The 72089-nt window shown below is 47.3% G+C and overlaps 1 long non-coding RNA gene across 1 annotated transcript; it reads left to right on the forward strand.

Annotated features, from left to right (window-relative positions):
- Positions 1–8984: 8984 nt before the first annotated feature.
- Positions 8985–15512, forward strand: LOC134911094 (uncharacterized). The gene is made up of 3 exons (XR_010176316.1): positions 8985–9201; positions 10582–10720; positions 15232–15512. It is a non-coding gene; the product is annotated as an uncharacterized LOC134911094 (long non-coding RNA).
- The last annotated feature ends 56577 nt before the right edge of the window (positions 15513–72089 follow it).

Consider the following 72089-nt stretch of genomic DNA (forward strand, 5'->3'; position numbering starts at 1 on the left):
TAGAGTGTCTGTAATAGTGTTGTCACCCCCTGGGGGGTCGACACCTGAGTGGATGTACTGTGGAAATTGCGTGACAGTGTCAGCTTTGTATAAAAGACAGTGGTTGACATGAGACAGCCGGCTACTCAGCTTGTGCATGTCCAGACGTCTCATATAGGGGCTCTAAAGCGCCCGTTACCTCAGATACAGACGCCGACACGGATACTGACTCCTGTGTCGACGGTGAAGAGACAACCGTGATTTCCAAATAGGGCCACACATTGCATGATTGAGGCAATGAAAAAAGTTTACACTTTTCTGATAATATGAATACCACCAAAAAAAAAGGGGTATTATGTTGGTGAGGAAAAACTTCCTGTAGTTTTCCTGAATCTGAGAAATAAAATGCGTGGGTGTCCCCCCGATAACAATTGATAATTTCTAAAAAGTTATTGGCAGTATACCTTTTCCCGCCAGAGGTTAGGGTGCGTTGGGAAACACCCCCTAGGGGGGATAAGGCGCTCACACGCTTGTAAGAACATGGGCTCTACCCTCTCTTGAGATGGCCGCCCTTAAGGATCCTGCTGATAGAAAGCAGGAGGGTATCCTAAAATGTATTTACACACATACTGGTGTTATACTGCGACCAGCAATCGCCTCAGCCTGGATGTGCAGTGCTGGGTTGGCGTGGTCGGATTCCCTGACTGGAAATATGATATCCTAGATAAGGACAGTATATTATTGCCTATAGAGCAATTAAAAGATGCATTTCTATATATGCATGATGCACAGCGGAATATTTGCCGACTGGCATCAAGTATAAGTGCGTTGTCCAATTATACCAGTAAAGTGGTCAGGTGATGCGGATTCCAAACGGCATTTGGAAGTATTGCCTTAAAAGAGGGGATGTACCCCAGGTCGCCTCTCAAAATAAGACGCCGTATTATCAGGCGCAGGCCTGGTTGGCAAGCGGACAAAAGGGTTCCTCTTTTCTGCTCGTGACAGAGGGAGAGGAAAATGGCTGCAGAGATCAGCCAGTTCCAAGGAACAGAAACTCTTTTCCGCCTCTGCCAAGCCCTCAGTATGACGCTAGGGCTTTACAAGTTCAGGCACGGTGGGGTCCCGTTCTCAATGAATTTCAGTGCGCAGTGGGCTCACTCGCAAGTAGACCCCTGGATCCTTCAGGTAATATTTCAGGGGTACAAATTGGAATTCGAGACGTATCCCCCTCGCCGTTTCCAAAGGTCTGTTTTACCGACGTCTCCCGCTGACAGGGAGGCAGTTTTGGAAACCATTCACAAGCTGTATTCCCAGCAGGTGATAATCAAGGTACCCCTCCTGCAACAGGGAACGGGGTATTATTCCACACTATTGTGGTACCGAAGCCAGACGGCTCGGTGAGACCGATTTTAAAATCTAAAATCTAAAATCTTTGAACACTTGCATACAGAGGTTCAAATTCAAAATTGAGTCACTCAGAGCAGTGATTGCAAACCTGGAAGAAGGGGACTACATGATGTCTCGGGACATCAAGGATGCTTACCTTCATGTCAAAATTTACCCTTCTCACCAAGGGTATTTCAGGTTATGGTACAGAACTGTCACTATCAGTTCGGACGCTGCCGTAGGGATGGTCCACGGCACCCCGGGTCTTTACTGAAGTAATGACCGTAATGATGATATTCCTTCGAAGGAAGGGAATTTTAGTTATCCGTTACTTGGACGATTCCCTGATAAGGGTAAGATCCAGGGAACAGTTGGAGATCGGTGTAGCACTATATCAGGTAGTGTTGCGGCAGCACGATTGGATTCTCAATATTCCAAAATCGCAGCTGGTTCCGACGACTTGTCTTCTGTTCCTAGGGATGATCCTGGACACAGTCCAGAAAGAAGGTGTTTCTCCCGGAGGAGAAAGCCAGGGAGTTATCCGACAGGAACCTCCTAAAACCGAACCAAGTCTCAGTGCATCAATGCACAAGGGTTCTGGGTAAAAATAGTGGCTTCCTACGAAGCAATCCCATTCGGCAGATTCCACGCAAGACTTTCCAGTGGAACCTACTGGACAAATGGTCCGGGTCGCATCTTCAGATGCTTCAGCGGATAACCCTGTCACCGGGGACAAGGGTATCCCTCCTGTGGTGGTTGCAGAGTGCTCATCTTCTAGAGGGCCGCAGATTCGGCATTCGGGACTGGGTCCTGGTGGCCAGGGATGCCAGCCTGCGAGGCTGGGGAGCAGTCACACAGGGAAGGAATTTCCAGGGCTTATGGTCAAGCCTGGAGACATCTCCATATAAACATTCTGGAACTAAGGGCCATTTACAATGCCCTAAGTCAAGCGAAACCCCTGCTTCAGGGTCAGGCGGTATTGATCCAATCGGACAACATCACGTCAGTCGCCCACGTAAACAGACAGGGCGGCACGGGAAGCAGGGGGGCAATGGCAGAAGCAGCAAGGATTCTTCGCTGGGCGGAAAATCATGTGATAGCACTGTCAGCAGTGTTCATTCCGGGAGTGGACAACTGGGAAGCAGACTTCCTCAGCAGACACGACCTTCACCCGGGAGAGTGGGGACTTCACCCAGAAGTCTTCCACCTGATTGTAAACCGTTGGGAAAAACCAAAGGTGGACATAATGGCGTCCCGTCTAAACAAAAAACTAGACAGATATTGCGCCAGGTCAGGGGACCCTCAGGCAATAGCGGTGGACGCTCTGGTAACACCGTGGGTGTACCAGTCAGTGTATGTGTTCCCTCCTCTGCCTCTCATACCAAAAGTACTGAGAATCATAAGAAGGAGAGGAGTAAGAACTATACTCGTGGTTCCGGATTGGCCAAGAAGGACTTGGTATCCGGAACTTCAAGAGATGCTCACGGACGAACCGTGGCCTCTACCTCTAAGAAAGGACCTGCTCCAGCAGGGGCCTTGTCTGTTCCAAGACTTACCGCGGCTGCGTTTGACGGCTTGGCGGTTGAACGCCGGATCCTGAAGGAAAAAGGCATTCCAGATGAAGTCATCCCTACCCTGGTCAAGGCCAGGAAGGACGTAACCGCAAAACATTATCACCGCATTTGGCGAAAATATGTTGCGTGGTGGGAGGCCAAGAAGGCCCCTACAGAGGAATTTCAACTGGGTCGTTTCCTCCATTTCCTGCAATCAGGACTGTCTATGGGCCTAAAATTAGGGTCCATTAAGGTTCAAATTTCGGCCCTGTCGATTTTCTTCCAAAAGGAACTGGCTTCAGTGCCTGAAGTTCATACATTTGTAAAAGGGGTACTGCATATACAGCCTCCTTTTGTGCCTCCAGTGGCACCTTGGGATCTCAATGTTGTGTTGAGTTTCCTATAGTCACATTGGTTTGAACCACTCACCACTGTGGACTTAAAATATCTCACATGGAAGGTGACGATGCTGTTAGCCCTGGCTTCAGCCAGGCGTGTGTCAGAATTGGCGGCTTTATCATATAAAAGCCCTTATTTAATATTTCATTCTGACAGGGCAGAATTGAGGACTTGTCCTCAATTTCTACCTAAGGTGGTTTCTGCATTTCACATGAAGCAACCTATTGTGGTACCTGCGGCTACTAAGGACTTGGAGGATTCCAAGTTGCTTGACGTGGTCAGGGCCCTGAAAATATATGTTTCCAGGACGGCTGGAGTCAGAAAATCTGACTCGCTGTTTATCCTGTATGCACCCAACAAACTGGGTGCTCCTGCTTCTAAGCAGACGATTGCTCGTTGGATTTGTAGTACAATTCAGCTTGCACATTCTGTGGCAGGCCTGCCACAGCCAAAAATCTTAAAATGCCCACTCCACAAGGAAGGTGGGCTCATCTTGGGCGGCTGCCCGAGGGGTCTCGGCTTTACAACTTTGCCGAGCAGTTACTTGGTCAGGAGCAAATACGTTTGTAAAATTCTACAAATTTGATACCCTGGCTGAGGAGGACCTGGAGTTCTCTCATTCGGTGCTGCAGAGTCATCCGCACTCTCCCGCCCGTTTGGGAGCTTTGGTATAATCCCCATGGTCCTTACGGAGTTCCCAGCATCCACTAGGACGTCAGAGAAAATAAGAATTTACTTACCGATAATTCTATTTCTCGTAGTCCGTAGTGGATGCTGGGCGCCCATCCCAAGTGCGGATTGTCTGCAATACTGGTACATAATTATTGTTACCAAAAAAATTCGGGTTATTGTTGTAGTGAGCCATCTTTTATAGAGGCTTCTCTATTATCATGCTGTTAACTGGGTTCAGATCACAAGTTGTACAGTGTGATTGGTGTGGCTGGTATGAGTCTTACCCGGGATTCAAAATCCTTCCTTATTGTGTACGCTCGTCCGGGCACAGTGTCCTAACTGAGGCTTGGAGGAGGGTCATGGGGGGAGGAGCCAGTGCACACCAGGTGATCCTAAAGCTTTCTTTAGATGTGCCCTGTCTCCTGCGGAGCCGCTATTCCCCATGGTCCTTACGGAGTGCCCAGCATCCACTACGGACTACGAGAAATAGAATTATCGGTAAGTAAATTCTTATTATCTATCACTTAAGACAGTATCTTAAAATATTTATATGCATACTAGGGTCTCAATCTCTGCTGATAAGGTACCTGTCCACGCTGCCACAGCGCTATAAACCCATGCCGACACAATTGCCGGTCTGGGTAGTATACTAGAATGTGCACACTATCTGCAGGATCCCTGAGAATAGCTAGTGCAAACAGAACACCCAAGGGGAAGATTCTCAACACATCCTGGCCCTAGTGGGGAAAGGATACAGCCTGAGAATTCTCTTGTGGGAAGCTGCCGTCTCTTGTCTGGAGATTCCCGCTCTTTTTCCTCATGAGAGGAGGGAAATTTACCTCAGCATTCTTCCCCTTAACATGTGTACTCTCGTGTCAGGGACAGATGAGTCATCAGTGATATGCAAATCATCTTTTATTCCAATAATCATATATTGAATATCTTTTAGCCCTCTTGGCTGTAACTTTGCATTATCGTAGTCGCCAGTGGAGTTAAACTCCGTGTCGATACTTTGTTATTTTGGATAGTGAGCATAGAGAGACTCTAAAGGACTCTGTGACATAGGGACAGACCAGGGTAGATTTCCTTTCTGTTCCCTAACCTTTTGTGCAATAATTTTACCTCAGCACTTACACATATCCAAACAGGTGTCGGCGTTTTTGACGGAGACACCCTCCCACACACTTATCCGCTCTATCACCTGCTTAGAGGAGCCTTTTACCTAAGACATGTCGACACACGCGTACCGACACACCACACACACAGGGGATGCTCTATTTGAAGACAGTTCCCCCACCAGGCCCTTTGGAGAGACAGAGAGAGAGTATGCCAGCACACACCACAGCGCTATATAATACAGGGATGTACACTATACTGAGTGATTTTTCCCCTATAGCAGCTTATATACACAGTTTTGCGCCTAAATTTATGTGCCCCCCCTCTCTTTTTTACCCTTTGTGTACCAGGATACTGCAGGGGAGAGCCTGGGGAGCTTCCTTCCAGCTGAGCTGTGAAGAGAAAATGGCGCCGGTGTGCTGAGGAAGAAGGCCCGGCCCCCTCAGCGGCGGGCTTCTGTCCTTTTATGTACTTTAATGGCGGGGGTTAATGCACATATACAGTTTATCAGACTTTATTATGTGCTTTTCGCCAAGTAAGGTAATCTAATTGCTGCCCAGGGCGCCCCCCCCCCCCAGCGCCCTGCACCCATCAGTGACCGGTGTGTGTGGTGTGCTAAGGGAGCAATGGCACACAGCTGCAGTGCTGTGCGCTACCTTAATGAAGACCGGAGTCTTCAGCCGCCGATTTTCAACTTCTTTCGTTCTTCTGGCTCTGCAAGGGGGACGGCGGCGCAGCTCCGGGACCGGACGACCGAGGACTGGGCCTGTGTTCGATCCCTCTGGAGCTAATGGTGTCCAGTAGCCTTAGAAGCCCAAGCTAGCTGCAAGCAGGTAGGTTCGCTTCTCTCCCCTCAGTCCCACGTAGCAGTGAGTCTGTTGCCAGCAGATCTCACTGAAAATAAAAAACCTAACAAATACTGTCTTTTCTAGGAAGCTCAGGAGAGCCCCTAAGGTGCATCCAGCTCTGGCCGGGCACAGATTCTAACTGAGGTCTGGAGGAGGGGCATAGAGGGAGGAGCCAGTGCACACCAGATATAGTACCTAATCTTTCTTTTAAGAGTGCCCAGTCTCCTGCTGAGCCCGTCTATACCCCATGGTCCTTACGGAGTACCCAGCATCCACTAGGACGTCAGAGAAATAGCTTTAAGAACATATAGGGCATTCAATTCTAGGCAATGTCGGCCCTTGGAGCAATGGACCGACTGTAATTCTAGTATGGTTGGAGCTGTGTCCTGTGCTGCAAAGTGCCGATTATCGTTACTTTGTGCAGGACCCGTTTAGAGGGAGAGAAGATGCTGATGTTTGCTCAATTCAGCAATTCCTTTTTTGTACAGCCCAATCGTCAGAGTTGCACTGTGCACTTGCGGTAATTGATTAGCGATGACAGGCGCATGCGTATCATAATGGTTTCGGGGGCGTGTCTGAGCCTGCGACTGTGTCATTGCAGCTAAAAAGGTCTAGCGGCTTACATGAACATTCAGAGCAACCGTGCCAGTGGTCGTGATGCTGATCCGATGATGTGTCTTTGGACGCGGCACTCGGATTGCAGGTGCTGGCAGGAGGCGTCTTTTCCCTGCAGACACCTCCTGCAGCGTTGTTACACAGCAGCAATGTTTTCTGCTCCCCAACTCTGAATCAGATCCTTTAATAGATTGTACTGGTGAATGCACAGAATGCATGACAAGTGCAAGGAAAACGTGTTCATTATGGGGGTCATTCCGAGTTGATCGCTTGCTGCCGATTTTTGCAGCGCAGCGATCAGGTGAAAAATTGGCATTTCTGCGCATGCGTTTGGGCCGCAATGCGCACGCGCGTCGTACGGGTACAAAGCCCGTTGTGGTTTTGCACAGGTTGTAGCAAAGTTTTCAGTCGCACTGACGGCTGCAAGAAGATTGACAGGAAGGGGGCGTTTCTGGGTGTCAACTGACCGTTTTCAGGGAGTGTTTGCAAAAACACAGGTGTGTCTGAAAAAACGCAAGCGTGGCTGGGCGTTCGCTGGGCAGGTGTGTGACGTCAACTCCAGACACGAATAGGCTGAAGTGATCGCAAGCGCTGAGTAGGTTCAGAGCTACTCTGAGACTGCACAAACTGTTTTTGCAGAGCCCGGCTGCACATGCGTTCGCACTTCTGCCAAGCTAAAATACACTCCCCAGTGGGCGGCAGCATAGCGTTTGCACGGCTGCTAAAAACTGCTAGCGAGCAATCAACTCGGAATGACCCCCTATGTGCGTGATTAAGCAGTCAATCAGTTTGGTAAAACAGTGATATCACTGAGGCAGTGCCTGGCTGACATTTATGTGGTCTGACATACATAGGGAGGAATTCAATTATGGACGAAGGGGGCAAATTGCCATTGCTGCTGCGTTTAAATGCCAGCAACGCAGCCTGATTCGCCCCCTTCACCCTGCCTGCCCTAATGCCGGCTTCACCTAAAAGTGCTCGCTACCTATGGGGCAGTGAGCACTTTTGTGCAAGATCCCTGCCGTCGTAAAGTTCTGCAGTGTTGGGCGGATTGAATTCCCCCCCTACAAGGTGATGTGTACAGCTCTATGCAATAGAGATAGCATTTACTTTGCAATCGCATCAAATAGAAGTTGAACCCTGATGGCTATGACACGCCTGCATTTCCTGATTTCCTATCCCTCACCCCCGGGCACCTGTCAATCACCATGTGATCGTATCCTTCCGGGATGTGATTGAATGGTGAAGGGTCGCGCACATGTACTATGGCTGCTGTGCGTGCGCAGGCCCCTGAATGCAGATGCTGCGTGCAAACACAGCGACTGCATTTAACTGAATTAAGCCCATTAACCTGGTTCCTTCTTTTCTAGGCTAAGGATAGAAAACAACTATAGAATAAACTGCATTAGGTTTACTGAAATAACTTTAAGAGATACCCAGGTCCGGCCGGCACATTACGGCAGCTACACAGCCGCGTATGGCGCCAAGATGTAAGGGTGCCATCTCCTGAGACTTGTGAGGTGAATGACAGAGAAAGGCCGCTCTCACTTCTCCCCACTCCTCTCAGCTCCTCCCCTCAGAGTGACACAGTCTGGTTACAAGAGTCTGTGCCAGACTGGAGGGAGAGGGGTGGCTGCGCTCTCTCCAATCCACATTTTGTTCAAACCCGGCTTCCTCTCTCTCTCTCTCTCTCTCCGAGGCTCTGCTTGGGTGCCGGGGATCAGTTCTGGGCCCAGGTAAGAAAATCATCCACTGACTATAGTGTCACCCTCTCCCTGGTGTTAACCCCTCCCAGTCACCCACTGCTGTCACCCTATCCCTGGTGTCACTCTCTCCCTGTCACACTCTCCCTGGTGTCCCTCCATGTCACCTTCTCCCTGGCTACACCCCCCCCCCCCTCCCCGCCTCCTCATCCACTCCCTGGCATCACCCTCTCTCTGGTGTCAACCACCGCTGTCACCCGCTCCCTGGCGTCACCCTCTCCCTGTCACCCACTGCTGTCACCCTTTCCCTGGTGTCATTCTCTCCCTGTTACCCACTGCTGTCACCCTCTCTTGGCGTTACCCTTTCTCTGGTGTCATCCTCCCCCTGGCATCACTCCCTTCCTGTCACGCACACCCTGGCGCCACCATCTCCCTGTCACCCACTGCTGTAACCCTCTCTTGGCATTACCCTCTCCATGTCACCCACTGTTGTCACCCTTTCTCTGGTGTTACCCTCTCCCAGGCATCACCGCCTCCCTGTCACCCACTGCTATCTCCCTCTCCCTCTCACACACTGCTGTCAACGACTCCCTGGCATCACCCTCTCCCCTTCTCCCTTTCACCCTCCACTGTCGCCCTCTCCTGTCGTCAGCCTCTCCCTGTCACCCACTGCTATCATTCTCTCCCTTCTACTCACTGCTGTCACCAGGGCCGGCGCAGCACTGTGGAGGGTGCTGCCGCTGCCTTCTCCATCCCTGGACTGCTAGCTGACCACTTCTGCCTCCCGAGATGAGCTCACGGATAGCCTGAAGCGCTTACATCTGCAACAGCAGGCAGAGAGAGCCCGAACTGTGGGGTGAGGTGAGCTAGGAGCCTGGAGGGGAAGCCCTGGAACTGGGCTGCACACTGCAGGTGCCATCTTGCTGCAAGGTAAGTACACTGCCCTCCTGCTGCTGCTGAGAGCAGAGGCCACCAGCGCAGTCTAATTTGCCACCTACTGCCTGCTTCTGCCACCGGTTTTCACTATAACAGCACCAGGTCTGGGAGGAAATTCCCAGGGCCTTATCCCACTGGGACTCCTTCCACTGCTTATCCTACAGTGCCTTCTTAGTCACCTACTGTCTCCCTGTCACCCCTTCCTACCCAGTCACCCACTATCTCCCTGTCACTCCTTCCTACCCAGTCACCCACTATTTCCCTGTCACCCCAGTCACCCACTATCTCCCTGTCACTCCTGTCTACCCAGTCACCCACTATCTCCCTGTCACCCCTGCCTACCCAGTCACCCACTGTCTCCCTATCACTCCTTCCTACCCAGTCACCCACTATCTCCCTGTCACTCCTTCCTACCCAGTCACCCACTATCTCCCTGTCACTCCTGCCTACCCAGTCACCCACTATCTCCCTGTCACTCCTTCCTACCCAATCACCCACTATCTCCCTGTCACTCCTGCCTACCGAGTCACCCACGATCTCTCTTTCACCCCTGCCTACCCACTGTCACCCTGCAACCTCAGTCACCCACTGTCACCCTGCAACCTCAGTCATCCACTGTCTCCCTGTTACCCCTACCACCCCAGTCACCTACTATCTCCATCACCCCTGCCTCCCCAGTCACATATCTTTCTATCACCCATTATCCCACTGTAACCCCTCTCTCACCAATCACATAATGTCTCCCTGTCACCCACTATCTCCCTTTACCCTTGGGGGTACTATTGTGTGGTCACACCCTTTCCTTTTGAGACCACACCGCTTTTTGTGGTGCATGCCCAAGGCGCACACTGTCCCTTTAAAAAGTTTTTCTCATGAAGGGGCGCCAAAATCTATATTCGCTTGCCAAAAAAATTAAGCTCGGGCCGGCCCTGGTGATACCACTGATATTACAATATATATTCACAACAGCAGTCCTTTAATAAATTGTATTGCAAGTTTTTATTTATAAGTATATATACTGTTTATATTGTTATGTTACATCATTAAGTTTTTGCAAATGAAATTATCATGAAGAGGAAATTAGATTAAATGATGTTGCAAGCGACACATCACCAGTAAGTGATTAACTCAGTTTGAAGCTATTAGTTAAAACAAGGGACAGGGGGACTATTATATTACCAGTACCACAGGATTCAGTATCCTAATGTATGAATACTAGCGTTGCTTATTACAAATGAGAAAGCAATTCTAAATGATTCGACTTTCTCTGGATTGTATTTCATAGGGAGGGGGCAATGTTCCCATTTGTTTGCAAATTGCCTGCGGTTTTGTGTATTACTAAATGATGATGTTGAATAACAGTTTCGCTTTCAGACAACAAATATTGTAGTTCAATCATCTTGAAAGATGTGAAGAAGAAAAAACGATTTCCATGTTAGATAACGACGAACAACATGACAGTTATTTGAAATATGGGACCAAAGGATGTCTGTGGGTCATACAGTTATTACAGGTGAATGCTATAAGAAAATGAACGCATTCTACTTTGTTTATACTATTATACTATTTTTATATATTCTCACAGAGATGATAAACAAAGTAATGCCTATTTGTGTCTGTTTTGTATGTTGTTTTTGCCGGAATATAGGCCCTCATTCCGAGTTGATCGGTCGCAAGGCGAATTTAGCAGAGTTACACACGCTAAGCCTACGCCTACTGGGAGTGAATCTTAGCTTCTTAAAATTGCGACCGATGTATTCGCAATATTGCGATTACAAACTACTTTGCAGTTTCTGAGTAACTTCAACCTTACTCTGCCTGTGCGATCAGTTCAGTGCTTGTCGTTCCTGGTTTGACGTCACAAACACACCCAGCGTTCACTCAGTCACTCCCCCGTTTCTCCAGCCACTCCTGCGTTTTTTCCGGAAACGGTAGCGTTTTCATCCACACGCCCATAAAACGCCGTGTTTCCGCCCAGTAACACCCATTTCCTGTCAATCACATTACGATCGCCGGAGCGATGAAAAAGCCGTGAGTAAAAATACTATCTTCATTGTTAAATTACTTGGCGCAGTCGCAGTGCGAATATTGCGCATGCGTACTAAGCGGATTTTCATTGCGATGCGATGAAAAATACCGAGCGAACGACTCGGAATGATGGCCATAGTTTCTTCTTCAGGGTCCATAGCGGTGCAAACGGGTCGGAAATGCACATGCGCGGTAGACGCATTGTGCACGCGCATCGTTGCCTGGCGACAATCGTCACCGGACAACGACACCACCAGCGATAAATGTGATCGCAGCGGCGTTCGCAAGAAGACGGACAGGCGGAAGGCGTTCCGGAGCGGATACTCACCGTTTTCCAGGCGTGATGAGTCCAACGCAGGCGAGGTGAGTCCAACGCAGGTGTGTCGAGGCGTTTGGAGGGCAGATGTCTGACGTCAGGACCGGGACCTTCATCGCTGGATCCGTCGCACTGGGTGAGTAACTGCAGCCCATGTCTTGTTTTACTTGAAACCTTTTTACCATAGCAGGGCTGCACAAGCGATCGCATCCCTGCTATGCTAAAATACACTCCCCCATAGGCGGCGTCAGGTTGATCGCACGAGCAGCAAAAAGTTGCTAAGTGCGATCAACTCAAAATCTAATTTCATACAGAGCTGCCTTAACATCAAATACAGATGTGTCCTTATACATCTTTGTTGCAGTCATGCCAAACAGCCCCTCTTGGCGATCCAGGTAGCGTTGTGCGTCTTTTTGGCATTTTTTAAAATGCATCTTAGTTGGAACACAATGCGACTAGGACGCACCAGCACACTGTGCTGAGTAATGAGATAGATGATACTTATATATCTGTGTGCGGCTGAGTCTCTGAATCTGTACACGAGGTGCTACAGTCTAGCAGCCGCAGCTCTTTTCCAATATAGGTCCTGTTCTGCTCTGTGTACAGAACATACAATATACAAGTGTCATATATCAATAGTAGAGTTGCGCGGGACCTGGCAGCTCACTCAAGCCAGGCATCTCACACTGCATGGCGTATTGAGGTTAGACGTATGAGGAAACATCTGTATATTCATATTTATTTATCACTTACTCCCTCCCCACATGCCACCCTGCGCTGAGATTAACTGAGAAGCCCTGCTAGGGTAACACATCTTTATCTTGCAAGCACACACTCAGACGTTGACAGGCGCAGACGTATCCTCTTACAATGAGCACCTTTATGATATACTGGGCGAGACGCCGGTGCTACTGAGGCATTCCGAGATCAGAAGTCCGCCAAGCCCCGTCCCCTCTCCTGGGACTGGGAACCTGTATTGGCTGCAGGCCTCCTGGCACAATTGAAAGCCCCTTTTTAATAGAACGAACACCCGGCATGTCACCACGGCTTCCGATTCATCTTTCACACTGGGCCATCACTTGCCGCCGCATGGGGAAGAGAAAGCAGCGTCCAGCCAGGCTCGCCTCCTCAGGCCACCCACACCATGTATTGAGGGGGTATCAGGGCGCTGCTGCAGGTCCCTGCTGGGGGGACAGGCAGGAAGGAGAACAGCCGGGGAGATGGTGATGCTCAAGCCACCAGCGCCGAAGCCGTTTGTACGGCGAGAGCTGGAGGGGCAGGATAAACCGAGCCAAACATCCTGGGCATTTGCTTGCATAGACATGCCTATTATTGCAGCGTGTCTATGTGTGCAGCTATCTGGCCAGCGCTGTTCAAATCAGTCGTGCTTGTTGGAAGATTTCAGCATGGCCGACCGACGTATCAGCACTAATTGTGAAGGCTGCTATCAGAAATTGTGGGGCCTGGGACTGACAAAGGACCCCCCTCGAATATGGGCAAACAGGAGGGAGGAAGAATAGGAGGAAATGGGAGAGAAAGAGAGGGCATAGAGGAAGCGGTAGTAGCCTGCGTGGTGCCGTGGGAGTGTAATCATTTATCAATTGACTCTGCCATCGACAGGGCCCCTCAGCTGCCCAGGCCCGGTACTAGAGTACTGGCTGTCCCCCCCTGATGGCGGCGCTGCTGATATCTGGCTGATATGCCAGATAATTGTAACGTGTGCCCTAAGGATTCATTAAAAGTGACAATAGTGAGATTTGAAGAATCATAAGCTTCGTAGCCTATGTTTTATAATATTTCTAGTTTTAAACGGTATCTGGTCTCTAGGTCGACAAGACTTAGGTCGGGCACTATTGGTCAACAGTAACTACGTCGACAGGTCAAAAGGTCGACATGAGTTTTTAAAAAAAAATTCAACTTTTTCATACTTTACGATCCACGTGGACTACGACTGGGAACGGTAACCTGTGCGAGGCACCTTGCCCGAAGCATGGCGAGCCATGCGAGGGGACGCGGTGCAGTAATTGCGGTGCACTTATTTGGGGTCACTGTACGGCGAAAACGACACCAAAAAGATTTTTAAAACCTCATGTTGACCTTATGACCTGTCGACCTAGAATCCCTGTCAACCTAGTTACTGTCGACCACTAGTGGTCGACCTAGACACTGTCCACCTAAGTCTTGTCGACCTTCAATACCACACCAGTTTTATACTATGTTGTGGTTGGTTGTTTTTAGATGTATGCTTACAAATGAAAGAGTTAGCAAGTCAGAGGGGGTAATTCAGAGTTGATCGCAGCAGCAAATTTGTTAGCAGTTGGGCAAAACCATGTGCACTGCAGGGGGAGCAGATGCAACATGTGCAGAGAGAGTTAGATTGGGGTGGGTTATATTGTTTCTGTGCAGGGTAAATACTGGCTGCTTTATTTTTACACTACAACTTAGATTTCAGTTTGAACACACCCCACCCAAATCTAACTCTCTCTGCACATGTTACATCTGCCCCCCCCCCCCCCTGCAGTGCACATGGTTTTGCCCAACTGCTAACAAATCTGCTGCAATCAACTCTGAATTAGGCCCAAAGGACGAAGAAACAGTATGATTGTTGTATAAGAAAGGGGAGAGAAAATTGTTGGGTGCTTGTAGGCCATAATTTTATTGAATGTTGATGATCATTTTTATGCTAAGGTGTCGGTTGACAGGGGGACTTATGCAAGTGGATCAGTGTGGAGGGCATGTGATAATTTGAAGTTGTGGCTCAAATAGGGATCTCCGGAGAGTTTGTGCACAAGGTCCCAAGCAAGTTGGAGTTTATGGTTTATTAAATATTGAATATTCCTATTAAGACCTATAAAAGACATTTGGGAGCATCAGAGGCGTTTGGGAGATGTAGGAGGTATGATGTGATTAAGAGCTTCATCAGGAAGAATGATTATATTGAAGAATGAATGGAGGATTTCAAAGGGAAAAATAAAGTTTTGCAAGTCATACCTGGTAGAGAGTGTGTCTCTGCGATATTGATATGATGAGGACAAGCAAAGTTATTGAGGTGTGGAAAGAAATGAGAATAAATGGCAGGGGATGTATGAAAAACAACATATGGATAGGTTGCATTTAGACTGAGCTGTTTAACAACATAAATACTTATAAACAAAAGGAACATACCAGTCCTGACTCCTGCATGGGCGTGTTGTTTATTATTATCACCAGGCTCAAAAGGACTGATTTGGGACACTATAGACAAGATGTGATGAGCTAAACAGGAAAACACTCTGTAATAGATTATCCCAGCAGCAGAAGTAAAACAAAGCCAGGGCACACTGGCAGTGATCAGAGCAGGTAGCATACAAAAAGTAGAGTTCGGGTCACAGGCAGTGGTCAGTGCCGGTAGCATACAAAAAGTAGAGTCCGGGTCACAAGCAGTGGTCAGTGCAGGTAGCATACAAAAAGTAGAGTCCGGGTCACAGGCAATGGTCAGTTTGACAACACTATTGTGAAAACGTTACATACCAGTAAAAGATAAGCAACACAATTTCACATAAACTGTGCATAGTCACTTTTAACAACCTTCGAGCATTATACAATTTTGTATACATATCATGTGTGTGTGTTTTATTATTTATGGTTATATAATATGTGCAGTAGTACTGTACTGTATAACTATTAAATATATTTTACAGAATTTTATTGAAAGACAGTGCCGCCCAGGGCTGGATTAAGAGCCACACGGGCCTGGGGCTGAAAATCATCAGGGGCCTATTGTGAGAAGCAGAGGAGGTGTGGCCAGTGATGTGTGAGTGTGGCAAGTGCCATCAAAATAAATAAATCTGGGCCATTGTTTTATATTTGTAGAATAATTTGTGGCTCCACAGTTTTCCTCATTATTGCCAGATGAGAGCACACTTGCTTCAGTTCTACGGTAAAAGAATTCTAGTTTAATCAAGACGGCCATTTCTCATATCCCCCTACTATTAACAACATAATTCTGCTGTTTTACGTTGTAAATAAAAAAAATGAGATGTCCTTGTGTTAGGGTTAGCTGCCGCCACATTCCGCCTACAAAGTAAAACAGTACTGTGGCTTTCTTCAAGGTGTTCAAGGTGGTATTGTAATGAACAAGACATGTCATCTGAGTTCTTAAGCTCACAAGTAGGCAGGTAAGAAACAACTTTAATATGTGTCAGAGAAGTAACACTATCTGGCCAATTATCTTATAACTACTGTAAATAGGTTTAATAGAAAATGCGTGGCTTTCCTAATTTGCTAAAATCGCGCTAAGTGCTTAGAAAATGAAAAACATTTTGGCAGCCGTCTCACGGATCCGTGTCAGCGTTCTGCAAAAGGCAATTTGTAAATCACGGTGATGCTGCTATCCTCGTAATCAGGATACAGGTGCATGGTGCTAATTGATGCTTGATTATACAGTGGTGACACACATACTCCTTAGCTCGACAATTGAAGATTTTGGAATATGCAACATGACAAATAAGTGATTTCTCTCTAGACAAGTTGACAGTCTAATAATAAACTCAGATGAAAGCAGAAATCCCAATGGCAAATGTGTGTGGGTTTTTTTTTTTACTATTTATTCTATAAAACAGTGGTGGTCATTCCGAGTTGATCGCAGCCAGCAACTTTTTGCTGCTGCTGCGATCAACTAGCCCACGCCTATGGGGGAGTGTATTTTAGCTTAGCAGGGCTGCGATCGCTTGTGCAGCCCTGCTAAGCTAAAAAAATTTCAAGCGAAAGAAGACTAGGCCTGGACATACTTACCCTGTGCGACGATCCCTGCGATGCTGGAGTCGGCTTTGACGTCAGACATCCGCCCTCCGTTCTGCTGGACACGCCTGCGTTTTCTTCTCCACTCCCCGAAAACGGTCTCCAATGGTTCGGATCTGCCCAGGTACGCCTACTTTCTGTCAATCTTCTTGCGGTCGGCTCTGCGACCGCTTTCTTCGTAGGAGGCGATGTTACCCAGTGATCCCCGTCGCATGTGAAGTCGCGCATGCCCACTGGGCCGCCGCGCATGCGCATTCCGGACCTGTTCGCACCGCAGCAACATACCGCTGCGTGCGAACGGGTCGGAATGACCACCAGTGTTCCCAATCTCTTTTTGAATTGGTCATGGACCACCAAACCAGGACACCCCAGCAGGGACCCTGAGGCACCCCCTGGTTGCCATGGCACCCAGTTTGGGAACCACTGCCATAAAACCAGGAATAGCGGTGATACGAATTTACAATTATTGCGTCTGAAATCCAATAATTGACAATTATGCCCCATAGACCTTAATTCATCTCAGGAATACCCTTATGTTATTCCTCCCTTAATGCGTTGATTAGGAATACCTACAATTGGTCTACAGCTGCAATGTTGACAGTCACTACTGTATGTTGATAGGTGAAAGCCTGCACCTGCATGCCGACATGGATAAAATACCACCAGGCATCCGGAATTGACGTGCAGATCAAGCCATGTGTATTTAAATATTACTTGAGCCTAAAAGCTCTTTAAATAGTTAGAATTTTTAGGTATTTAATCTCCATTGACCTCTATAGCACCGTCTTAAGGGTCCGATTCAGCTTCATTTGTAAAAGTGCGGAAATCGCTATTCGGCGATTTCCACACTTCTGTCCATGCGCGAGGACTTTGACTGCGATCGCAATCTAAAGATGCCCATACACTAGTGTGATTTTGCCCGATTTCATCCACTTCCGACTTTTTCGGGCCAATAAATCAGATGAAAACTGGCAAATTGCATGTGTTTGACCTCCGATCTAACGTGTGGTCCCGTGAGCATCGGATCGGAGCCCCTAGATCGGAAGTACTGCACTATAGATATATCGTACCGGCAGCCTTGGCTGGGGTTGCATACGATACATCGTATGCAAAAGGACTGCATGCGATGTATCATATGCGATCCTGCTGCTGGGAAGCTGCTGGGCGGTTCAAGGGTGATCGTAAGCAACTTCTCCCCTCTGGGAAGTCGCATAAGTGTATGGCCAGCAAGTGTCCCCGCGGCATATTGTTGGGGGGGGTGACTGGACAATGGAGGCGTTTCCGGACCGTTTGTGGGCGGGCCATGGTGGCTGCGTGACGTCACTGCCACCCAAAACATGGCGGCCTGGCAACTGCCTTCACGGCTAGGCTGCAAAGGCAGGGGCTACCCTAAAGATGAAAGCGCTTTGCTGTTTAGTGATGAAGTGCCCGCATTTTAGCGGGGGGGGGGGGGGGGGGAGGACCCGACATGCGGGGCGGCCTCACCCTGTGCTGGGCCCCCCGTATGCTAGAGAAACGAGTTGTAGTTTTACGATTTTTCACAAAACTGCAACTCAAGCTGAATTAGGCCCCAAAGCCCCTAATTCCCAACAGTCATTTTTTAATTGTATCCTACGAAATGGCCAGACAATCTTATTTCACATCAGAGTACGTCACATTCTGTAATTCTGCTTGTTTCTATTTTTAGACTTAGACTTATTGCATTTCTGAGGTCTGTAAGAACACTATCGATCCCGCTGTAGGAGGTTGCTTTATTAGGACATATTGTAGAGTATCAAAATGAAGTGTGACTTTTCTAACCGCTCTTTTCCGAAAGGTTGCCCAGCAAATAATCACTCACTCAATTTAGAGGGAATTATTATTTTTAACTCTCTCTTTTTTACAGTGCATTTTTTCTTCATGATCATATTGTTCATTGGTAATTGCCCCTTTAATGCCCCCTGATATTCTGGTATGTGAACCACTATTCACATACGACGTCAGATATCATATTACCAGAGCAATTCTGTATTTCTCCAGTTCGGAGACAACTGCTCTAAAAAGCAATGATCCCTACCACTGTCGATTCCGCAGCTAATTACTATTGGCACGACTTTACACAACCAGGTCCAACTGAGTTCGAACATGCCCATTACTGGAGGGGACCTTGTCTGTAGGGCAGGGGTGGGGAACCTCCGGCCCGCGGGCCGTATAAATCCCGCAAGGCCACTTGTTCTGGCTTGCTGCTGTGTGTGTGTCGGGAGTAGAGCGCAGCGTGCGTCTCTCCTGCCCTTTTGTGCTCAGTCCGGCAGCAGCGTGTCTCAGCTGTCAGGGCAGGGAGGAGAGCCCAGCTATGTTCGGCTGAAGCGGCGTGTAGAATCTCAAACCATTCGCCGGTTCGTGAGCCAATCAGAGCTTGTGGACCAGCAGCCAATCAGGAGTTGCCGCTGTCGGTCCACGAGCTCTGAATGGCTCACGAACCAGCGGCTGGTTTCAGGTCCTACACGCTGCCACCCTACATAGCTGCGCTCTCTTTCCTGCCTAGCCCCTGACAGTTGAGACGCACCGCCGACGGACTGAGCATTAAGGGGCAGGTGAGGCGCCCGCTACGCTCTCCTCCCCTGACACACACACACACATCAGCAGCGGTGAGCAGCACAGTGTGGGGTAATGTGTATCTGGCACTGTGGGGCAAAGTGTATCTTGCACTGTGGGGTAATGTGTATCTGGCACTATGGGGCAATGTATATCTAGCACTGTGGGGCAATGTTTATCTGGCACTGTGGGGTAATGTGTATCTGGCACTGTGGGGCAATGTGTATCTGGCACTGTGGGGCAATGTGTATCTGGCACTGTGGGGCAATGTTTATCTGGCACTGTGGGGTAATGTGTATCTAACACTGTGGGGCAATGTGTATCTGGCACTGTGGGGTAATGTGCATCTGGCACTGTGGGGCAATGTGTATCTGGCACTGAGGGGTAATGTGTATCTGGCACTGTGGAGTAATATGTATCTGGCACTTTGAGGTAATATGTATCTGGCACTTTGGGGTAATCTGTATCTGGCACTGTGGGGTAATGTGTATCTGGCACTGTGGGGCAATGTGTATCTGGCACTGTGGGTTAATGTGTATCTGGCACTGTCAGGTAATGTGTATCTGGCACTGTGGGGTAATGTGTATCTAGCACTGTCAGGTAATGTGTATCTGGCACTGTGGGGCAATGTGTATCTGGCACTGTGGGGCAATGTGTATCTGGCACTGTGGGTTAATGTGTATCTGGCACTGCAGGGCAATGTGTATCTGGCACTGTGGGGTAATGTGTATCTGGCACTGTGGGGTAATATGTATCTGGCACTGTGGAGTAATATGTATCTGGCACTGTGGGGCAATGTGTATCTGGCACTGTGGCTTAATTTGTATCTGGCACTGTGGGGTAATGTGTATCTGGCACTGTGGGTTAATGTGTATCTGGCACTGCAGGGCAATGTGTATCTGGCAGTGCGGGGCAATGTGTATCTGGCACTGTGAGGTAATGTGTATCTGGCACTGTGGGGCAATGTGTATCTGGCACTGTGGGGCAATGTGTATCTGGCACTGTGGCGGCATATGTGTATCTGGCACTGTGGTGGCATATGTGTATCTGGCACTCCACTACTGGGGGCATATGTGTATCTGGCACTGCACTATTGGGGGCATATGTGTATCATGTCCCATTTTAATTGGCAATGCTCTGTGTGGCATGTGGCCACACCCACTTTGGCGCACGCACACAGTACCACTAAGGGGCATATCTACTGGCTCATATCTACTGGGGGCATAACTACTGGGGCGCAGGCTCATTTTTAAGTTGATAATTATTGTATGGCCCCCAACAGATTTTATAAATATCCAAATGGCCCTTGGTTTAAAAAAGGTTCCCCACCCCTGCTGTAGGGGGTGGAGGGATGGAACAGATCTTGCTTTGCAACCCGGACATACTTGCAGACAAACAGTGGCAGTGGCTCAATCATTCCTGGAGATAATTATATATCAGGTGCTAGAAAGGGCGATGGGACGCAAGCAATAGGCAGACGGTGGGGGGGGGGGGGGGGGTGCTGCCACCCCTCCTAGTATCCCCCCAGCACACTAAAAATTATCTGTAACCATATATGCACCAATCTGGTAATACAATTTCAGAGAAATTGGTCGCATGCGTTTGCAAAGACATGTTTAGCTGCTGGTCACGTCAAGGCATCTCCAATATCAGCAGTCCTAACACTACATAATGGCAGTGCCCACATAGGGCCATGTGATTTGTCTACAGTAGGGCCTCATGATAAAGGCTCATACTAAAACGCATCCAGACAGAGGGCTAACTTACCTGGGAGCCACCCCCAGGATCTCCCATTAACACTACAAGGAACAGCATGCCTTCCAAATGCTGCTCCCATTCAATGCCTTCTAACACATGCAGACAAACAGTGGCAGTTGCTCAATCATTCCTGGAGATAATTATATATCAGGTGCTAGAAAGGGGGAGGGGTCACAAACAAACAGCAGACATGGGGGGGGGGGGTGCTTTTTCCCCCCTGGTATCCCCCCAGCACACTAAAAATTATCTGTAACCATATCTGAACCTATCTGGTAATAGAATTTCAGAGAAATTGGTCGCATGCATTTGCAAAGACATGTTTAGCTGCTGGCCACATCAAAGCTTCTCCGATGTTAGCGTTCTGGCATTCGGAGGTCTGCCGGCTCGCCCTCTGCCTCTCGTTTTGCCTGCCTCTCCTTGTGAATTGTCTTTTCTTTAATTTCTGGTAACCCTTGTTGCTACCCCTAAAGGGGCTATTTCCTCAGAAGATTTTTCGGAGTCACTGTTGGTTTCTTGTGATGACTCTGTGTCGAAACGCAATGCTTTATAACGTGATTTCCCCAAAAAAGGCCGTCTGGCTCCTTCATTTTTGTTGCCTCCCAGCCAACGATAAACTGCATGTTTCTCATAGTCCATTTCTACTTTTTTTTTAATAATTTCTCCTTTTTAAACTCAATAAGTTCTCTTTTATATTGAGAAATTTGTTGTTTTAATTTCTCTAACCAGTTTTCTTCTTGATCCGCTGTTAACACAGGTAAGTGTATTGTTTCGAATTCAGCGATTCTGGTTTTGATATTCTCCAACTCCTTGGACGATTGTTCTATGACTAATAGAATAAGATCAAACGAACATTTGTTCAGTATTGCCATACACCGTCGGCAAAAATTGGCATCATATCTTCCAATGGTGGGACAGTTTCTGATCCTGAAGCCTCTCGGGATTTTTTTTCATCTTGTGATAGTCGCTCAGAGACAACCCGTGCAGATAAAAATCGATTTCTTTCTTTTTAAGTTTAAGGAGGTCTTTAAACAGCATGTCTGCAGAAGCCGACTCCGCTTCATCTTTTATTCCTTTTATACATAGAATGGCCTCCGCTTCAGATTCCGAGAATGTCAGTATGTCACCAATGGGAAATTGAAACTGACTCGTCTGATCGTGTAAGTCCTCCATAATGCAAGTTAAGTCGATCCCTCTAATGTAAGAGGAAATGATCACTCACCAATAGTCTCGTGTTAATAAACAAAGTACACTTGCAAGTGCTGCCTTTGTTCCAAAAGATAATGTGGAGATGTGTCCGGTACTCCGGGACACATCCCATCAGCAGCACGCAGGGGATGTGTGTCCCCTGCGGGAGTGTGTGTGTGGCAGCGCTGGGGCAGCTTGTCTGCCCCCAGCGCTTGTCTGTGGGCAGGAGCGGCGGGTGTCCGGTGCAGGGATTACCCTTTTCCCTGCACCGGACCAGAGGCTGCGGAGAGGTTTAAATGTTGGCGCCCTCCGGGAGCCAATCGCGGCTCCCGGAGCGGCGGCCAATCAGAGAGGGGCGCGGCGAGCCAATCGCCGCCCGCCGCGTCATAGGCCCCGCCCCCGGCGTCTGACGTCAGACGCCGGGCGGGAGCCGAAGAGGTGCAGAAGCGCGCGGAAGAGCGCTGAAGAAGCGGCCGGGACCCGGAGTGAGAAGACCACGCGGGTGAGCGGAGGAGACGCCGCGAGGAGAAGAAGAAGACGGCCGTGGGAAGAGGAGCTCCGGTGGCCGCTGAAGAGGCCGGAAGACGTCGGGCTACTGCAAGAAGATGTCCAGCGGCGGCTGGACGCGGAGGAGCGGAGGCGGCGCCGCTGGCCAGGACGGGTCAGCGGCAGAAGAGGGCGCTGGAGATCCCTGGGGCAGGTGAGGCTTCAGTGAGGCAACTTTCACCCCCTCCCTTTTCCTCCCTCGACCACCAGGGACGGGCATTAGGCCCGGGGGCACAATTCAGGCACTAGGCCTGTTGCGCAGATAGGAGTTTGGGGGGTCATCATCATAGTCGGTGGTTTGGGCGTTAGGCCCAAGCCACCTAAGCGGCTGATAGGCGGGCGTTAGGCCCGAGGGGCACATCAGGCAATAGGCCTGTGGGACATTAGAGGGCATTAGGCCCTAGTGTACTTTGCCGAATAGGGTATCATAAGGTGATGCTGGGTACTAGGCCCAGGTCACCCCACGAGTGACGAGTTAGGCGGGCGCTAGGCCCGTGGTTGAAGTCAGGCCTCCGGCCTGTGTGTAGTCAGGGGGCGCTAGGCCCAGTGAAGAAGTGTTTCCCCCGAGGTGAATAAAGGTGGCACTGGGCACTAGGTCCAGGCCACCCTGAGGTGATTAGGTAGGTAGGTAGGTCTGCTTGACCTGAGCCCCCGGAAGTGTACAGGAGGTGGGTAGGCTGTGTGGCGCTCGCCCTCCAGAGTGCAGGTAGGGATCTAAAGGGACAGCACCGTGTGATCTTGTATTCCGATATTGTGATGTATGTTGTTACCGTGCAGGGCAAAGTGTCTGTTTGTTTTAAGTGTGTGCATAGTTGTGTTGCACCACTCACACGAGCTAGTTTGAGGGCTCTGTTTATGTAGCTAGTGTAGCGGACGCACACTAGGGTAGTTCTAGGCCCTGCACGGCTGTTTCTCTCTTTGCCTCCTTACAGGGACCTGTAAGTGGAGAAGATCGGAGTACAAGACGTAGGACGGTGAGTAACATCGGTCTGTGTGTTCCTTCTGTGTGTGTCCCTATCTGTCTCCCTTCCTTCAGGGCGAATGGTGAGCCTTGCACGCCGGTGCAAGGTAGAATTTCCACCTGGTGCGAGAGTGCCAATAGGTGAAATTCGGGCTCTGAGGCGGACGCCTGGGATGACCCTCACCTAGCCCGAAAGCACTATTTTTCTCGGGGTCGGAGGGCGTTTCGGTCCACAGTTAGGAGGACGGCACTCAGCAATCTCCTTCCTCCTAGGTCGTCGTGTCCGGGTCCGACGGAAGATTTGCCAGGTCCGTTGAAGGTTCCGGTACCTGAAGGTGAGAGAGAGCGGCACCTGGTGAGTACCGAAAATACACCTGCACGGCAGCAGGCACCACCACACGCAGCCGCACCTCTTACAATAACACTGTTAAAAATAAGTCCAACAGACTTATGGTGGTAGAAGTCACCTGATGATGTTTGATTTGCGTTGAAAGTGCTGGGTGCCTCAACTGGAATGCTGTAAAACAGCCGTTCTTATTTAAACTCGAGCAGGTTTGGCACTCCAAAAGCGAACCTCATGAATTAGCCGGTGCCTCCATAGGAAAAGTAGATATACATGTAGATGCGGCCCTCATAGCAGAAATAAATCACTCAATACATCCTTTAAAGTTAAACAACGTTTCAGTTGTCTCTCCAACTGTCGTCAGGTTTTATCAATGCAAAAAAAATATTACATACCTTTTATCTGTGATACAGTATATATATATATATATATATATATATATATATTTATTTTGCAGGCACCGGCTCTGCAGAAGTGATGCTTGTGACCGGAGCGGGCAGAGGATATTGCCAAACTGCAGGGGAGAGAACAGGAGCCGGGCTGCGTCAGAGGAGGAGGCACAGGTGAAGAGGCTGCGGGCAGGAGCAGAGACACAGGCAGATGCTGTGGGCAAGGCCCCAGTATTCTAAGGCACATAGCTGATTCCCCCCACAGAACACCTTGCTGGAGGTTCCAGTATATTGCTTGCCCAGGGGCCTACAGTGCTGTTAAGAAGGCCCTGGTACTATGCACATGCATATTTCAATATATATATACACACTGTATATAGCACATATCTTGAAACCCCCCTCAGAAATCCTGCGTTTGCCCCTGGTGGTCCATTAAATCCCAAACTATTTCACCAAATATCAAAATATTTTTGAATCAAGCTTATTTATTGTGCCAGTGAAGCATATCATTATATTTCTAGCACTTATATAGTAAAGGGAGGGCGGGTTAAATTATTATTTTCCCGGAATTTATATTTCCGCCTGTCCATTTCTGAAAACTAGTGAGTTGTACAACTTTGTGCATCAGGATTCTGAGTCATTATGTTCCATGGGCGCTTATTCTGAACAAGCAGCGGAATTTATAATGCAGGCAGCAATCAGACATGAAATGTCTAATTAATAAATCAAATGGATGCTTTAACTGAGCACGAGTGTCTTTTAAATTGCCTCTGATGTACAAGTATTAAATTGTGGCTGTATAATGTAGTTAAGCAGCAGGGAACATTGCTATGTGTCTTTTCATCTTCATGTGTTAATGTTGTTTGATCTGGTCACAAGGGCATTGCGTTTGTGTAAACATTTATCTAGGTAATTATCAAAAGTTCGATATGTAAATAGCAGTAGGCAGACGATGCACGTATTTCAGTTATTTCACTTCTTTGCCCTGATAATGAAATACAGCAGATTATTTAATATAACTTTAACATAGTATAATTCATACAATACACATTTTCACAGTTTATCAAAAGGTCCTCCACATCTAAGTAAACGCTTTTCATCCTTGATCTAAGGACATTAATTTCCAGCTGTGTATTCTCAGAGTGGGTCCTACAATCTTTACCCTACGCGTTTCGTCTACAAAAGACTTCTTCAGGGGTTCATCTTAAATACAAAATACATAGAAAATACATAAAAAAGGGGTCTTAGAAGAATACGGTTATAAATATATTGTATATTACAAGACAATGGCCCTCATTCCGAGTTGATCGCTCGCTAGCTGCTTTTAGCAGCAGTGCAAACGCTAAGCCCCCACCCTCTGGGAGTGTATCTTAGCTTAGCAGAAGTGCAAACGAAAGGATCGCAGCGCTGCTACAAAAAAAGATTGTGCCGTTTCAGAGTAGCTCGAGACCTACTCCTAGCTTGCTATCACTTCAGACTATTTTGTTCCTGTTTTGACGTCACGAACACGCCCTGCGTTCGGCCAGCCACGCCTACATTTTTCCAGCCACTCCTGCATTTTTATCTGGCACGCCTGCTTTTTTTCACACACTCCCCGAAAACGGTCAGTTACCACCCAGAAACACCCACTTTCTGTCAATCACTCTGCGGCCAGCAGTGCGACTGAAAAGCGTCAGCTAGAGCTTGTGTAAAACTGCATCGGCTTTTGTGAAAGTACGACGCGCGTGCCCCATACGCATGCGCAGAATTGCCGTTTTTTGACCTGATCGCTGCGCTGCAAACAAAAGCAGCTAGCGATCAACTCGGAATGAGGGCCAATGTCTCTCAAAAATGCATACAATTGAATACAAAGGCATCTCAACAATGCATTAATCTCAAATTTATACCTCTGGAGCACTAAACATTCAGACTACTTGTTATTAAACAGCATACAAAAAGCATGTTAACAGTGCATTAATATCAATTCCTTACCACTGGAGTGGTAAACATTCAGAATACTTGTACAGCTGGTTTCAATGGATCGGACTAGTAATGTTCTTGACATAGTCAAGAACCCAAATACATTTACGATAGTATCAAACCTATCAATGTAGCATTTCTTAAGATTGGTTTCCAATCATTTCTAAACTCCCCAACACCATAACACTAGTAGCAATAACTTCCAAAATTGTTAATTTACAAATTACATGTAATGGTACAGTACTATAGATTAATAATAAAACCCCATGACCATTTACATAACCTAATAGACACCTTAAAACACATCAGTAAATGTATCCAAGCTTAACAGGTTGACAGGCAGAATACAGTGGTATCACCTAATGGGACATTAGAATTTTATACTTAATGACCATCGTTATCTGCCCAAAAAATACAGAAAATATTCTATTTGATATTTATCTGTAATCAAAGTCAATTACCAAAATCAGCACTAATAAGGCCACTAACTTTCCATTTCTGTATTCTTCTATATTTATTATACACTATTTACCTACAACAGGTAGGAAGTGTATGGGTCAGGATAGCGGTGGAATGCAAGTTTACCGTGGTGGTATGCATTCACCACCAGTCATTACGGGGAGGTTCCTGTTTGCTTCGCCAAGTGCACAATCCTTTTTGATCTGCTGCATTATGGGGAATGATCAGCTATTAAGCTGGATTTCAGCTACACAGGGGGTTTTAAACTCCCGTTTTCAATGTATTTTATTGTTTGAATATATACAATTGATAGGGATATCATTATTAAATATATACTGAGAAATGCTATTTGCATAAGTATTCGGCCCCTGCAGACCAGTGCTGGGTAGTATCACCTTTTGCTGCAATAACAGCTATACTGTAAGTCAGTTTCGGTAAGAGCACGCTGGTTTTGCACACTCTTCCTTGCAGATTTGCTCCAGGTTGCCCCTGCTGGTTTAATGACACCTGTGGACTGCAATTTTTCAAAGAGGGACACATTCTCAATTGGATAGAGAACTGGACTTTGATGTGGCCATTGTAGAATACTCATCTTTTTATTATTCAACCACGTGTCCTTGTGCTTTGTTACTGTATCCTTGTGCTTTGTTATTGAGAGAGATACGGTGAAGGGGTGCAGGCTGAAAGGAACAAATGGAAGGGCAAGCTGAGAGGCACAGAGGGAAGGGGTGCAGGCTAAGAGACACAGAGTGAAAGGGGGGCAGGCTGAGAGGCAAAGTATGAATGGGGAGCTGGCTAAGAGACACAGAGTGAAGGATGGTAGGCTGAGAGGCACAGAGTGAGGGTGAGGGCAGACTGAGGCACAGAGTGAAGGGTGGTAGGCTCAGAGGCGCAGAGTGAAGGGGGCAGGCTATGAGGCATAGAGTGAAGGGGGGCAAGGTGAGAGGTGCAGAGTGAGGGTTAGGGCAGACTGAGAGGCACAGAGTGATGGGCGGTAGGCTCAGAGGCACAGAGTGAAGGGGGCATGCTGAGAGGCACAGAGTGAAGGGGGGAAGACTAAGAGACACCGAGTTAAAAGGGGGGCAGGCTGAGAGGCAAAGTATGAATGGGGAGCTGGCTAAGAGACACAGAGTGTAGGGTGGTAGGCTGAGAGGCACAGAGTGAGGGTGAGGGCAGACTGAGGCACAGAGTGAAGGGTGGTAGGCTCAGAGGCGCAGAGTGAAGGGGGCAGGCTATGAGGCATAGAGTGAAGGGGGGCAAGCTGAGAGGTGCAGAGTGAAGGGGGAACCTTTGTATAGGTAGGTGGTGCTTCTCTATCAGCAGTGTAATGGCTAGGGCATTTTTCTTTGCAGGGGATACAAATGCTCTGTACAGAGTGTAGACTGGTAAATTCCTATACAGAGGCGGGGGTGAGTAACGATACAGCAAACTTAGGGGGTAATTCCAAGTTGATCGCAGCAGGACATTTTTTAGCAGTTGGGCAAAACCATGTGCACTGCAGGGGGGGCAGATATAACATTTGCAGAGAGAGTTAGATTTGGGTGGGTTAGTTTGTTTCTGTGCAGGGTAAATACTGGCTGCTTTATTTTTACACTGCAATTTAGATTGCAGATTGAACACACCACACCCAAATCTAACTCTCTCTGCACATGCATACTTACCTACTCTCCCGGATTCTGCGGGAGACACCCGGTTTTCGGGTAGTCCCCCGCAGCCCCCGGAAGAGTGGGCACCCCTCCCGCATTCTGCCCACTTCCTAGTGAAGTGGGCAGAATAGGGAGAATAACACCGTAAAATCACGGACCCGACGGGGAGCGGAGCCTAATGACGCGATCAGATGCTAATCGCGTCATTTTAGCCCCGCCCCTAGCCAAATTTCATCGAATTACCGTCTTTTCCCAGTGGGTGGGCGGGGCCTGCTGATGTAATCAGCTTGGCTCCTCCCTCATCACCGCCCACCTGCTTCTCCTCTCCGGTTATCTCCCGGAGAGGAGATTTAAAATATCGGCAAGTATGTGCACATGTTATATCTGCCTCCCCTGCAGTGCACATGGTTTTGCCCAATTGCTACAAAGTTTTCTGCTGCGATCAACTTGGAATTACCCCCTTAGTGGGTTAGCTATGGAGCAAGCTTGAAGTGAGCATGTTGAGTGAAGCTACGAATGTGCAGATTTCTAGCTGATTGTTCCAATCTCAGGGCTGGAATGGGTCTAAAAGTCAGCCTGGCATTTAAAGCACACAGGCCCACCATTGACAGTCCCTAGGTCCTAGCGTTCCTCTCTTGGCTCCTCCTGCGGCCCCCAGCCTCCCTCGATATGCACAAGTGTAGGGAGGCTGAGCTGGAAGGCATTTGCCAGAAGACAAACTACAGCAAGCGATCGGGTCGGAATGACCCCCATTGTCCATTCTGCATGTTATTCCTCCAAGCTCTGATGTAAAAGTGGTATACTATAGTATAGTATAGTATAGTATAGTATAGTAGTAGGAGAAGTAAATAATAGATTATTGCAACTACACTGTGAGACAACTGCTGCAGATCATCCTGGAAATGTATGTATTATTTCGCACATCATGTTATATATTGTTCATACTACATAAACAGAAATAGTATCCCAGGTGTATTATAAGCTCCGATGATTCCATAGACACTCTTTGTTGTTTAGTCTGAAGAAAAATCATTAACGTCTATACTTTCTTTTAGTTCATGTTACAAACATGGAGCAAAGCTGATAGAATTATTGCCACTCGTTTGGCTAATGGAATCTCCAGTCAGGTCCTCACTACACAATTCATTAGCTTTCCGTTGCTGTTACACAAAAAAATAATGTTCATTTTAACTAGGATATAGCACACGGAGAAGATGAAAAGAGCCAATCCTTTCATGTTGTAATAATGCACCGCTATATGGATAGCTCATTAAAACAGATATATTAAATTTGTGGAGCCGATTACGGGGGAGACAAACTTGAAAACAACACTCGGAGGCATACATGAAAGTGACATGAGAAGTCGGGATCAGCATCATTTTAAAAGGGAAATAGACCCTTTCTCTGCTGTATCGTCAGCTCATTCAGCACAGCGACTGGATACAGTCAGTATATGCCGGGTTCCCCTCTCCACAAGTTTCTTCCCTGCTGCCTTCAAGCATGCAATGTTCCTTCTCAAGAAATCATGTTTACTCCTGTCGGTCTGCAGACTTATTGAGTTCTCCATGCACTCTTCCTCATCTTCATCTCCCAAGTAGACTGTCTTTCCCCAGGTCTTCATCCACCACACTATAAATAAACTGCGCTCGGGACGGCAGTCAAACGCTGACCCACCCTTTCTCCTCCTTCTGGTTCTCTTTCTCCTGCCGATCACAGTTCTTGTTAATGTTCCATTCCTTCTGTCTTTGTGTTCATCTTATATGACTAGCTACTCATTCAGGCTTTCTTTAAATGGAACCTTATCCTTCACGCCGATCTCTCTGTAGGAGCACCTCAAGGCTTAAACCTAGGTAACTATTTTCTGCTTACACTTACTCTCTTGGCTGTCTGGAATAGTCACATGCCACTCATCATTTACACTTTCACTGCCAGATTCACCGCTTGTCCATTAGCCATTGTCTTCACGTGGTCATGTGCTTCTCGTTGTCACAAAGGCATCTTAAGTTATGCAAACAACACTAGACCCCCATACACACTGATATCTAAACATACCGTGAATGGCACCATCCTTCTATGCACTCCCCGAGCTTGCTGTCTCCCTCAGCACCAATGCTTTCACGTTTTGATACCACATAGACCATCTCCCAGGCTTTCATCTTCCACAAGAACATCTCCCCAATACATTCCTTCCCCGTGCAGTACGGTCCCAATTCCATAACCTGTTGCCCTGATCATTTCCAGCCTTCTCTACAACTCTGTTCTATCTGGCTTCCCGCTAATAAGGGTATCCTCTCTCAGATCAGTCATGACTTCTGATGGGTCTTGTTGGTCACAGCTTGTGTGTTGTCCTTTGTGGGGGATACTTGATGAATACCTGGGCTCTCATTAGAATTCCTTCCTGAAACAGATCTATCCAGCCCCATTGACTAGCAGCACAGTGTGCTCACATCTTTAGCAATGCAAGGAGGGAAAAATAATCTGAGTGCAGTCACTCTCACTTCTTTTACCTCCCCAAATTTGAGTCGGGCCGGCCAACATGTTAGCTAGAATCATGTCCTTGGTTCTAGCGGAGCCATCATGCAAGTATTCTCACATCCACTCGGACACAAGATAAGATTTATTATTCATTATGCTGTACTTGTACGTCATCGGCTGTCTCCGGAAAAAGGGGGCATTTGGAATGAATTAAATTTAGATCTTTTTTCCAAGTTCAACCTCAACAAACCTCAAAAAAGAAAAAAAAAAACACAAATGCTGGAGAAACTGCAAACTGTATAGAAAAGCATTACTTAACAGAGAACATACTTATCTACTCTCCTAGAAGCTGCGGAAGGCTTGCTGATTTTTGGGGTAGCTTCCCGGCATCCTGCCCGCACCCTAGTGAAGCGAGTAGGAAGGAGAGATAATCACCGCATTCATGTGTGCATGGGGGGGGGGGGGGGCTGTAATTACTAAAATAGCGTCATCTTAGCCCCACCCCCTTCCTGTGGACCCGCAAATTGTGGCGTTTTCCCAAAGTGGGGGCTGGGCTTGATGATGTCAGAGCCTGCCCCGCACCCCGATGTTTGTCGCGGCAGTGTTAAAGGGACATTGACCCGGCGTGGGGGGGGGGGCACACTGCAGCCGCTGCGACCAGAAATATGGCAGGTAGCCACCTGCCTTCACAGCTAGGCTGCATAGGCAGAGGGCTACTCAACACATGTGAAAGCATGGCCACAGTGCGATGGGGGGCTGGATCCGGCATGAGGGGCGGACTTGTCCTGTGCTGGGAGTCCCTCTGCATGTCTGAGAAATTAATCGTAGATGTGCGTTTTTTCGCACATCTACGATCAGGCCTGAATTACCCCCAGGGACAGCACACAGGGGCAGTATGTGCATGTCCTACCCGTTTACACTACATTTGAGATGGCATATGGTACAGTACAGTGGAAATATTCTGCATTTACTGGTACTTTTTTGACTGACAGTATCAACACAAGCATCCAAATGCCACCCCCAAATAAGTGTCACCCCTAGGCACGTGCCTAATCGGAAATTTGCCACTGCCTTTCAATACCATTTCTATGCATTTAAAGAAGCCTGCTCACTGCCTTCTCATTTTAGAACCCAGTGTGCAATCAAAACACCCCAGTGACCTAAATCTGTTACTAGCTTTGTGCATTGGTACCTGCCAATATTAAGTGGGTCATTCAGATCTCATCGCTGCTGTGCGTTTTCGCACAGCGGATGATCAGGTCCTAACTGCGTATGCACCGCAATGCCCACGCGCGCCGAACAACAACAACGGGCAGCAACGGGATGGTGCGAAAATTCCGATCACACAGGCGTTCGCACGGTTATTGACAGGAGAAGGTCGTTTGTGGGTGGTAACTGAGCGTTTACTGGAAGTGTCCGGAAAAACACAGGCGTTCACAAGCGTTGTCAAAGAGGGTGTGTGACGTCAGCTCCGGCCCCGATCAGCCTGTTCTCATCGCACTGGAGGAGTAAGTCCTGGGCTGCGCACAGACTGCACACAGTGGATTTTTGCAGCTCGGCATACACATGCGAGCGCACACTTGCATGGCGAATTTATAATCCCCTGGAGGCGGCGACTATCTGATCGCAGGACAGCAAAATTAGCAGCCCAGCCATCACATCTGAATGACCCCCTAAGTACCACCTGGATGTCGTGTTGGAAATACAGTATTTGCTGCAATCCCCTATTTTCTGTGGATGTGGATCATCAAATCGACAGTGTCTAGGTCGACAATGTTTAGGTCGACCACTATATGTCGACAGTCACTAGGTCGACAGGGGTTGAAGGTTGACAGGGTTTCTAGGTCGACATGTGCTAGGTCGACAGGTCAAAAGGTCAACATGAGCTTTGTTTTTTGTTTTTGGTGTCGTTTTCTCCGTACAGTGACCGGGAACCCCAATTAGTGCATCGTGTCCCCTCGCATGGCTCGCTTCGCTCACCATGTTTCGGGCAGGGTGCCTCGCTCCGCTACTGCTGCGCTCGGCACAGATTACCGTTCCAGTCGTAGTCCACGTGGATCGTTAAGTATGAAAAAGTTCAAAAAAATAAAACATTTTTGAAAAGCTCATGTTGACCTTTTGACCTAGAACATGTCGACCTAGAAACCCTGTCGACATAGTGACTGTAGACCTATAGTGGTCGACCTAGACATTGTCGATCTTCAGACCGGATCCCACTTTCTGTAAGGGCTGCTTAAATGCCAAATTTACCAATCTCCGGAATGAAAAGCTATGGTAGTGTGATAGTGGCAGCTCCAAGATCAGTGACACCCACTTAGGACCTAAAATAGGGGAGTGGTCTCGTGGAAAGGGGTGTGGCCTATGGCTGACATCACAATGGGGCATGGCCTCGATGGAAAAACCACCGTTTATTTCACTCAAAGGGTGTGCCCAGCATCCCCCGAAATGTGACTCTTCCAATTATCGGCAGACTGTGCATACAGGCCCTCATTCCGAGTTGTTCGCTCGCTAGCTGCTTTTAGCAGCAGGGCAAACGCTAAGCCGCCGCCCTCTGGGAGTGTATCTTAGCTTAGCAGAAGTGCAAACGAAAGATTAGCAGAACTGCACAGGAAAAATGTCATGCCGTTTCTGAGTAGCTCCAGACCTACTCCTATCTTGCGATGAATGCAGTCTGTTTAGGTCCTGGTTTGACGCCACAAACACGCCCTGCATTCGGCCAGCCACTCCCCCGTTTCTTCAGCCACTCCTGCGTTTTTGTCTGGCACGCCTGCGTTTATTAGCACACTCCCTGAAAACGCCGAGTTGCCGCCCAGAAACATCCACTTCCTGTCAATCATATTACGAACACTCGAGCGACTGAGAAACGTCGCTCGAGCTTGGGTAAAACTACAAAGTTTTGTGTGAAAGTACTTAGCGCATGCGCAGAATTGCGAGCGATCAACTCAGAATGAGGGCCATAGTGCCAACACATTGCACATGCACGAAGACCAAAGTGCAAATGAGCTGCAATCACAGGCCCTGTGAAATGCTACCGCAAAGTCATTGACAGGAAGTGTCCATTCATGGGTGGTAACGTGGCGTTTGCGGGGAATGGCCATGGCCGTTTTTCAGGGCGTGCATCTGACGTCAGCTGTGATCACTGCGATGAAAAACATGGAGCCCGGTGTGGCTACAATTGCGTTATTTTGAGTAAGCATGGGTCAACCGCAAATGTCGATGGTGCTTGATTTTAGTGCCTACATAAATTATCAGTTGCGATCTTACTTGCTACTGGAGAGCCCTTTGCATCCCGGGAGAGCAGCAGGGCTGTTTCTAGGCAATTTGGCTCCCAGTGCGAGTTGTAAAAATGCGCCCCCCCCCCCCCCCAAGATCTAAAAACAAAAAATGCGCGCGCTCCCAACAAGGGGGTGTGGCCTCATTAAAATGGGCGTGGTCTCATTAAAATGCCCGTGGCCTCATCTGATATCACGGCCACCACAGGGGAAAAAAAAAGACCCCATTTTACACACTACGGCAGGCAAGAGTCCCCATTTTACACATTACGCAGGCACATGTCCCCATTTTACACAGTAGGCAGGCAAGAGTCCCCATTTTACACAGTAGGCAGGCAAGAGTCCCCATTTTACACATTACGGCAGGCAAGAGTCCCCATTTTACACATTGCGGCAGGCACGTGTCCCCATTTTACACAGTAGGCAGGCAAGAGTCCCCATTTTACACATTACGGCAGGCAAGAGTCCCCATTTTACACATTGCGGCAGGCACGTGTCCCCATTTTACACAGTAGGCAGGCAAGAGTCCCCATTTTACACAGTAGGCAGGCAAGAGTCCCCATTTTACACATTACGGCAGGCAAGAGTCCCCATTTTACACAGTAGGCAGGCAAGAGTCCCCATTTTACACATTGCGGCAGGCACGTGTCCCCATTTTACACAGTAGGCAGGCAAGAGTCCCCATTTACACAGTGCAGCAGACAAGTGTCCCCAATTACACAGTGCAGCAGACAAGTGTCCCCAATTACACAGTGCAGCAGGCAAGTGTCCCCAATTACACAGTGCAGCAGGCAAGTGTCCCCAATTACACAGTGCAGCAGGCAAGTGTCCCCAATTACACAGTGCAGCAGGCAAGTGTCCCCAATTACACAGTGCAGCAGACAAGTGTCCCCAGCAAGTGTCCCCAATTACACAGTGCAGCAGACAAGTGTCCCCAATTACACAGTGCAGCAGGCAAGTGTCCCCAATTACACAGTGCAGCAGACAAGTGTCCCCAATTACACAGTGCAGCAGGCAAGTGTCCCCAATTACACAGTGCAGCAGGCAAGTGTCCCCAATTACACAGTGCAGCAGGCAAGTGTCCCCAATTACACAGTGCAGCAGGCAAGTGTCCCCAATTACACAGTGCAGCAGGCAAGTGTCCCCAATTACACAGTGCAGCAGACAAGTGTCCCCAGCAAGTGTCCCCAATTACACAGTGCAGCAGACAAGTGTCCCCAATTACACAGTGCGGCAGGCAAGTGTCCCCAATTACACAGTGCAGCAGACAAGTGTCCCCAATTACACAGTGCAGCAGACAAGTGTCCCCAATTACACAGTGCGGCAGGCAAGTGTCCCCAATTACAAAGTGCAGCAGAGTCCAAATTTTACACAGTGTGGCAGCTGGCAGGCAAGTGTCAAGTGGGGGGGGAGGAAGGGAGAGAGAGAGACAACTTACATATGAAGGATCTTCCCGCTCTTCGGGTCGGCCGTCTCTCCTTCCCCGTCGCGCCTCCTCCTTCCAGCTTCCTCGCGCCTCCTCCTTCCAGCCCTCCTCCGTCTTCTCGAGTACTCCTGTTCGGGGGGCGGAGTTTCGCGGAATGACGCGATTGCGTCGTAACGTCACGACGCAACCGCGTCATTCCGTGAAACTCCGCCCCCCGAGCAAGAGTACTCGGAAAGACGGAGAACAGGGAAACCGGGACCTGCAAAGTGCCGCGGCGGGCGCCCCGTGCGGTTGCACGGCTCGCCCGCCGCAAGAAACGGCACTGCGGCGCGCTCCCGACAAGGGTGTGTGGCCTCATTAAAATTGGCGTGGCTTTGTTAAGGTGGGCGTGTCCTCATCTCATCATCACGGCCACCACAGGATAAAAAAAAAAAAGTCCTCATTTTACACATTACAGCAGGCACGTGCCCCCATTTTACACATTGCGGCAGGCACATGTCCCCATTATACACATTGCGGCAGGCACATGTCCCCATTTTACACATTACAGCAGGCACGTGTCCCCATTTTACACATTGCGGCAGGCACATGTCCCCATTATACACATTGCGGCAGGCACATGTCCCCATTTTACACATTACGGCAGGCACATGTCCCCATTTTACACATTACAGCAGGCACGTGTCCCCATTTTACACATTGCGGCAGGAAAGTGTCCCCATTTTACACATTGCGGCAGGCACATGTCCCCATTTTACACATTGCGGCAGGAAAGTGTCCCCATTTTACACATTGCGGCAGGCACATGTCCCCATTATACACATTGCGGCAGGCACATGTCCCCATTTTACACATTGCGGCAGGAAAGTGTCCCCATATTACACAGTACAATAGGCACGTGTCCCATTTTACACATTGCGGCAGGCACGTGTCCCCATTTTACACATTGCGGCAGGCACAGGTCCCCATTTTACACATTGCGGCAGGCACGTGTCCCATTTTACACATTGCGGCAGGCATATGTCCCCATTTTACACATTGCGGCAGGCACGTGTCCCAATTTTACACATTGCGACAAGAAAGTGTCCCTATTTTACACAGTACGGCAGGAAAGTGTCCCTATTTTACACAGTACGGCAGGAAAGTGTCCCTATTTAACACAGTACGGCAGGAAAGTGTCCCTAATTTACACAGTACGGCAGGAAAGTCTCCCTATTCTATGCAGTACGGCAGGCAAGTGTCAAGTGGGGGGGGGGGAGGAAGGGAGAGGGAGGGGGGAAGAGAGATAATCTTACATGTCAAGATCTTCCCGCTCCTCGCTCCTCGCGCCAGCCGCCGGCGCCTCCTCTTAACAGCTTGTCTCCCCCTCCTCCCTATTCCTGAGTACTCCTGCTCGGGGGGCGGAGTTTCGTGGATTGACGCTGTTGCGTCGTGACGTCACGACGCAACCGCGTCATACCGCGAAACTCCGCCCCCCGAGCAGGAGTACTCGGGAAAAGGGAGGAGGGGGGAATCTGGGACCCGTAAAGTGCAGCGGCGGGCGCCCCGTGCGGTTGCACGGCTCGCCCGCCGCAAGAAACGGCACTGGAGAGCAGCTCAGCCTGCGCGTCTTCAGAGGCACTCAGACTCTGCCTCATGACCAGATGTGCACCGATGGTACCGATATATCAGCAGTAGGCGTCCCTATGCTCAGGTTCTGCCCATAATTGCAATTGCGGACGGTCAAGACAGGAACAGCAGCACCAAGAACAACCGCGTCTGAATTAGACCAATTCATTCCGCTCTCTGGTATTGATGGACGTACGACTGCTCCTGTCTGTGATTTAGTATACGCTAGTATCATTGTGCTTTGCATTGTTTTTTTTCATAAATGAATAACCAGAACTGCTGTGGACCTCCGTAACCCGGTGCAGCGGTATCTTAGGTCCCATCAGGCTGCCTTATAACCGCCCCCACCCAACAGCGCATCTGAGTATAACATGAAGGGGCTCATATGTTGGTTTGCAATGTAAAACTTAGGGGGACATGTACTAAGCAGTGATAAAAGCGGAGAAGTGAGCCAGTGGAGAAGTTGCCCATGGCAACCAATCAGCTGCTCTGTATACTTTTATAGTATGCAAATTATAAATGTTCCGTCAATGCTGATTGGTTGCCATGGGCAACTTCTCCACTGGCTCACTTCTCCACTTTTATCACTGCTTAGTACATTACAGTAAGAAAACAGTCAAGTTTCAGATAGTGCTAAACAATAATACATTCAAATGTCATCCAAATTAATGAGCAATCATTGACAATAAAATTATACTTAGTCCATTTGGTATATACGACAGTTTGAAAACAACAGGGGACTAATGGGCGGATTGCCACGGCTGAGGAACACACTACTCAGTTGGAAAAGGCAGGTAAGTACAGCGGCCCGCACTCTCTCCACCAACGCGTTTCGACTTATTGTAAGTCTTTTCAAGGTGAAAGAGTGACTGGCCATCTAAAACATTCGTAGGGCCTGATTCTGATTTGGAAGTAAAGCAAAAAATAAAAAAAGCAAGTAAATGTGGACCAGGGCAATACCATGATGCGGTGCAGGTGGGGCAGATGTAACATGTGCAGAGAGATATATTACATTTGGGTGAGGTGTGTCCAAACTCAAATCTAAATTGCAGTGTAAAAATAAAACTGTCCAGCATATGTGGGCTACATGCAAAAGCAGCCAGTATTTACCCTGCACAGAAAAAAATATTCATGTATTTTCTCCCCTTGCATGGAAGCATGATGTGTTCCAGTTATTCGCTTGTTTTTGGTTTCCACATATGGTTGAATTTGGTTAAGAACATTTATTTTAAACATATCTAGTACAATTTTCTTTTCTTTTAAAAAAAATAAATACATTTTTCTCTTACGTCCTAGAGGATGCTGGGGTCCATTTTAGTACCATGGGGTATAGATGGTTCCGCAGGAGCCCTGGGCCCTTTAAGACTTTTCAACAGTGTGAACTGGCTCCTCCCTCTAGGCCCCTCCTCCAGACCTCTGTTTAGAAAATGTGCCCGGGAGATTGGATGCACATCAGTGAAGCTCTACTGAGTTTTGCTGGAAAAGACTTTGTTAGGTTTTTTATTTTACAGGAAAGCTGCTGGCAACAGCTTCCCGGCTTCGTGGGACTTAGGGGGGGAAGTAGGAACCAACTTCTCCATTAGTTCAATGGCTCTGCTTCCGCTGACAGGACACCATTAGCTCCTAAAGGGTACTGAACACAGCCCTTGCCTGGCTGCTGCTCACTCCCACAGCACTGCCACCACTCCCTAACAGAGCCAGAAGTCAGAAGGCTGGTGAGTATTTACCGGAGGCCTGCAGAGAGGGGTTCTCCGGTCATCGTGGCGGCATAAAGGTACCAGCGCAGCGCGGGATGCTGCGCAGCAACATGTCTCTCCGCACAGGGTGCAGAGCGCGTGGGGGGGTGGGGTGCTCTTGTACACTACCCCCCGCCAGTATAAACAATTTGTTCACTGAGGTAGAATCGCGCCATTACAGGGGGGCGGGCTTTCTCCTCAGACTTGCCAGTAACACTCATGGGCGCCATTTTCTTCAACAGAAACGCCAGAGTGCTGATCCTGAAGCTGCTTCTCCTCACACATCGCTGATACAAGTACCAGGGTGTTATAGAAGGGGACGGGAGCAACATATTACATTAGGTCTGAGGACTTAATATTGAATTATACAGCGCTGTGATTGTGTATACTGTATACAATACTTATAGGCGCGTGGTGTGGACTGGCAAATCCCTTTGGGTCCCTCTGACAGACATTAGTGTAGGTCTGTCCCCATTAGCTCCCCGGTGTGGAAGTGGTGTGTCTGTACAAGAGTGTACCATGTCTGGAGAAAGTTCTTCCCCAGAGGAACCCAATTTGAATGAACAAGAGTGTTCTGAGCCTGTGTGGGTGAGAAAGCTGCAGAATAATATGTCTAAGCTTGCAAATAAATTTTCTGAGTCTGAAAAGCAGACAAAGTATTGGAGACAGTCTGTGGAGGATGCACTGTTTGCTGACTCCTTCACGTCATCCACTCGGGATCCCTCCAATTCACAAGGGCCACTGACACAGATTCCGACACGGAGGTCGACACTGGGGATTTGAGAGGGGTAGATCCCAAACTGGCTAAGGGCATTCAGTGTATGATAGTCGCTATAAAAGAGGTGTTGGAAATTACTGACACAACACCTACACCTGAGGAAAAAGATTATTTTAAATTAAATAAAAAACAGGTGGTGACTTTTCCTCCGTCTAAGGACTTAAATGCATTCTTTGAAGAATCCTGGTCTAACCCGGAAAATAAGTTTGCTGTCCCTAGAAGGTTGCGTGTAGCGTACCCTTTCCCTGAAGAGGACAGGAGTAAGTGGGAGTCACCCCCAATGGTAGACACCTCAGTCTCTAGGCTGTCGAAGAAAATCATTTTGCCTGCCCCAGGGTCAGCTTCCTTAAAAGAACCTGCTGACCGCAAGTTAGAGACGACTTTGAAGTCTATCTATATAGCTACGGGTACGTTACTCAGGCCCACAATTGCTTCTGCGTGGGTAGGTAACGCAGTGTAAAAATGGGCAGACAACTTGATTGTTAATATTGACACTGTTGATAAGGATGATATGCTTCTAATTTTAGGTCATATAAAAGATTCTGCAGGTTACATAGTTGAGGCTATGAAGGACGTTGGCTTAATGGGCTCAAGAGCCTCTGCTATGGCAATTTCAGCTCGCAGGGCGCTCTGGATCCGCCAATGGAATGCTGGCGCAGAATCCAAAAGAAATATTGAGGCGCTCCCCTACAATGGTGAGGCACTTTTTGGTGAAAAGCTGGATGCCATGATATCAACTACAACATCTGGCAAATCAGCATTTCTGCTGTCGGCAGCTGCACCGCCTAAAAAAGTATATCATTCTCATACTATGCAGTCCTTTCGGCCCAACAAGTATAAAAAGGCAAAGGGTACTCCCGTCTTCGCAGGAAGAGGGAGAGGAAGAGGTAGGAAATCTACAACACCATCAGGCTCGCAGGAGCAGAAGTCAACAACTACTTCTGCCAAAACCACAGCATGGCGCTGGGGCTCCCCTGCAGTAGTGCGTTCGGGTGGGGGCTAGTGATGAGCACCGGAAATTTTTCGGGTTTTGTGTTTTGGTTTTGGGTTCGGTTCCGCGGCCGTGTTTTGGATTCGAACGCGTTTTGGCAAAACCTCACCGAATTTTTTTTGTCGGATTCGGGTGTGTTTTGGATTCGGATGTTTTTTTCAAAAAACCCTAAAAAACAGCTTAAATCATAGAATTTGGGGGTCATTTTGATCCCAAAGTATTATTAACCTCAATAACCATAATTTCCACTCATTTTCAGTCTATTCTGAACACCTCACAATATTATTTTTAGTCCTAAAATTTGCACCGAGGTCGCTGGATGGCTAAGCTAAGCGACCCTAGTGGCCGACACAAACACCTGGCCCATCTAGGAGTGGCACTGCAGTGTCACGCAGGATGGCCCTTCCAAAAAACACCCCCCAAACAGCACATGACGCAAAGAAAAATGAAAGAAAAAAGAGGTGCAAGATGGAATTGTCCTTGGGCCCTCCCACCCACCCTTATGTTGTATAAACAGGACATGCACACTTTAACCAACCCATCATTTCAGTGACAGGGTCTTCCACACGACTGTGACTGAAATGACGGGTTGGTTTGGACCCCCACCAAAAAAGAAGCAATTAATCTCTCCTTGCACAAACTGGCTCTACAGAGGCAAGATGTCCACCTCATCATCATCCTCCGATATATCACCGTGTACATCCTCCTCCTCACAGATTATCAATTCGTCCCCACTGGAATCCACCATCTCAGCTCCCTGTGTACTACTTTGTGGAGGCAATTGCTGCTGGTCAATGTCTCCACGGAGGAATTGATTATAATTCATTTTAATGAACATCATCTTCTCCACATTTTCTGGATGTAACCTCGTACGCCGATTGCTGACAAGGTGAGCGGCGGCACTAAACACTCTTTCGGAGTACACACTTGTGGGAGGGCAACTTAGGTAGAATAAAGCCAGTTTGTGCAAGGGCCTCCAAATTGCCTCTTTTTCCTGCCAGTATAAGTACGGACTGTCTGACGTGCCTACTTGGATGCGGTCACTCATATAATCCTCCACCATTCTTTCAATGGGGAGAGAATCATATGCAGTGACAGTAGACGACATGTCCGTAATCGTTGTCAGGTCCTTCAGTCCGGACCAGATGTCAGCATCAGCAGTCGCTCCAGACTGCCCTGCATCACCGCCAGCGGGTGGGCTCGGAATTCTGAGCCTTTTCCTCGCACCCCCAGTTGCGGGAGAATGTGAAGGAGGAGATGTTGACAGGTCGCGTTCCGCTTGACTTGACAATTTTGTCACCAGCAGTTCTTTGAACCCCAGCAGACTTGTGTCTGCCGGAAAGAGAGATCCAAGGTAGGTTTTAAATCTAGGATCGAGCACGGTGGCCAAAATGTAGTGCTCTGATTTCAACAGATTGACCACCCGTGAATCCTTGTTAAGCGAATTAAGGGCTCCATCCACAAGTCCCACATGCCTAGCGGAATCGCTCTGTGTTAGCTCCTCCTTCAATGTCTCCAGCTTCTTCTGCAAAAGCCTGATGAGGGGAATGACCTGACTCAGGCTGGCAGTGTCTGAACTGACTTCACGTGTGGCAAGTTCAAAAGGTTGCAGAACCTTGCACAACGTTGAAATCATTCTCCACTGCGCTTGAGACAGGTGCATTCCACCTCCTATATCGTGCTCAGTTGTATAGGCTTGAATGGCCTTTTGCTGCTCCTCCAACCTCTGAAGCATATAGAGGGTTGAATTCCACCTCGTTACCACTTCTTGCTTCAGATGATGGCAGGGCAGGTTCAGGCGTTTTTGGTGTTGCTCCAGTCTTCTGTACGTGGTGCCTGTACGCCGAAAGTGTCCCGCAATTCTTCTGGCCACCGACAACATCTCTTGCACGCCCCTCTCGTTTTTTAAATAATTCTGCACCACCAAATTCAAGGTATGTGCAAAACATGGGACGTGCTGGAATTTGCCCATATTTAATGCACACACAATATTGCTGGCGTTGTCCGATGCCACAAATCCACAGGAGAGTCCAATTGGGGTAAGCCATTCTGCGATGATCTTCCTCAGTTGCCGTAAGAGGTTTTTAGCTGTGTGCGTATTCTGGAAAGCGGTGATACAAAGCGTAGCCTGCCTAGGAAAGAGTTGGCGTTTGCGAGATGCTGCTACTGGTGCCGCCGCTGCTGTTCTTGCGGCGGGAGTCCATACATCTACCCAGTGGGCTGTCACAGTCATATAGTCCTGAGCCTTCCCTGCTCCACTTGTCCACATGTCCGTGGTTAAGTGGACATTGGGTACAACTGCATTTTTTAGGACACTGGTGAGTCTTTTTCTGAGGTCTGTGTACATTTTCGGTATCGCCTGCCTAGAGAAATGGAACCTAGATGGTATTTGGTACCGGGGACACAGTACCTCCAACAAGTCTCTAGTTGCCTCTGCAGTAATGATGGATACCGGAACCACGTTTCTCACCGCCCAGGATGCCAAGGCCTCAGTTATCCGCTTTGCAGCAGGATGACTGCTGTGATATTTCATCTTCCTCGCAAAGGACTGTTGGACAGTCAATTGCTTGGTGGAAGTAGTAAAAGTGGTCTTACGAGTACGACTTCCCCTTTGGGATGACCATCGACTCCCAGCAGCAACAACAGCAGCGCCAGCAGCAGTAGGCGTTACACGCAAGGATGCATCGGAGGAATCCCAGGCAGGAGAGGACTCGTCATAATTGCCAGTGACATGGCCTGCAGGACTATTGGCATTCCTGGGGAAGGAGGAAATTGACACTGAGGGAGTTGGTGGGGTGGTTTGCGTGAGCTTGGTTACAAGAGGAAGGGATTTACTGGTCAGTGGACTGCTTCCGCTGTCGCCCAAAGTTTTTGAACTTGTCACTGACTTATGATGAATGCGCTGCAGGTGACGTATAAGGGAGGATGTTCCGAGGTGGTTAACGTCCTTACCCCTACTTATTACAGCTTGACAAAGGCAACACACGGCTTGACAAATGTTGTCCGCATTTCTGTTGAAATACTTCCACACCGAAGAGCTGATTTTTTTGGTATTTTCACCAGGCATGTCAATGGCCCTATTCCTCCCACGGACAACAGGTGTCTCCCCGGGTGCCTGACTTAAACAAACCACCTCACCATCAGAATCCTCCTGGTCAATTTCCTCCCCAGCGCCAGCAACACCCATATCCTCCTCATCCTGGTGTACTTCAACACTGACATCTTCAATCTGACTATCAGGAACTGGACTGCGGGTGCTCCTTCCAGCACTTGCAGGGGGCGTGGAAATGGTGGAAGGCGCATGCTCTTCACGTCCAGTGTTGGGAAGGTCAGGCATCGCAAACGACACAATTGGACTCTCCTTGTGGATTTGTGATTTCGAAGAACGCACAGTTCTTTGCTGTGCTTTTGCTAGCTTGAGTCTTTTCATTTTTCTAGCGAGAGGCTGAGTGCTTCCATCCTCATGTGAAGCTGAACCACTAGCCATGAACATAGGCCAGGGCCTCAGCCGTTCCTTGCCACTCCGTGTGGTAAATGGCATATTGGCAAGTTTACGCTTCTCCTCCGACAATTTTATTTTAGATTTTTGAGTCCTTTTTTTACTGATATTTGGTGTTTTGGATTTTACATGCTCTGTACTATGACATTGGGCATCGGCCTTGGCAGACGACGTTGCTGGCATTTCATCGTCTCGGCCATGACTAGTGGCAGCAGCTTCAGCACGAGGTGGAAGTGGATCTTGATCTTTCCCTATTTTTGGAACCTCAACATTTTTGTTCTCCATATTTTAATAGGCACAACTAAAAGGCACCTCAGGTAAACAATGGAGATGGATGGATACTAGTATACTTATGGATTGACGAGCGACTGCCGACACAGAGGTAGCTACAGCCGTGGACTACCGTACTGCGTCTGCTGCTAATATAGACTGGATGATAATGATATAAAAAATATATATATATATATCACTACTGCAGCAGGACAGGTATATATTATATAATGACGTACCTGCTGGACACTGTCAGCTCAGCACTGCAGACTCCTAAAGTAAGCTACTAGTAGTATCAAGAAGATAGAAAAAAAAAAACACCACAGGTAGGTGGTATACAGTTATGGATGGACTAGCGACTGCCGACACAGAGGTAGCTACAGCCGTGGACTACCGTACTGCGTCTGCTGCTAATATAGACTGGATGATAATGATATAAAAAATATATATATATATCACTACTGCAGCAGGACAGGTATATATTACATAATGACGGACCTGCTGAACACTGTCAGCTCAGCACTGCAGACTCCTAAAGTAAGCTACTAGTAGTATCAAGAAGATAGAAAAAAAAAAAACACCACAGGTAGGTGGTATACAATTATGGATGGACTAGCGACTGCCGACACAGAGGTAGCTACAGCCGTGGACTACCGTACTGCGTCTGCTGCTAATATAGACTGAATGATAATGATATAAAAAATATATATATATATCACTACTGCAGCAGGACAGGTATATATTATATAATGACGGACCTGCTGGACACTGTCAGCTCAGCACTGCAGACTCCTAAAGTAAGCTACTAGTAGTATCAAGAAGATAGAAAAAAAAAAAAAACACCACAGGTAGGTGGTATACAATTATGGATGGACTAGCGACTGCCGAAACAGAGGTAGCTACAGCCGTGGACTACCGTACTGCGTCTGCTGCTAATATAGACTGGATGATAATGATATAAAAAATATATATATATATCACTACTGCAGCAGGACAGGTATATATTATATAATGACGGACCTGCTGGACACTGTCAGCTCAGCACTGCAGACTCCTAAAGTAAGCTACTAGTAGTATCAAGAAGATAGAAAGAAAAAAAACACCACAGGTAGGTGGTATACAATTATGGATGGACTAGCGACTGCCGACACAGAGGTAGCTACAGCCGTGGACTACCGTACTGCGTCTGCTGCTAATATAGACTGGATGATAATGATATAAAAAATATATATATATATATCACTACTGCAGCAGGACAGGTATATATTATATAATGACGGACCTGCTGGACACTGTCAGCTCAGCACTGCAGACTCCTAAAGTAAGCTACTAGTAGTATCAAGAAGATAGAAAGAAAAAAAAACACCACAGGTAGGTGGTATACAATTATGGATGGACGAGCGACTGCCGACACAGAGGTAGCTACAGCCGTGGACTACCGTACTGCGTCTGCTGCTAATATAGACTGGATGATAATGATATAAAAAATATATATATATATCACTACTGCAGCAGGACAGGTATATATTATATAATGACGGACCTGCTGGACACTGTCAGCTCAGCACTGCAGACTCCTAAAGTAAGCTACTAGTAGTATCAAGAAGATAGAAAAAAAAAAAACACCACAGGTAGGTGGTATACAATTATGGATGGACTAGCGACTGCCGACACAGAGGTAGCTACAGCCGTGGACTACCATACTGCGTCTGCTGCTAATATAGACTGGATGATAATGATATAAAAAATATATATATATCACTACTGCAGCCGGACAGGTATATATTATATACGTATATACTGGACACTGTCAGCAGAATGCGTTTATAGAATAAAAACACCACACGACGATCACAATATACTGGTGGTCAGTGGTCACTGGTCAGTCACACTGGCACTGGCAGTGGCACTCTGGCAGCAAAAGTGTGCACTGTTAAAATATGTACTCCTGCTATAACTGCTCCCCAGTCTCCCCCACAATTAAGCTGTGTGAGCAGTGAGCACTCAGCACAGTCAGATATACAGTATTACATAGATGATGCAGCACACTGAGGGCACACTGAGGCTGAGCACAGATATGGTATGTGACTGTGTCACACTGTGTATCGTTTTTTTTCAGGCAGAGAACGGATTAATTAAACTGGTGGTCACTGGTCACACTATCAGCAAGTAGTACTCCGTCCTAATATGCTCCCCAAAATTAGTAAATCAAGTGTCTCTAGACTCTCTACTCTCTACTCTACTCTAAACGGAGAGGACGCCAGCCACGTCCTCTCCCTATGAATCTCAATGCACGTGTGAAAATGGCGGCAACGCGCGGCTCCTTATATAGAATCCGAGTCTCGCGATAGAATACGAGCCTCGCGAGAATCCGACAGCGGGATGATGACGTTCGGGCGCGCTCGGGTTAGCCGAGCAAGGCGGGAAGATCCGAGTCTGCCTCGGACCCGTGTAAAAAGGCTGAAGTTCGGGGGGGTTCGGTTTCCGAGAAACCGAACCCGCTCATCTCTAGTGGGGGCGCGTCTTCTGTTCTTCAGCCAGGTCTTTGTTCACTCAGATCTGAATACTTGGATATTACAAATAGTATCCCAAGGTTACAAGCTAGAATTTCAAGACCTTTCAAATCAGCCTTACCAGGTTCTGCTCAGGACAGAACAAAAGTGCTGAACGCAATACAGAAATTAGTTCAAGACGAAGAAATTTCCTTGGTTCCTGCCGAACAACAGAACAGGGGATGTTATTCAAACCTGTTCGTAGTGCCGAAGCCGGATGGCTCGGTCAGGCCGATTTTAAACCTAAAAACTCTGAATCTTTAAAAACATTCAAATTCAAGATGGAGTCCCTGAGAGCGGTGATCTCCGGCCTGGAGGGAAAGGAATTCCTGGTGTCGGTGGACATCAAGGATGCTTATTTGCATGTTCCCATTTTTCCTCCGCATCAAGCATACCTGAGGTTTGCGGTTCAAGACTCTCACTACCAGACGTTACCTTTCGGGCTCTCCATGGCTCCGAGAATATTCACCAAGGTAATGGCAGAGATGATGTTTCTCCTTCGCAAGAAAGGAGTCAACATAATTCCTTACTTGGATGATCTCCTCATAAAGGCGAGATCGAGGGAGAAGTTGGTCCAGGACATAACACTGTCCCTGACGGTACTGCAAAAGCATGGTTGGATCATCAACTTCCAAAAATCACAATTGGAACCGACAGTTAGGTTATCATTTCTGGGAATGATACTGGACACCGAAGAACAGAGAGTATTTCTACCGGTGGAATAAGCTCAGGAGATCCAGAGCATGGTCAGACAAATTTTGAGACCAAATCGTGTATCCTTTCATCAGTGCATTCGCCTGCTGGGCAAGATGGTAGCGGCTTACGAGGCTCTACAATATGGCCGATTCCATGCCAGGGTTTTCCAGTGGGACCTACTAGACAAGTGGTCTGGATCGCATCTACACATGCATCAACTGATAACCTTATCTGTGAAAGCCAGAATTTCGCTCCTGTGGTGGCTACAAAGTTCTCACCTCCTAGAGGGACGCAGGTTCGGGATTCAGACTTCGATCCTGGTGACCACAGATGCAAGCCTCCGAGGTTGGGGAGCAGTCACACAAGGGGAAAGCTTCCAAGGAAGATGGTCAAATCAAGAAACACTCCTTCACATAAACATTCTGGAACTGAGAGCTGTGTACAACAGCCTTCATCAAGCGGCGCACCTTCTACAAGGCCGTCCCGTACTGATCCAGTCAGACAATGTAACGGCAGTAGCTTACATAAACCGCCAGGGCGGAACAAAAAGCAGAGCGGCAATGGCAGAGGTGACAAAAATTCTCCTCTGGGCAGAGAAGCATGCAAAAGCTCTGTCGGCAATTTTCATTCCGGGAGTGGACAACTGGGAAGCGGACTTCCTCAGCAGACACGATCTCCATCCAGGAGAATGGGTCCTCCACCCAGAGGTCTTTGCGGAGGTTGGGGCATTCCTCAAGTAGATATGATGGCATCATGTCTCAACAAGAAGCTTCAGAAATATTGTTCCAGGTCGAGAGACCCACAAGCAATAGCAGTGGATGCTCTGGTAACCCAGTGGGTGTTCCAGTCAGTGATTCTGTTCCCTCCACTTCCGCTAATACCAAAAGTTCTCAGGATCATCAGAAGAACAGGGGTTCGAGCAATTTTCATTGCTCCAGACTGGCCAAGGAGGGCTTGGTATCCAGATCTTCAGGAGTTATTACTGGAAGATACTCAGCCTCTTCCTCTTCGCAAGGACCTGCTTCAGCAGGGGCCGTTAGTTTATAAAGACTTACAGCAGCTGCGTTTGACGGCATGGCTGTTGAGCGCCAGATCCTAGCCCGTAAGGGTATTCCCAAGGAAGTCATTCCCACACTTATTCTGTCCAGGAAAGGGGTAACGTCCAAACATTACCATCGTATTTGGAGAAAATATGTATCGTGGTGTGACTCCAAGAAGTCTCCTGTGGTGGAGTTTCAATTAGGACGTCTTCTCCTATTTCTACAGGCGAGTGTGGACGCTGGCTTGAGATTAGGGTCTATCAAGGTCCAAATTTCAGCCTTGTCCATTTTCTTTCAGAAACCGTTGGCTTTCCTTCCTGAGGTTCAGACCTTCGTGAAGGGGGTTCCGCGCATCCAACCTCCCTTTGTGCCTCCTGCAGCGCCATGGGATCTTAATGTGGTGTTGCAGTTCCTTAAGTCGGACTGGTTTGAGCCTCTACAAAAGGTAGAGTTGAAGTTTCTCACTTGGAAAGTGGTCATGCTGTTGGCCTTGGCCTCAGGCAGACGAGTGTCTGAGTTAGGAGCTCTGTCTCACAAGAGTCCTTACTTAATCTTTCATGAAGATAGGGCTGAACTGAGAACGCGTCAGCATTTTCTTCCAAAGGTTGTGTCATCTTTCCATATCAACCAACCTGTTGTGGTGCCAGTGGCTTCTGACACCTCAGCCGTTTCAGAGTCCTTGGATGTCGTCAGAGCATTAAGGATTTATGTTGCTAGAACGGCTCGGATTAGGAAAACAGAAGCTTTGTTTGTCCTCTATGACCCCATCAAAATTGGGGGCCCTGCTTCTAAGCAGACTATTGCACGCTGGATCAGAGGTACCATTCAGCACCCTCATTCCACGGCAGGGTTGCCGTTACCGACTTCGGTAAAAGCCCACTCTACTAGGAAAGTGGGTTCGTCCTGGGCGGCTGCCCAGGGTTTCTCGGCATTGCAAATCTACCAAGCAGCTACTTGGTCCGGTGCAAACACGTTTGCTAAGTTTTACAAGTTTGATACCTTGGCTGTTGACGACCTTAAGTTTGGTCAGTCAGTTTTGCAGGAACATTAGCACTTTCCCGCCCGTACTGGGAGCTTTCGTACATACCCATGGTACTAAAATGGACCCCAGCATCCTCTAGGACGTAAGAGAAAATTGGATTTTAATAACCTACCTACCTTTTCTCATAGTCCGTAGAGGATGCTGGGCACCCGCCCAGTGCTAATTTTTCCTGCGAATTAAGTTTGTCTTTTTACACAGGTTCTCATGTGTTAAGATTTTTTACAGCAGTTGCTGTTATGTTAAGCATGCACGTTAGCATGGGTTATGTTGAAGGCCATGTTTTGCGGCATATTTGTTGTATGGTGTGAGCTGGTGTGAATCTCACCACTAGTTTAATATAAATTCTTCTCTCAAAGATGTCCGTCTCCTTGGGCACAGTTCCTATACTGAGGTCTGGAGGAGGGGCATAGAGGGAGGAGCCAGTTCACACTGTTGAAAAGTCTTAAAGTGCCCAGGGCTCCTGCGGAACCGTCTATACCCCATGGTACTAAAGTGGACCCCAGCATCCTCTACGGACTACGAGAAAAGGATTTACCGGTAGGTTATTAAAATCCTATTTTTTCATACACATCGGTACAAACATCAGTAGTCATTATGGGGGTAATTCAGACCTGATCGCTTGCTAGCGTTTTTTGCAGCGCTGCGATCCGGTCTGAACTGCGCATGCGTATACACCACAATGCGCAGGCGCATCACACGGGAACAGAGCTGATCACCGCTCAGCGATGGGTTTGTGCAAAGAATCCAAGGCATTTGTGGGTGGCAACTGACCGTTTTCATGGAGTGGTTGGAAAAGAGATGAGCGCCTGAAATTTTTCGGGTTTTGTGTTTTGGTTTTGGGTTCGGTTCCGCGGCCGTGTTTTGGGTTCGAACGCGTTTTGGCAAAACCTCACCGAATTTTTTTTGTCGGATTCGGGTGTGTTTTGGATTCGGGTGTTTTTTTCAAAAAACACTAAAAAACAGCTTAAATCATAGAATTTGGGGGTCATTTTGATCCCAAAGTATTATTAACCTCAAAAACCATAATTTACACTCATTTTCAGTCTATTCTGAATACCTCACACCTCACAATATTATTTTTAGTCCTAAAATTTGCACCGAGGTCGCTGTGTGAGTAAGATAAGCGACCCTAGTGGCCGACACAAACACCGGGCCCATCTAGGAGTGGCACTGCAGTGTCACGCAGGATGTCCCTTCCAAAAAACCCTCCCCAAACAGCACATGACGCAAAGAAAAAAAGAGGCGCAATGAGGTAGCTGTGTGAGTAAGATTAGCGACCCTAGTGGCCGACACAAACACCGGGCCCATCTAGGAGTGGCACTGCAGTGTCACGCAGGATGGCCCTTCCAAAAAACCCTCCCCAAACAGCACATGACGCAAAGAAAAAAAGAGGCGCAATGAGGTAGCTGTGTGAGTAAGATTAGCGACCCTAGTGGCCGACACAAACACCGGGCCCATCTAGGAGTGGCACTGCAGTGTACATACAATTATGGACGGGCTGCCGAGTGCCGACACAGAGGTAGCCACAGCCGTGAACTACCGCACTGTACTGTGTCTGCTGCTAATATATAGACTGGTTGATAAAGAGATAGTATACTCGTAACTAGTATGTATGTATAAAGAAAGAAAAAAAAACCACGGTTAGGTGGTATATACAATTATGGACGGGCTGCCGAGTGCCGACACAGAGGTAGCCACAGCCGTGAACTACCGCACTGTACTGTGTCTGCTGCTAATATAGACTGGTTGATAAAGAGATAGTATACTCGTAACTAGTATGTATGTATAAAGAAAGAAAAAAAAACCACGGTTAGGTGGTATATACAATTATGGACGGGCTGCCGAGTGCCGACACAGAGGTAGCCACAGCCGTGAACTACCGCACTGTACTGTGTCTGCTGCTAATATATAGACTGGTTGATAAAGAGATAGTATACTCGTAACTAGTATGTATGTATAAAGAAAGAAAAAAAAACCACGGTTAGGTCACTGGTATATACAATTATGGACGGGCTGCGGAGTGCCGACACAGAGGTAGCCACAGCCGTGAACTACCGCACTGTACTGTGTCTGCTGCTAATATATAGACTGGTTGATAAAGAGATAGTATACTCGTAACTAGTATGTATGTATAAAGAAAGAAAAAAAAACCACGGTTAGGTGGTATATACAATTATGGACGGGCTGCCGAGTGCCGACACAGAGGTAGCCACAGCCGTGAACTACCGCACTGTACTGTGTCTGCTGCTAATATATAGACTGGTTGATAAAGAGATAGTATACTCGTAACTAGTATGTATGTATAAAGAAAGAAAAAAAAACCACGGTTAGGTCACTGGTATATACAATTATGGACGGGCTGCCGAGTGCCGACACAGAGGTAGCCACAGCCGTGAACTACCGCACTGTACTGTGTCTGCTGCTAATATATAGACTGGTTGATAAAGAGATAGTATACTCGTAACTAGTATGTATGTATAAAGAAAGAAAAAAAAACCACGGTTAGGTCACTGGTATATACAATTATGGACGGGCTGCGGAGTGCCGACACAGAGGTAGCCACAGCCGTGAACTACCGCACTGTACTGTGTCTGCTGCTAATATATAGACTGGTTGATAAAGAGATAGTATACTCGTAACTAGTATGTATGTATAAAGAAAGAAAAAAAAACCACGGTTAGGTCACTGGTATATACAATTATGGACGGGCTGCCGAGTGCCGACACAGAGGTAGCCACAGCCGTGAACTACCGCACTGTACTGTGTCTGCTGCTAATATATAGACTGGTTGATAAAGAGATAGTATACTCGTAACTAGTATGTATGTATAAAGAAAGAAAAAAAAACCACGGTTAGGTCACTGGTATATACAATTATGGACGGGCTGCCGAGTGCCGACACAGAGGTAGCCACAGCCGTGAACTACCGCACTGTACACTGGTTGATAAAGAGATAGTAGTATACTCGTAACAACTAGTATGACGACGGTATAAAGAATGAAAAAAAAAACCACGGTTAGGTGGTATATAATACAATTATGGTTGGACGGACTGCCTGCCGAGTGCCGACACAGAGGTAGCCACAGCCGTGAACTACCGCACTGTACACTGGTTGATAAAGAGATAGTAGTATACTCGTAACAACTAGTATGACGACGGTATAAAGAATGAAAAAAAAAACCACGGTTAGGTGGTATATAATACACTTATGGTTGGACGGACTGCCTGCCGAGTGCCGACACAGAGGTAGCCACAGCCGTGAACTACCGCACTGTACACTGGTTGATAAAGAGATAGTAGTATACTCGTAACAACTAGTATGACGACGGTATAAAGAACGAAAAAAAAACCACGGTTAGGTGGTATATATTATAATACAATTATGGATGGACGGACTGCCTGCCGAGTTCCGACACAGAGGTAGCCACAGCCGTGAACTACCGCACTGTACACTGGTTGATAAAGAGATAGTAGTATACTCGTAACAACTAGTATGACGACGGTATAAAGAACGAAAAAAAAACCACGGTTAGGTGGTATATATTATAATACAATTATGGATGGACGGACTGCCTGCCGAGTTCCGACACAGAGGTAGCCACAGCCGTGAACTACCGCACTGTACACTGGTTGATAAAGAGATAGTAGTATACTCGTAACAACTAGTATGACTATGACGACGGTATAAAGAAAGAAAAAAAAAACCACGGTTAGGTGGTATATAATACAATTATGGATGGACGGACTGCCTGCCGAGTGCCGACACAGAGGTAGCCACAGCCGTGAACTACCGCACTGTACTGTGTCTGCTGCTAATATAGACTAGTTGATAAAGAGATAGTATACAATACTACTAATATACTGGTGGTCAGGCACTGGTCACCACTAGTCACACTGGCAGTGGCACTCCTGCAGCAAAAGTGTGCACTGTTTAATTTTAATATAATATTATTTATCATGTACTCCTGGCTCCTGCTATAACAACCTGCAGTGCTCCCCAGTCTCCCCCACAATTATAAGCTTTATATACAATACATTGATGTGCAGCACACTGGGCTGAGCAGTGCACACAGACTGAGTCACTGTGTGACTGTGTATCGTTTTTTTCAGGCAGAGAACGGATATATTAAATAAAACAAACAACTGCACTGTCTCTGGTGGTCACTGGTCACTGTGGTCGTCAGTCACTAAACTCTGTCTGCACTCTGCACTCTCTTCTAATCTACAGTATCACAGCAATCTCTCTCTCTCTCTCTCTTCTAAATCTAATCTAAATGGAGAGGACGCCAGCCACGTCCTCTCCCTATCAATCTCAATGCACGTGTGAAAATGGCGGCGACGCGCGGCTCCTTATATAGAATCCGAGTCTCGCGAGAATCCGACAGCGTCATGATGACGTTCGGGCGCGCTCGGGTTAACCGAGCAAGGCGGGAAGATCCGAGTCGCTTGGACCCGTGAAAAAAAAAGTGAAGTTCGTGCGGGTTCGGATTCAAAGAAACCGAACCCGCTCATCTCTAGAAAAATGCAGGCGTGTTCAAGCGTTTTCAGGGCGTGTTCCTGACGTCAATTCCGGCCCCGAACAGGCTGATGTGATCGCAGTGGCTGAGTAAGTCCTGGGCTGTGCAGAGACTGCACAAGATCATTTTGTACAGCCCTGCTACACATGCAAAGCGAAAATACACTCCCCTATGGGCGGTGACTATCTTTTTGCAGCAGTACAAAAAACCCTTAGCGAGCGATCAAGTCTGAATTAGGCCCTATGTCGGACCACTGATGATCGGACCGTCAGGACCATTGTGACTGTACATTTTACCAGTGAGCGGCGACGGCTCTTCTATGCTGCACCAGGTCTACACAAGGAAGATGAGGGCTGCTTTTTTCCACAGTTCTGCAGCAGCTGCTAATGTCTGCAGCCACGGGGTGCGGGGTGCCACTGGGCTGCCCGATCATCAGTGATTGGATGCACGGCACACTCTTGGGAGGGAACCAGGAAGCAGAAGGACCTGGAGGTCCCTGTTATTGCGGCAGCTGCAGGAAGGTTCTCTTCCAGCAGCTGTACACTGGGTATTTCTGACTGGTCGCATCAGATGCAACCATGTCAAGGAAAACCCAGCCTGGTGTGTTCGCATTCTGATGCGACCGTGCCAGGCAATTGGTTAATACACAAAGCAATACTTTAAAGTTGCCTACAAATAGAACATATGCAATCTTTATAAATAATGCAACACAAAAAATACTTTGGTAGTACTAAGAACAAAGGCAGCAAAGGTGTTTTGGAATTCCAGCCATCTGGCTCGGTCCAGTATCTCTGTGTAACCCCAGGACGTCTCAGTATTATCTGATATTTGGGCAGGTACCAGGAGAGAGCGTGCGTTTATTTTCATTTGCCACAGAAAATCCATTTATCCTTTTCCTGCACTGGCCTCGTCCTTTGTGACATGACCTTTACTGCTCATATCGCACAAATAAATAGAGTAAATTATAGAGGTCTGAGACACTGCGAGCCCATTACATTGTTATAGATCACCTGCGCGTTTGGACAAATGGCATGTTATATAGATTCATAACGTTGTATCTGTGGAATGAGCCTCCCGCTATCCCATGCACCCTTTCCTCCTTCCAGAATTAAACTGGCAAGCTGTGAAGCCTGAAATTAGATCCCTCAATTAGCGTAATTGCATTGTCTGGTAACGAGATGAGAAGAGGCTCCAACAAACCTGTAAAACATGAGAGGCGTTTTTCCTCCGGAAGGTATGAAAGTTTTCCCATAAAATCATTTAAAATGGATTATAGAAAGTGAGCATGTGGTCTCGCAGAACCTCACGTAGAGTAGGGGGCTGTAGAGTAGGGGGCTGTAGAGTAGGGGGCTTTTGGGTTCTGTGATGCTATTACGTGTTTATTCGGAGGACACAACCACTCACATAATCCTATTCCTACAAATAGAAACCGTCTAGAAATTTGTGAAAGCAGTGGGAATATATAGAGGCTGTGACAATCAGTTTTAATCACACCATGGACCGGAATGTTTCAAGAATCTGCTAGAATAACATCTCATCCGGCGAGTTTGTCACAAACTGCGTAATTTGTGAATCCATTGAGTGCTAGTGGAAGAAGTAGATGCTACTGCACTGAGGAGGACGAATGTAATTTCTTCTTATAAACTTCTATTAAAGTAGAGACATGTGAGAGCAAAAATAACTGAAGAATAAGATGCAAAATCCAGAAAAATTAAATGAGGAATGTCCAAGAACAAAAGTTACAGAAAGAGTTTGTTAGCTGAAAGATTACTGACAAGGCTAAAGAACACTGAAAGAGTTTGTATGCTGGATGATTACTGACGTGACGGAAGGACACTGAAGGAGCTTGTATAATGCATGATTACTAACGTGACTGAAGGGCACTGAAGGAGTTTGTATAATGCATGATTACTAATGTGACTGAAGGACACTGAAGGAGTATGTATAATGCATGATTGCTTGTTGTGGCTGAAGAACGCCGAAAGAGTTTGTATAATGGATGATTGCTGACGTGACTGAAGAACACTGAAGAAGTTTGTATAATGGATGATTGCTTGTTGTGGCTGAAGAACACTGACAGACTAAGGAGTTTTCCTCTATGGATAGGACGCCAGGAGGCACTGTCCTAAACGGCAAGCTGTGGCCTGCTGGGCTGAGGTAACCACTGGTGGTTGTGCAGCAGAAAACAGCTAAGGTGACGATTCAGTGGAGCTGAAGATCCTTGAGGCACTGGAAATGCTCACAGGTAAACCTGTGGGGAGCACAGGGCTAAGACACCTGTACTGAGACATAAACATAAAGCACTGGCAAGGTTTGAAACCGGTCTGCCCCCTTTTCCAAGGGAGCTCAGCCTGTGATTGGCTGGAAGAGACCAAATCCCATTGGCATACTATGAATTGGTCTCCAACATGGCGGCCCCCAGTACTGCAGACATGCCAGAGAAGGGGCTCTTACTCAGGCAGCCTCCCTGAACAGGGCTTCAGGGAAGGGGATCTTACTCAGGCAACCTCCCTGCACAATGCTCGAGTGGACGCAGGCGCGCACAGTCTCCCGCTCCCCCTCAGCTGCAGCACACCAGCAGACCTCTGACGCCGCACCGCTAGCCATCGGACAGGGAGTTCCCGGAGACAATCACCAGAGGTGAGTCCATGTTACATGACAGAGTTAATCTGCCATCTCTGTTATTCCTTGGGTGATCTCTGCAGCCTCCTTGGTCACAGCAGCTGACAACCAACATGGGGAGCAACTGTCCTGGCTCACCCTTCAGCAGAAAGCACAACACTAAAAGAGAACACCAGGTGACCAGGGCCATTCTAACAGCATTGTAGACCCTGGGCAAAGCAATACGGGGCACCTATCCATCCATTCACAGGAATAAATGAAAAAGAAATCATAAATTACCCTTCCCACGCTATCTCTCCACATGCTTCCATACAGTGAATGGCTGTCAGCACTCTGATTGGTGACAGCTCCCTCCATCCACCAATCCGCATGCTGAAAGTCATTCACTGTCAGGCTGCAGGTTGGGAGGCAGGTAGAGAATGTTGCATGGCCGCTCTTATACTCTACCTGCCCCCCAAGAACTCCAGAGGCACGAGCATAAAGTGGGGGCAGATGCCCCCTCGCCCCTGCTCGAATGCCCCTAGAATCGTGGGGCCCTGGGCAGCTGCCCAGTGTGCCTATACGTTTAGATGGCGGGTGACACAAAGTGGGCCTTATGCAGACCTAGATGCGTGTTGCAGCTTTTTTTTTTGGCCGCAACTTGCACTTTTTTCTGTACACGTGCATCTTCTCACACTGGTTTTTTTTTTAATTTTTATCGTAAATGTGACTTGCAGCTGCTTAGAACTAAAAGGCCAGGACTGTGGCTGGAATCGGTGCGCAGTTAGAGTACAGTAATGGAGTGGGCGTACAGTTACAATTTGCGTATAAAATGGATGCCAAACAGAAGTGATGACGTTTGCATGGAGGGGCCTGACGTGCAGGCGTTAAAACCCTGGTGTACAGTAAGTTGTAAAATGATGATAACGATGGGCATAGCCTGCATCTGATTGGACAAAAACATCTAAAACATAAGGACCGTAACAAAGGGTGCGTAAGGTGTGCAAATTCCACCAACTCATGACACCTGTATTTGGCTTGTAGGGCGTCTGGAACAGCACCCTGCAACCAGTGGTGCTGCTGCCTAGCACTGTGCATGCAGCCTGTAGAGCCTTCCGAAGTGTCCTAGGGACATTCCGGGGAGTGCTCTACATCCTGGTACCATCGGCCCCGCCCCCTTGGTGTGACGTATTTGGGGATGGTCCCAGTACAGGGCAGCATGGAACACTGCTCCAGCAATATCAAGCACACCCATTTATGCAAATACATTAGAACTGCAGCAACACTGTTTAAATAGTCAAAATACTGTACAAAGCACTGAACAATTGTTTTACATAGGTAAAGTATACTGCATTCCCTGTTGGTGATGGGGAAAGCTCCACATATGTGTCTGCTTCACTTCACAGCTACGTGGGTAGCTACTGTATTATTTGGACTACAGTATACAGCGTTTTTTTTTTCCAAAACAATGTTTATTAAAGAAGGTTAGCAAAAGATATACAAACTTCCAAGTCTGGAATCACAATGGGAAGGTACAAATATCAAAGGGCGAGGTAGGTCATGTTCATACTATAATGTCTCGGTATGAGTAATATACATGCAGAGTTACATATAGTACATATAAGAGATTGGTAATAGGTGATATTCATGGGATATATTTCTCTCCTATTGGTTAGGGTTACCATCCTGCTTAGTGAAGTGTAAAATTTGGTATTCAACAAGCACGAAGGAGTTCAACGAGAGTAGAGACATGAAATAAATCTTAGTATCTGACCAGTTAACCCCTTAGCATCTGGGACTCATTACAGACAAGGAGAAAGAATGCATAAAACAAAGAGAGAATAGCCCTTCTTCAAATAATTTTCTATTTTGTAAAGAAGTTTGGGTAAATAAAAATTTGAAATCGTTCAAATTATAGAGGGAAAGGAAAAAGGGAAGAAAGAGAGAGGAGGGGGGGGGGGGGAAGAAAGGGGAGAGGGGGGGGTGGTGGACAAGACATAAAACAGGACAATATATATCTTCATTGTTCTCTAAAGAAATATTTATACCATAAGACTAATAGGTTGGATATGTGTCCAGTCGACAGCGAGAAGTAGGTATTTATTTACCGGTTAAACACATTTCTACCTTAGCAATGTTAAGGGCATTAATCAAGCTGTCTATATAAATACCAGGTAGTGGGTTCAAAGATTTTCTGAATTCTGAGTTGCGTGGCGTTATCAAAACTTTGAATAACAGTTTCCCATTTCCCATAGAATCTAGGGGCCCCTGATTCTATGTCCGGTATTAGGGCCTGTCGCTCATAGAATATGTTATTTAGTAGGGAGGTTCTCATTTCTGCAATGGTCGGAGATTGTCTGTGCAACCAATGGGTGAGGATTAATTTTTTAGCGATGGTAAGGATAACGGTCAGGGCAGGTATAATCTTCTGTTTGTGTGGTCCCAAGTCCCAATCTGAAAAGCAGTAGAATAGACATGCAGTAGGGAGCTTGTTAATTCGAATTGAAAAATATCATTAATATGGTTTATCAGCTTGTTCCAGAAATTTCTTATTTTCCTGCAGTCCCAGAAATTATGATAGTAGGTGGCCTCAGCCATCCCACATTTAAAGCATCGACCCGTAGAGGCCAAGGTGAAATAGGAGTGCTGTTTTGGGGAAATGCAGGCTCTATTTAAGAATTTGAGGTGAGTCTCTTGCAAAGCTGCAGACTTTAAATATTTAAATGTGGGGGACAGTGTAGACATAAGTACCGACATATCCGGGAAATCAGGTATGTCACGCTGCCAGCGTGAATGAAGAACACTTTGCAAGGGTGTTTTCCCTGAGTCTATGAGGATGGAATATAAATTACGCAGCCTATAACCTATGGTCAGATTGAGACGTAGGAGAGGGGTAAGAGGGTCAATGGCCGTATCAAGGGCCATTCCAGGTGGTAACGACTGTGCAAAATGACGGGACTGGAGGTACATGTAAAATTGGGAGTTGGGTATACCATATCTATCTGATAATGCAGAGAAAGAGTGGATCCTACCCTCAGGGTCAAAGATATCTCGGATGCACGAGATGCCCTTCTCTTTCCACGTCAGATAAGCACAGCCGTCCAAACCCGGGGGAAACTGTGGGTTGCCCCAAAAGGTGGTGTATGGGGAGTTAGAGGAGTTTCTGTGTAATCGCTTATTGATAGATTTCCAGGCTTTATAAGTGTCTTGAAAGAGTATGTTAGATTTTATATGTGAAGGGATCAGTGAGGTAGGTGCATGAAGGAGAGCAGCTGGGGAGAAAGGGTGGAAGAGGTGTTCCTCTATGTTGGGGAGGGTATATACGGAGCCACCAGAGAACCAATCTACTATGTAGCGATACATGGCTGCATTTGAGAAAGCAGAGATGTCCGGCATCCCAAAGCCACCTTCCTGTCTCGGCAGTCGTAAAACTTGGCGTGATACTCTAGATTTCTTTTTTGCCCAGATGAATCTTGTAAACAGGGAGTCAAATCGTTGGATATCAGACTTGGAGAGTTGCAGGGGAAGCATCTGGAGGAGATAGGATAATTTGGGAAAAACGAAGCTTTTAATAACCACCACCCTTCCAGACAATGACAGAGGTAAATCCATCCATCCGTTCAGTATTTTCTCTGCCGAGGAGTATATCTGGTGGAAGTTAGCAGAGTATAGGGCGTCTAGACTATGGGGGATCATGATGCCTAGGTATTTAAGTGGAGAGCGGCAGATTGTGAATTGTGTCAGTGTAGGGGATAGAAGGTTTGCAGAATGCCCAGATCCTAGAGGGAGGAGGCGTGACTTGTCATAGTTCACACGGAATCCCGAGAAGGAGCTAAAATGGTCTATTATGCACTTTATAGCAGGGATGGAGGATTGGGGTTTAGAGATAAATAAAAGCATGTCATCGGCAAATAGACTAAGTTTCACTTCAGTCGACCCAACACTAATACCCGTGTATTCTAGGGACATGCGCAGTGCAGTGGCTAGAGGTTCTATCGCTATAGCGAATAGGAGGAGTGAAAGAGGGCATCCTTGTCTGGTCCCTCTATGGAGGGGAATGGGAGAGGACATATAATTGTTAGAGAGGATTTGAGAGGAAGAATCATGGTAGAGAAGGCGTATTGCATGGATGAATGCCTCCGGGAACCCAAACCTGTGCATGGTGTCAAAAAGGTGGTCCCATGTAACTAGGTCAAAAGCCTTCTCAGCATCAAGGGAGAGAAGGGCATAGGGGTTCTGGTCTCCCGAAGTCTTCAACCACTGCATGACAGTCAGTATCTTACGCACATTTACCGTGGAGTGGCGTCCCCAGATAAATCCCGTCTGGTCCTCCTGTATCAGAGAGGGCAAGAGAAGCTTTACCCGGTCTGCCAAGATCTTGGTGTATATCTTGTAGTCCGTATTCAATAAGGATATAGGTCTATATGAATTGGGAAGCAGGGGGTTTCTCCCTGGTTTATGGAGAATTTTCAGGATCGCTGCATTGAAGTATAGGGGAGGCGGTGTTCCAGACAACAACAAGTTGAATAGTTCACAAAGGTTTGACCAGTTGAGGGGCCAATATTTTATAGTATTCATTGGTTAGACCATCCGGTCCAGGGGTTTTGTTTGGTTTCAAACCTTGAATAGCATGGAGTACCTCCTCCTCAGTAATGGGGTTCAGTAGGGGTTGGGATGAGGTAGTGGGCAGAGAGGGGAGCGTAAGGGAAGACCAGAAAGAGTGTTGCTGTTGGTGATCAACAGAGGGTTCAGAGTATAATGAGGAATAAAAAGACTGCAGAACCTCAGACACCTGGCTGCAATCATGTACCACCGTGCCGTTGCCTTGGTTAAAGCATGTATAAGTGTTGGGGGATGTTGACCTTTCAAGAGATTTGAAAGCAATCGACTAGATCGATTGCCAAATTTATGGAATCTACATTGGGACATAAACGTTAATTTAGATTCAGTTTGAGATAAGAGTTTGTCAAAAAGGGATTTTTGTTCATAGAGTTTTCTAGAGCTTGGGGTGGGGGACTGTATGAATGCGTGGTAGGCGTCAGTGAGTTTTGATTGGGCATCAAGATACAGAGTTTGTGTGTCTTTCTTATGTTTGGAGGTGAAGGAGATAATAGAGCCCCTTAGTACTGACTTAGACGTTTGCCAGAACAGGAGCGGTGATTCATTCTCTGCGGTTACATTACAATGTTTAAAGTCAGCCCATGATGCCTCCAGCATGTTTCTAAATTGAATGGAATTCGTCAAGTGGGTTGGAAAGCGCCACTGTCTGACAGGGCCTCTATTGGGGAAGGTGGCGAGAGTCATCCAGCAGACTGCATGGTCCGACAAGGACACCGGTTCTATTTCTATTTCAGATGTCTGCACCCTGGTGAACATAGAAGTCGAGATGAGTAAATAATCGATTCTCGACAGTGTACCATGAGCAGCCGATAAACATGTGTATTCACGGTCAACTGGATGACAGGCCCGCCACACATCCACCAGATGCAGCTGTGACATTAAATATGGTAAACCATATTTGGGGGTGTACCGGGTAGATCTGGATTTGGTATTTCTATCAAGAGCGTTGGATACAGTGGAGTTAAAGTCACCCGCTAGTACCACCTGTTTGTGTGAGTGTGGGTGCAGTTTAGCGGCAATGGACAGAAAGAAGGGTTGGGGATCGATGTTGGGGGCGTATACATTACACAAGAGAAAACGTGAGTCCTCTAGAGTGACGTCTACAATGAGGAATCTGCCTTCGGGATCAGATTGGGAGGAATGAAGGTCTTCCTGGACTGAGCGCCTAATCAATATGAGAACCCCACGGGCCTTGGCAGTAAATGGGGCGGACGCCAAGACTCTCCAGCCCAGGCAATTGAGTTTGTCAATCTCAGGGGGAAGGAGATGAGACTCCTGGAGGAATGCAATGTCTACATGCAGTTTAGACAAGTAAAGTAGGATTTTCTTCCTCTTTATGGGGGAGTGGAAACCACCTACATTATATGTGCCAATTTTTAAACTGGTCATAATACTGTTGAAAAGAGGTACGAGTTATGGCAATAAGTAAAACCAATACTGTCATATCTACCAAATACATTGCTAGCTTGGACAAATAGAAGCAACAGGACAAGACACATAGAGGAGAGAACAATGGGTGGAGAGGGTGGGGAGAAGTAAAGCAGAGGATCCAGAAAAAGTGGATCAAGAGGTGAACATCAAAAGTGCACTTCGGGCACAAAAATAATTTAAATAAACCTATAGTTCGCCAAATGGGGAACCAGATAAGAGCTCCAGGCTTGCCCCAGCCCTGGTACTGTGAAACAGTAAGCATAGCTTATATATGGCATAAACAAAACATAACTAAAAACAACATACGGAGAATTTTAGGTTGTAAGGCGCCTTAAAGTGAGCATCCCATTTAGAATGGGATTAAACGGTGAAATGGCACCCGACCTAGCAATTAAATCGGTAAGAGAGGCGCCTCCTCCTACAATCAATTTCAAGAACCTCTAGTGAGTAACGGCTATAACATAAACAGGCTTATTAAAGCAATAAAGTAATCGCCATTAAAGTAGGATAGAACCACGCCAAGGAACTCTGCAACCGTGGTTAACAATCAGAAGTCGAGTCCGTTGAAGGCAGGTGTAGTGAAGAACGGCCGTTCTCCTCTTCCAACATATATGCTTCCGCATCAGCCACGGTGGAGAAGTCGGTAAATGAAGATCCTTTGAACAGACGCAATCGGGCCGGGTATATGAGGGCAAATTTTCTATTTGCTTTGACTAGGCGGGAACAAAGTGGGGTGAATTCACGCCGTGCCCTGGCCACCTCTGCCGAATAATCTTGGAAGATAAAAATCCTCACGTCGTTCCATTGTAAATTCCGCTTACGTCGAGACGCAGACCAGATAGTGTCTTTATGGATGTAGTTCAAACAACGGAATATAACGGCCCGGGGTCGGGAATCCTGTGTAGACCTTGCCGGACCAATACGATGGGCCCTCTCCACAATCATACCTGTGCAGGAATCTTGAATGTCAAGCAGATCAGGCAGCGTGTCTTGTATGAAGGAAAAGAGTGCTGGCCCTTTAAGTGTCTCAGGCAGCCCAACCACTCTTAGGTTATTTCGACGTGATCTGTTCTCGAGATCGTCGACCTTATTAAGAAGCTGGTAATGGGATTTCTGGAGAAAGGCGCACTGTTCCTTTAAATCAGCGACGTCATGAAAAGTTTCCCCAAGGCGTTGTTCGTTAGCTTGCACCCGTTTGGAAAGCTGTTTAAACTGTGATTTGATGTCATGTACTGCCTGCGTGACTTTTGCAGCATGAGATTCCATGATAGGGTTAATGGAGTCCTGAATTGCCTTTACCATGTCAGAGTATGTAATGGGGCCTTCAGTCTGTTCTGTGGTCTTATTAGACTTCTGTGTTGAGGGGACAGCATGTGCAGAGAGAACTGTATTCACAGAGGAGTCAGATAAGGTATGTAACTCACGTTCTGTGTGTACTGGCTGCTGCTGCGGCTGTGTCTGCTGTCCGGCGGCCATCTTGGAATCCCCTTTCGTTTTTGCAGAACGTTGTTTAAGGGGTTTAGCCGCTTCTGGGGCGGCCAGAAAGCGTTCCATCAGGTGCCAGAGGTATTCTCACAGGCAAGTGAGGGGTCTGGGAGCAGGCTGTGTCGCTATGTGCAGCGTGAGAGTTAGCGCGGGCTGGGGCGGCACACGGAGCTCACACTGCTGCTGCTGCACGCATCGGCGCCGTACCCGGAAGTCGTATACAGCGTTTTAATTTAAAATACAGTAGCTAAATTGTGTAATGCAGTTTTCATTCTCTCTTGTACTTACAGGTAAGAAAACAACTCTATTGATATTCCTGGTGACTTTGGTCCTGTTACTTGCATGGGGTTGGATTTCTGATCTCCTGTTCCTGCTATGTTGTATTGTGCTATGTCGTGGTGTGTTTTTCAGCAATTAAGCTTTTGTTGGCCTTGAAGATAACCGCTAGACGTTGGTGTGAGAAGTGGGTTTTAAGCCGAGTCCTATGCTTGAGGAATTCAGTAAGCCATTTATGCAGCAGTTGGTGATGTACCTCAAACAGTTTCGGCAGACGCAGATGGAGCAAATATCAAAACAGACTGAGGATCTGATGTCGAAGTTGAAAATATTTCAGTACACACATCATGTAAAAACTACACACAGATGGCCTCCATGCGCGTACTTGTTCTGCGGTGCGTGCACATATTCGCAATTTGCATATGATCGCTCCCGCGGTCCTGCGTATTAGCGCGTGGTATGAGTAATTACGGTAGTATTTGTAATCGCATGGAAAAGCCATAAAAACACATTACATATTTAATCCACATAGTGCACAATGTACACATAGCCCACATGCACGGCACCAGCGATTTATACTTGTTTAAATGGTACAGCAACAAAGGGATTCACCTTTACAGGATAGGAGGGGACAGAACTAGATTATAAGGTGGTGTTTGGTATCCAGCTGTAGGGTATTTTAAGAGCAATATTCCGGTGTTGGTTTGCAGAAGATCGCACGCTCCTGTGAATAGTTATGTGCAGGAGCAGAATATTAATATCAACTGTATTTACTGTACTCCTGATATTCGGCGGGAACCCAGTGGAGAACATCTGCAAGTGCACCTGGACCAGACATCGCCCACCTATTCAAACTGACCTATGACCTCTCCTGTACTCTAACTGACCATCCCAGTGACCAATAGACAAAGAGATTACAGTTCCCATTGTGTTAGGTTTTGGACAAATGTATAAAAAGCCAGCTGCAGGCCCGGTCACACACAATCTCTGAAGATCATCTACCTTGATGACTGAGGACCGGACCAGGAAGCGCAGGCGAACAAACGTATGTACCATTGACTGTAGCCTCTTTTCTGTTATTGTAATTGTATATTTGTTGTAACCCCTTTTATCAATTATATGTTGGCGGGTCGGATCCCAACTTCCTAAATACAGTTGGTGTCGTGTCTCTTTCTCTGCTAGATTTGTAAGTGTATTTCAGACACACGTGAAGCTGCATAGTGCTCACGGCGTGTCGTTGTGTGTGTATGCACCGTGTGTACTTTGTACGTCCGTCGCGGCGTTAGTGCGCAAAGTGCGTACATGGTACAGGACTTTGTACGCTGAGTAACAAGTACAGGGCCGGATTAAGCCTTTGGGGGGCCCGGGTCACTTGACAAATGGGGGGCCCTTCCCCAATTGTCAGCGCAGCCCCCCCACACCCCCGCACCTTCATGAGGCAGCAGTGCAGGTCCTACTTAAATATATCACAGCAGGGTGATTACAGGAGCACTCACCAGTCTTTGAAATCAATGTACTTAAATATTTATTACCAAATCAGCAATAATCACAATATTCGATATCTGGGTCTGGATGTAATGACGCCCGAGTTCATCGGCCATGCGGGATGCCGGCCAAACTCTGACTTTTTTTAAAGGGGCAATCACTTACAAGGCACGGTTTTGTCTTGTAAGTGATTGCCCCTTTAAAAAAAACGTTGAGTTCAGCAGGCATCCCTCATGGCTGTTGTACTCGGGCGTCATTATGTCCAGTCCCTCGTCGCAGTATGAGGCTGTCAATATTTAGATCTGAACACAGACCTTTTTCAAGACATGCAATCCAAGTATCTGTCCACATTACTAATAGTAATAAAAGTAATGCGACCATCAGTATATATATATATATATATATATATATATATTGTGACAAGAACACTGGGATAGTGTTTGAGGGCAGGTATATTTGTCCCAGGTTCTTGTCTTACATGTTTTAGAAAATGTTAACTTCTAGGAAAAATGCTTTTTGTTTTGTCTGAACCTTTTCAGTTTGCTGTAAAAGCTGGGTAAAGGCTCTGAGAGAGAGATAAGGCGAGTTCTAGACATTGGGCCCAGTTCGGGTCTTTGGCCTCACAGAGGGCTAATCAGGGTTTCAGCTGTGTAAGAGTGATATAGTGCTTCTAACCTGATTAGTATGGGCAGACTGCCTGGGAAGGCTGCAGGATCTGTGTGTGAGAGACACGCTTTCTGATGCAAGTAAGCTATACAGTATGTACTGAAGAACTCTGTGTTTTGTTTAGTGACAGTTAGGAACATCTTATGTTTAGTTAGTGCCGGACAGGCAAGGTATTTTTATTTTGGGGTTTGTTTTATTTTCTGTTTCAATAAAACTGGCCGGGGTCAGTTGTACCAGAAACTGGACTTGTGTTGTTCCTCAGCTGCTGCGTGCTGCCATATTCCCCAGGAAAAGGCACCTTGCACCCCTACAGTGTTACAACTTGGTGGAGAATGCGAGCAGGCCGTTCTGCGCATAAGTGAAAGCAGCAGCTTTGTGAGGCCTGCAGAAAACGGTGGTTTATGCAGATACAGCCCAGTGTGAAGTTACTGAGACTCACCCCTGAGGGTTTGATATATGTCCTGGGTGAAAGCAGCTGCAAAGCCGCCTGAAAAATCTGTTGACATGGAGGATCTGCTTAAAGCCTTGCTGCAAGCTACAGCGGCTCAGCAGGAGGCCAACCGACAGCAGCAGGTGGCAATGGAGGAAAATAGGAGACAACAGCAGGTGGCAATGGAGGAAAATTGGAGACTACAGCAGGAGGCCAACAGACAGCAGCAGGTGGCAATGGAGGAAAATAAGAGACAACAGCAGGCAGTTGTTGATGAACTTTACAGGCAACAGCGTCAGGATAGAGAGGCCTTAGCAGAAGTGGTGCAGAGACTTGCAGCTCGGGTTGGAGATGTGGCCGTCAGTGCTCCAACCAGCTCTAGTTCTATACGAGCCAGTCACTTCCTGCAGAAAATGACAGAGGCTGATGATGTGGAGGCCTATCTGACCACGTTTGAAAGGACTGCCGAGCGTGAGAACTGGCCGAAAGCACAGTGGGCCAGTCTGCTGGCACCTTTCCTGTCAGGTGAGCCCCAAAAAGCTTACTTTGATTTAAGCCCTGCTGAGGCTCGGGACTATGATAAACTAAAGACTGAGATCATGACCCGCCTGGGAGTCACGCTGTCAGTACGAGCACAACGGGTGCACCGTTGGCTGTACGCCATGGAGAAGCCTCCGCGCTCCCAGATGCACGACCTTATTCAGCTAACAAAAAAATGGCTGCAGCCAGAGACATTAACTGGTCCCCAGATGGTGGAAAGAGTCGTCATGGACCGCTACTTGAGATCTTTGCCCATGGTCCTGCGCAAGTGGGTGAGCCATGGAAACCCGGGTACTGCTGACCAATTAGTGGACATGGTAGAGAGGTATTTGGCAGCAGAGGAACTACTGATGACCACCCAGCAACCCATAGATCCTCGACAGCGCCCTTCAGTAAAGACTGGTAAGACTGTTCCGTGGGAAAACGTTGCTGGGCGGTTAAGAGAACGCAAGGCTGGAGAGACTGTAAACACTGGCCCTGGAAACAGGCCAATGGGGCTAGAACGGTCTATGCTGCCCAAATGGGTTGATAATCGTGTGGTTAAATGTTTTAGGTGTGGTATGCCAGGTCATGTTATTGCCAATTGCCCAGTCACGCAAGAACCCATGCAATGTGATGCTGCCTATGAATGTCGCAGAATGTCTTTCTTTGCTAGGTTAGCCTGTACTGTGGTACCTTCACCTGAGCTGGAAAAACAAATGTGTGATGTGTTCTTAGAAGGTAACCGGGTAGAGGCCTTGCTAGATTCAGGAAGTTTAGTTACCCTCGTGAAAGCTGGGTTAGTGAACCCCTTAAAGGTCCAGCAAATACCTATTGGGGTAACTTGCATACATGGGGATACCCAATATTATGCCACTGCTGAGGTGAATATAGAAACTTGTTGTGGGTCAGCAATGGTTAAAGTGGGACTGGTCCCTACCTTGGTGCATGAGGCCATAATAGGGAGGGATTTTCCTCATTTTTGGAAACTGTGGGAATCACGGTTATCAACAGATGTGAGAAGTAAAAAGCCAGTTGATAATACCGGTGATTTTATGGATGTACGTGGGTCTTCGGAACTTTCTGGCCCTTTGCCTTTTGCTAGTTTGGCTGGGGAAGTGACAGATGGGGAGTCCAGTGAGGACCCTCTTGCCGGGAACAGAGACATAGTAGTTAGAACTGAAAGCGTGCCTGACCTGGAGGTAAAGAAGGATCTGTTTGCGTCTGAACAGTTAAAGGATCCTACCTTAATAAAGGCTAGAGAGAATGTTAAGATTGTTAATGGGGAACCTGTGGTACCAGGTGACAGGGTTACGTATCCCCACATGGCCATCTGTAATGAGCTCTTGTACCACATTGTCAAAAGGGGTGAGGATGTGGTGGAACAGCTGGTAGTTCCCCAGCCTTATCGGAGAACGGTACTAGATTTAGCTCATAGTCACGTTACCGCAGGACATTTAGGGGCAGAAAAAACCACTGAAAGAGTTTTACAAAGGTTCTTTTGGCCAGGGGTTTATAAAGAAGTGTCTGAATATTGTTCTTCCTGTCCTGAATGCCAGTATCATGCCCCTAGACCCCATTTCAGGAGCCCACTAGTTCCCATGCCTATTATAGAGGTCCCGTTTGACAGAATAGCCATGGATCTCGTGGGGCCCTTGTTAAAGTCTGCTCGGGGCCATCAGTATATCCTGGTAATTATGGACTATGCCACTCGATATCCTGAGGCTGTCCCTTTACGCACTATCACAACCAAGGCGATAGCTAGGGAGCTGGTGCAGGTATTTAGTAGAGTGGGAATACCAAAAGAAATTTTGATTGACCAAGGTACTCCATTTATGTCAAGGATCATGAAAGAATTGTGCAAGTTATTTAAGGTCACTCACCTCAGGACGTCCATCTACCATCCCCAAACTGACGGGTTGGTGGAAAGGTTTAATAAAACATTAAAAAGTATGTTAAAAAAGGTTGTTGAGAGAGATGGGAAAAACTGGGATTGTTTGTTGCCCTACTTGTTAATGACCATCAGAGAAGTTCCTCAGTCCTCTACGGGGTTTTCTCCATTTGATTTGTTGTATGGTAGACACCCCAGAGGGCTGTTGGATGTTGCCAAAGAGACGTGGGAAGGACAGCCCACTCCTTATAGAAGCGTTATTGAGCATGTAACACAAATGCAGGATAGGATTGCAGCCGTGGTACCTGTTGTCAGAGAGCACATGGAACAGGCCCAAAGTGCTCAACAGAGGGTCTATAACCGGAGTGCCAAGATACGGGAATTTGCTCCTGGAGATAGAGTTCTTGTTTTGGTACCCACTGTGGAAAGCAAATTCCTAGCTAAATGGCAGGGTCCATTTGAGATTAGGGAAAAAGTGAATGAGGTTAATTACAAAGTATACCAGCCGGGAAAGAGAAAACCCGAACAGATCTACCATGTTAACTTAATCAAACCCTGGAAAGATAGGTTGTCTCTGTCAGCGGAGCCTTGCCCTTCGGTGTCTTCACCCCGGTTGCTTCCCGCAGTGAAGGTGTCAGAGACATTATCAGCTGATCAGAACAATCAGGTTAAAGAATTTCTCATCCAAAATAGGGAGGTATTTTCAGAGCTGCCTGGCCGAACGACCATAATAAAACATGACATTGTCACAGAACCAGGGGTCAGGGTTCATTTAAAGCCATATAGGATTCCTGAAGCTCAGCGAGAAGCTATTTCTAAGGAAGTTAAAACCATGTTAGAACTTGGAGTCATAGAGGAGTCTAACAGTGAGTGGTCCAGTCCCATAGTGCTCATCCCGAAGCCCGACGGTAGCATACGCTTCTGTAATGACTTTCGTAAGTTAAATGAGGTGTCCAAGTTTGACGCATACCCCATGCCCCGTGTGGATGAGCTTGTAGAAAGGCTGGGAACAGCCAGGTTTCTCACCACATTGGACCTGACCAAAGGTTACTGGCAAATACCTTTATCTGATAGCGCCAAAGAAAAAACAGCCTTTTCGGTTCCGGAGGGGCTGTACCAGTATAAGATGTTACCCTTTGGGTTGCATGGGGCTCCAGCAACCTTTCAACGGGCGATGGATAAAATTTTGAGGCCCCATAGAAAATATGCAGCTGCCTATTTGGATGATGTGGTAATTCACAGTACAGACTGGGGGTCACATTTGGTTAAAGTACAAGCAGTACTGGACTCAATCAGAGAGGCAGGGTTAACTGCTAACCCAAAGAAGTGCTGCCTCGCAATGGAGGAGGTCAAATACTTGGGCTTCACCATAGGCAGAGGTCTGATTAGGCCCCAATTGAATAAAGTTGATGCTATTCAAAACTGGCCTCGTCCAGTGAATAAAAAACAGGTAAGGGCTTTTTTGGGAATTACTGGGTACTATAGACGGTTTATTCCTAATATTGCGACAACAGCGGTGCCGTTGTCAGACCTTACCAAAGGGAAGCAGTCAAATGTGGTGAAATGGAACCCTGATGCAGAAAAGGCGTTCCAAGCGTTAAAAGTGGCTTTGTGTTCACAACCGGTGTTGATAACACCAGATTTTTCAAAAGAATTTGTGGTACAGACAGATGCCTCAGAGGTTGGGATAGGTGCTGTGCTGTCCCAAACCAGAGATGGGGACGAACACCCTATCATTTATTTGAGTAGGAAACTCAATGAGCATGAAAAAAGGTATGCCATTGTGGAAAAGGAGGCTTTGGCCATTAAGTGGGCACTAGATACCTTGAGATATTACCTCTTGGGTAGACAATTCAGACTAGTGACAGACCATGCCCTTTAAAATGGATGTATGTAAATAGAGGCAAGAATGCTCGTGTAACTAGATGGTTTCTAGCGTTGCAGGACTTTAAGTTTACTGTCGAACATAGACGGGAACACAATTGGCCAACGCAGATGCATTGTCTCGCATCTTCTGTTTGGGGGCTACAAGTGTTCCGGCCCCTAGGTCGAAACAGGGGAGGGGGATATGTGACAAGAACACTGGGATAGTGTTTGAGGGCAGGTATATTTGTCCCAGGTTCTTGTCTTACATGTTTTAGAAAATGTTAACTTCTAGGAAAAATGCTTTTTGTTTTGTCTGAACCTTTTCAGTTTGCTGTAAAAGCTGGGTAAAGGCTCTGAGAGAGAGATAAGGCGAGTTCTAGACATTGGGCCCAGTTCGGGTCTTTGGCCTCACAGAGGGCTAATCAGGGTTTCAGCTGTGTAAGAGTGATATAGTGCTTCTAACCTGATTAGTATGGGCAGACTGCCTGGGAAGGCTGCAGGATCTGTGTGTGAGAGACACGCTTTCTGATGCAAGTAAGCTATACAGTATGTACTGAAGAACTCTGTGTTTTGTTTAGTGACAGTTAGGAACATCTTATGTTTAGTTAGTGCCGGACAGGCAAGGTATTTTTATTTTGGGGTTTGTTTTATTTTCTGTTTCAATAAAACTGGCCGGGGTCAGTTGTACCAGAAACTGGACTTGTGTTGTTCCTCAGCTGCTGCGTGCTGCCATATTCCCCAGGAAAAGGCACCTTGCACCCCTACAGT

The sequence above is a fragment of the Pseudophryne corroboree genome, chromosome 4, assembly GCF_028390025.1.
Source record: "Pseudophryne corroboree isolate aPseCor3 chromosome 4, aPseCor3.hap2, whole genome shotgun sequence".
NCBI classification, from domain to species: Eukaryota; Metazoa; Chordata; class Amphibia; order Anura; family Myobatrachidae; genus Pseudophryne; species Pseudophryne corroboree.